The sequence below is a fragment of the Barbus barbus genome, assembly GCF_936440315.1.
Source record: "Barbus barbus genome assembly, chromosome: 12".
Taxonomy (NCBI): Eukaryota; Metazoa; Chordata; class Actinopteri; order Cypriniformes; family Cyprinidae; genus Barbus; species Barbus barbus.
The window spans coordinates 9292155-9364079 of NC_136740.1; the positions used below are offsets into that span (position 1 = coordinate 9292155).

The following is a 71925-nucleotide window of genomic DNA, read 5'->3' on the forward strand; positions in this document are numbered from 1 at the left end:
TATGTTGGAGAGATGTTAATTGTGATATTGCGTTTTACGCATGGTAAAAGTGGAGAGTAAGCAGTTAGATTTCTGAAAATCGATAGACATCTGCACATTAGGTGATAAAAGACAAATAAAAGGACCAGCATGGGTGACGGAAGCCCTTTTGATGAGCTTATGCAATAATGAATTTGCTGCTTCCACCAACACATCTTCCCTGTATACAGTTTTATCATATTTGATCTGATGAATATTTAGCTGCAAAATTTTCTCCCTGAATCCCTGCTCTCTTTGAGAGAAAACTTTAAATGTATATTTTTGCATGCTGGTAAGGTCCTTGTAGACGGGTGGATGTAAAATATGGATGTTGGAAAACAAGGGGAGGGAGGAAGTAAAAGAAAGTATAATGTACCAAAAAAAAAAAAAAGGAGCGTATATCGTTTGTTAGCTTGTGGTGAGTGGTTGACTATATGATTGTATTATTTCTAGATAGCTTTACAGAGCAAGGTACCTCGTTGAGCTCCATTCAGATGCCTTACCACAGCTCCCTAGCTTTTGGAATCGAATCAGAACTGGAAAACTGCCAAAGACCTCATTCAAATGAAACCTCAGTGTGTGGATGTATTTATAAATCGATTTTTCACGTTTGCCCAAAGATTTATACATTTGGCATCGATCATTGTTGTATTTCGACAAGCTATCGATGTCTTTGACATAAAGGCGAAACGCTCCTAGAACACGTCCCTGGACGTTGGCTTTTGTGTTTAACACGAGTTTTTGAGCAGGTGCCCTACAGGACCAAAGATGGACAAATGTTTGAATCCAGCTCCCACAGTTCCCAATGAAAACTGATCTCTAACTGTGTGGTGGAAGAGTTTTATTTGACAAAGGAGTCAGGCAGCCATTTAGTGGGTTGTGACGACCCAAGTGAGATCAGTACAGAAAAAGCCACTATGTATAACCCCTTTAGCAGTGATGTGGACACTATTAAAAGTGTAAGTTCTACTTTGAGAGACAATTAACTTTTTAGGACTGATACGGTGTCGTCTAGTTACTATCTGGCTCATTGGACTTGAAAGTCAATGTTATCAAACTCAGTCGGTGTCTTTGAATTTCAGATCATTGCAAATTTTTCTGTCTGTCTTCCTTGTTTCCTTTTTTCTTTGGACCTCCGGTCTCTAATTGTACGGGTTTTGTCACCATTTCTGGTGTATTCCAGCTTATGACTTCTTCCTTACTGGGGAAAAACAGAAAATGTAAGTTCAGAATTGTGTGGTCATAGACCCTTTTATGATTGTATTATCTTATGGAGAAAAAAAAAAAGATGTGTACACACACATTAATACAACTCAGGTAGCTTTGTAGAGATTTGATTAAAATTCAATATTTGTTTCATACGGTTTGATAGTGAATCCTTTGTTAGTACCTCATGAGCTTTTGTGTGTTTTGTTGGTAAAAATGCTGTTATTGAATTCCATGAGATCCTTTTCAACCATGTCACAGTTAATAGTCAGTGAGGGGGTGAACAATTCATAACCTTTACACCAGCATGTCTCAGTTTTGCATTCTTCACAAAGTCCTAACTTGATTTGATTAATTTAAACCTCACGTAACTAAAGGAATCGTTTTACATATGTTATGATAAAAGTGTTTGCTACAAAATTCATTGCCTTTTGATGATCAAAAATGTCTTAAAGCTTGAAAAATAGGTTTTCAAGAACAAGGCAACAGTCTGTCTCAAAATTAGAATTATAGTGATAATAGACTCCATGTCCCAGCACTGAAATTTGATATTTAAATCAATACAATTTGGAAATCCCCCGAAGTCGCAGTGCTTCTATAAGGCTTGGCTGTGAGACAGGCTAAGCAAAGACGTGTGACGAGAGCCAAAGTTCTGAGCTGGAATCAGTTTTGCCTTTTAAAATAAAATTATTAGGGTAGAATAAAATGCTGATTCCAGGTAAGTTATGCTTTCAGGTGGATGATTTTGGTTTAGGAGCCCTCCAAGAGGCCCACTAGTCTCTCCAACTCTCTTGCTCGGTTTCATAATCCCACCATCTATCACCCCCTCAACCAAAGCAACAGAAGAGTCATTTATTACTTTCTGAATAAGGCTGATGAGACTATATGAAATATGTAGTGGTCTACAGGCTTGTTCAGTTGTCTTTGTGGACTTTAAACATTTCCTATGCATTTTTTTTTTTTTATAAATGTTTGGTTGTTTACGATTTAAATAAAGTTGTACCTCTTTGGATCCTGTATTTGTGGTGAGTGTTTTTACTTTATTAAAGTATATGGAACAACTAAAAACAATCCTAACGCCCCCCTTCAGGTTGCGGCTCACGGCGTTTTGCTGTAAATCTACTGATTTTTGTAAAGTAATTTTAAGAATAATTTATTAGTTTGTTTCAAGTGGAACACTTGCTGAACTGAAGCAGCTTGTTTACATGATTATCCATATATCCATATTGTATTATTAACATTTTTATGCAAGTAGTCTGCTACACTTGTACAGCTCTCACTGATTTACATTACAAACTATCAGTATTTTCGTTCTTTTTGGTCATACAAATATTAGCTACTGCACCAAATTGCATTTATTTTATATACTTTAGCTATACAAAAACTCGTCTGCTTCTTGCAAACTGGAATTTGTAATCCTCTATAATCAAACACTACTTTGAAGTGCAAACAAATTTACTGGAGCCTGCACCATGAAGCCGGATTAGCTGGCTAGCCAGGTATGTTTCAATTTAGTTTGCACCAATCCTGGGTTTTAGGTACCATGAAAGTGGCTTGGTTTTTATCAGTGTTAATTGCCGGAGTAATTTACACTCCACAGCTAACCTGCTCCAGGGCTGGTTATGTTCTGGGTAAGAAATAACTGAAATTGGACTAATCAGATGTCTGACACAAAAAAAAAGTCACTCCCCCAGTTTAGCTTCCTCCAAATTAAAGGTCTCTATGTAGTAAAAAAAAAAAATTGACTGGCTTTAATGATAATCACTATTTATTATTTTATATGGTTAAATTATATGATTTATATTATTATTTATCCATTATGTCTTCTGTGTAAATGCATTTAAATTCCTCATATTCTTCAATCTCTTAACCTTTAGCAGAAGTTTTGGATCTCGCTTGCTGTCTTGAGAGAAGTGAATCACACTTGCTCTGTGTTGTGATTGCTCATGTGCTCCACAAACTCAGGATCAAAGCCTGTGTTGACAAAGGAAGTTGATGATTAGCATCACGGTACCAACAAAGCCGGATTGGAGTGATTTCGTTGTCAACTCCAAACTAATTCTGTAACTCTGAATTTGTTCATCTACCCGCACATGGCAGCGTCGCAAGCGCTGTGAGAGAGGACGGAAGCACGGTAAGCGCGGAGGTATACGAGCTAGGCTAAGGGCTAACCCCACAAGACCAGCTCTTCCAACACTCATGCTCTCAAACGTTCGCTCTCTGGAAAACAAAACTGGACTTAATTCAACTCAGTCGGTCTACACAGCATGAGGCAAGGGATTGTTGTGTGTTTGTTTTCACCAAAACATGGCTAAATGACAACATCCCAGACTCCGCCATTCAGCAGCACGGGCTAACCAGCTACCGAGCGGATAGAGATTCATCACTGTCTGGTAAGACCCGCGGAGGTGGCTTGTATGTGTATATCAACAAAGACTGGTGTAACAATGTATTATCAAAACACTGTTCATCGCTGGTGGAGTTTATGTTTGTGAAGTGTCGACCGTTCTATCTGCCGCGGGAGTTCATGGTCATTGTTATTGTTGCAGTTTACATCCCCCCCGTATGCAAACGCTAAGGACGCGCTTCGTGAACTGTACAGCGCCATCAGCAAACAACAAACAAATAACCCTGACGGCTTGTTCATCATAGCCGGTGACTTCAACCACACAAACTTAAAGACAGGTTTGCCAAAGTTCTACCAACATGTGAACTTTGCAACAAGGGGACACAACACACTGGACTTTGTTTACACAACAGTAAAGAACTCTTACAAGGCTGTACCCCGCCCCCACCTCGGGTACTCAGACCACATCACTGTTATGCTAATCCCAGCATATAGACACTTCTCAAACTCGCCAAACCGGTTCAAAAGCAGATAACAGTATGGCCAGACAATGCCACCTCAGCACTGCAGGACTGCTTCCAGGACACAGACTGGAACATGTTTAAAGAGGCAGCCACCTACAACAACCACACAGACCTGCATGAGTACACTGAAACTGTGACTGCTTACATCAAAAAGTGCACTGATGATGGGACAGTCACCAAGACCATCACCACACGTGCAAACCAGAAGCCACGGATGACAGCAGAGGTTCGTGGGCTGCTAAAGACCAGAGATGAAGCATTCAGATCAGGAGATAAAGCAGCCCTCAAAACAGCAAGAGCCAGTCTGTCCTGTGGCATCAAAAATACAAAACGGTCATACGCTCAAATAATCAACAATCACTTCACAGACAGCAGAGACACACGGAGCCTGTGGCAAGCCATTCAGACCATCACTGACTACAAGCCCCCGCCACAGGCCTGTGATGAGGACACATCCCTCCCCGATGCACTCAACCACTTTTATTCACGGTTTGAAATGCAGAATGACACACCTGCACAAAAACTGCCCACACCTCCCAACGACTGGGCACTGTCTGTCTCCAGCCGACGTAAGGAAGACCCTATCTAGGATTAACCCAAGCAAGGCTGCGGGACCTGACAACATACCTGGCCGTGTTCTGAGAGACTGTGCTGCACAGCTGACAGATGTCCTAACAGATATCTTCAACACCTCGCTGAGCCAGGCAGTCGTCCCCACGTGTTTCAAATCCACAACAATACCGTCCCATAGCACTGACTCCAATCTAGGGATATAACGGTATGAAAATTTCTCATCACGATTATAGTGACCAAAATTATCACGTTATCAGTATTATCACGGTATTGTTAAAATGTGCTGATGTTCAAAAGTACCGATACATAAATCACTTCACCAAGTTTTATACTTAAAAATCAAACAGCAAATAAAATGACTTTTTGTTTGCATAATCACTAAAACAATAACATTACCAATGAGGTCTGGATTTTAAATGACAACTTGACTGACAACAGTTTAATAGCATGCTCAAATAAATAATGTAAATGTTCAAATAAAGCTTTGAAAAAGTTTCATATAAAGGTAAACCTAATATTTCAGCCTTTAAAGAAAAGAGTTAAGTCAAAATGATAATTGATTAATAAGGGGAAGGGGAGAGGGGAAGTGGTGTGTGGCCAAGTATGGTGACCCATACTCTGAATTTGTGCTCTGCATTTAACCCATCCAAGTGTACACACAGTAGTGAACATACACCCGGAGCAGTGGGCAGCCAATGCTGCAGCGCCCGGGGAGCAGTTGGGGGTTCGGTGTCTTGCTCAAGGGTCTCACCTCAGTTGTGGTATTGAGGGTGGAGAGAGTTTTGGTTATTCACTCCCCCCACCTACAATCCCTGCCGGACCTGAGACTCGAACCCACAACCTTCAGGTTACAAGTCCAACTCTCTATCCACTTATCTGCTCCATAAATAATTCTATATAGCTTATCTGAATTGTTTAAATGTGTAGAATCCACATAAGCTTGTTTTTCATCAACCGGTTAAAATTTACAGCCGGGCATGCAAATTTGGTCCGTTTTTTGGCCAGACAGAAACTGCACACAGACAATGTAAATAAGTGTCTGTAAATCCACTCTCTGACAGCAGGTGGCGCTTTATACGGAAAAGATGAATTACAGCTGATTCCCGTGAACTCCGCGAACAAAGCAGTATTGTTTAAGAACACTTCCTTTAGGTATTACATGAAGCTTCTTTTCTGAAGACCTTCAGAGGTACATTCATATAATTAATTCACTGATATATTCATTTGTATAATTCCCTCAGCACTCTATTAAAACCTCACAGCTTTTCCGCCCTGTTTTCACTCAGAATGAAACTACTCTGCTGCCGTGTGCACGTGAGACTGTTACACTCTGCTTTATGCTGGACCGTATTTATTTATCGTGAGATGTTCAGATCGCGGTAATCAAATACGGTTTTAATGATAATTAAAATATGAAACGGTAATACTAACCGTGGAGAATTTTATCATGATTTATCAAACCAGTAATCGTTACATCCCTACTCCAATCATGATGAAGTGCTTTGAGAGGCTAGTCATGCACAACATCAAAACCAGCCTCCCCAACACACTCGACCCCCTCCAGTTTGCATACCGTCCAAACCGCTCTACGGACGAAGCAATTTCCTCCACCCTCCACCTGGCTCTTACCCACCTAGAAAATAAAGACTCCTATGTTAGAATGCTGTTCATTGACTTCAGCTCGGCATTCAACACAATAATCCCACAACAGCTCATAAATAAACTAAACCTGCTGGGCCTTAACAATTCCCTGTGTAATTGGATCCTGGACTTTCTAACCGGAAAACCTCAGTCAGTCCGTGTCGGCAACAACACCTCGAGCTCTACCACACTGAGCACAGGGGCCCCACAAGGCTGTGTGCTTAGCCCGCTGCTCTTCACACTGCTGACCCACGACTGCACTGCCAAGTTCAGCTCCAACCGCATCATAAAGTTTGCTGATGACACAACAGTGGTAGGTCTCATCAGCAACAACGATGAAACGCACTACAGAGAGGAAGTGGCACAGCTGGCTGAATGGTGTGGCACTAACAATCTGTCCCTCAATGTGGAGAAGACAAAGGAGGTTGTGATGACTTCAGAAGAAACTCCGTTGACCACCCCCCACTGACCATCGACAGCTCGACTGTGGAGAGAGTCAGCAGCACTAAATTCCTGGGGGTGCACATCACAGAGGATCTCACCTGGACCACCAACACCATGTCACTCTCCAAAAAGGCACAACAGCGCCTACACTTTCTCCGCCGGCTGAAAAGAGCAAGTCTCCCTCCACCCATCCTCACCACATTCTACAGAGGCACCATTGAGAGTGTGCTGACCAGCTGCATCACTGTCTGGTACGGGAACTGCAGTGCTGCTGACCGCAAGACCCTCCAGCGGACAGTGAACACAGCTGCAAAGATCATCGGTGCCCCTCTCCCCTCCATCCTGGACATCTTCCTTACACGATGCTCCAGCAAAACCAACAGCATCGTGAAGGACTCCACCCATCCCTTCCACAGTCTCTTCCAGCTCCTACCATCAGGAAGATGGTACCGAAGCATCAGAGCCCGCTCCGCCAGACTGCTCAACAGCTTTTTCCCCCAGGCTGTGAGAGCCCTGAACTCAAACCACCCCGCCCCCCTCTGAAACCCCATGCAAACCCCTAACTGCTGAAACATGGACCACCCCCAACCTTACCACACCAAAGAAAAAACTGTATGGAACTTTTTTTTTGTGCAATTCGAAGTGTGCTACACACAGGTGAGTGGGCCTGTACAAACCACCTGTAGTAACACACTCTCCTCTATGTGCACTAGACACTTTACACACACTGCTGCGTGTACACAATCCCACAAAAGACTAATATATGCAATATATGTATGTTTACATGCTCCGGCACTACAAATCATCCTGCACTGTTCCCCAACCAGCTAGCTACTTGACTCAAAATGTCTCTCTTTGCACATGTACAGTATTTGTGAAGCATTCGTATAGTTTGTATTTTTTATCTTCTATTTTTTAGTTTGTATAGGTTAACTAATATATATATATATATATATATATATATATATATATATATAATATATTTATTTAGTCATTTAGCAGACACTTTTATCCAAAGCGACTTACAAATGAGGACATAAGAAGCAATCAAAACCAACAAAAGAGCGACAACGTGCAAGTGCTATTACAAGTCTTGGTTAGCCTAACGCAGTACAGATAATTATTATTATTATTGTTATTTTTTAATAAAAAGACATAGATAAAATACAATTAGAATAGATAGTGCTAGAGTTAGAGGGTCAAGTAAAGATGGAACAGATGAGTTTTTAGCCGTTTCTTGAAGATTCTTGCCGACGGCCCCGACGCATGTTGAATCGGGCAAACTGCAGCCGATGTGAGCCCGACGAGTGGAACACACCAAACAAACTAGCCCGACCATCGCTTGGAGTGTCCTGGCCTTTATGAATCACACGTAGGCATATTTGAGAGATGATCGTAAGATCAAATTTAGGATGGTTTCTGCGCAACATTTTATAAATGATGCCCAGAAAGCGGTGTGGATATATTTACACCATCTCTGCAATTCGGCACTCCAGCATTTTACTTCTATCTGATCTTGACAGACTGAGTGAAGAAACCTGAAAAGATTCTCAAAGAATATGGCGGCCCAGAGCACGGCTGACTGTTATGTAATCATCATGGACATTTTGAAGGTGTCTAACAGCCAGTACAAGTTTTCTGAAAAGTTCATGTTGGCAAGTTGTTTTAAACCACCAAAATGAACTCCAAAAAGACTGTACAAAATAATGTTTTTTTCTAGTTTCACTTCACAGAGCCTTGCCAGTGCACATTTTATATTTCTCCTTAAACACAGTTTGTATGCACTACATTCAATGAACTACCACCTTGTGACTGACCATTAATAAGGTAAATAAAATACATTATATCAAGTACATACAGTGTTATGCGAAACTTTGGGAACCCCTTGCAGAATCTGTGAAAATGTTAATAAGTTTAACAAAATAAGAAAGATCATACAAAATGCATGTTATTTTTTATTTAGTACTGTCCTGAATAAGATATATTACATAAAAGATGTTTACATATAGTGCACAAGACAAAACAATTGCTGAAATTATTCAAATAACCCCCTTCAAAGTTTGGGAACCCTGTGTGTGGTTACCTGGATGATCTACAACTGTTTTTGTTTTTTGATGGTTGTTCATGAGTCTCCCCTCCAGCACATAATTGATGTAAGCAACCTCAGGATGCTGTATATGCTCACAGGAACCAGATGAGTCCTTTGCACAATCTGATTCTGCTTTAGCCTAGATTTAAACTGCTGATTTTGTCTGGCGAATGACACTATTACCCCGTCTAAATACTGTAAAGCTGATATAAAGCCACCCAGCTTTATTTCAAGCCGATGTAAAGCTGCTTTGACACAATTTGCATTGTTAAAAGTGCTATTCAAGTAATATTGACTTGACATTTGACAGCTGAAGGGAGGCATTTGAGCCCATCTCTGAGATCTGTAGCTTTTATTTGTTTACCTTAATGAAAGAGGCTGCAAAAAATGATCTTTCCTCTGATAAGTGCTTAAAGACAAGTCTATGGTAACTGCTCTTTAAATCACTCTGTGAAATATGTCATCCTGTTTAAAGAGTACTATCACAAGGAGTCTTTGTTTTGTGTAAATTACTTAACAAAAGCCTCTTAAGGCCACCAATGCTGTTTGAGGAATGGGCGTCTCCGCATACCAACAGCTCAAAGGTCAGAGCTGGGCGGGGTGTAGCCCAAAGGTCAGCTTGAGCCTGCAGGAAAATGTTTGTTGTCTGGCAGATGGGACCGAGCTGGGTGTAAACAGTGATAAAAAGGGGTTATACTGGACTGGAATGTTTAGTTCAAAGACAAAATAATTTGCAGTTTGTTTGTTAGTCCATTCCAGTTTGTATGTGTAATCAAGTCTGATATTTGTCTGATTCGCAACATTCTGGCAGCATTTAAGTGAGTAAAACTGTTTATAACCGTCACAAATTCACAAATTTCTATTCTTCCTTTTGTTGTCCACAGACCAGGGTTAATCAACAAACATCTGCCTATGGCAGGGGTTCCCAAACTGTTTTGTCAGCCAACCCCCCTGAGATTTTAAGCTAATATCTCAATTTATCAACACATTTACATGTTCACTGTTGTCTTATGTCGGTTAATAGCCACATGACAAGTAAACAAAATATACTGTATTAACTTGAACTGCAATATAACATTTCATTCATTTCATATGAAAATACAGTAACAATGCAGTATAGGGCCCAATTCTCACTATTAACTAGATGCTTATTAGCATGCCTATTATTAATATATTGGCGGTTTATTAGTACTTATAAAGCACATATTCTGCATCCCTAATCCTACCTAATACCTAAACTACCGTACTAAATATTAATAAGTGGCAAATTAGGAGTTTACTGAGGCAAAAGTCATAGTCATTGGTTTGTTAATAGCGAGAATTGGACCTTAAAATAAAGTGTGACCAATGCCTCATGTCTCATATTTAACAAATTGGTTGCTAATTTGTATGCTTTCATACTATCTGCTTTTTTAGGGGTGTGGTTTAGTGAATTTTAAAGGGATAGTTCACCCAAAAATTTAAATTCTGTCTACTTACTCACAATGTCTTTCCAAACCTGTAAGACTTTTGTTAATCTTTGAAACACAAATTAAGATATTTTTGATGAAATCCGAGAGCTTTCTGACATAGACAGCAATGCAACTACTACGTTCAAGGCCCAGAAAAGTAGTAAGGACATCGTTAAAATAGTCCATGTGACATCAGTGGTTCAACTGCAATTTTTATGAAGCTACGAGAATACTTTGTGTGCAAAGAAAACAAAAATAATTACTTAATTCAACAATTTCTTCTCTTGCGCGTCAGTCTTCGATGTGTGTTTATGAGAGTACCATGACGTATGCGTGTGGTGCTGCTGACGCAGGGGACGGTGTTGCGGTCTATGGAGGGTCAGAAAGCTCTTGGATTTCATCAAAAATATCTTAAATTGTGTTCCAAAGATAAACTTGCGGGTTTGGAATGACATAAGGGTAATAAATGACATTTTTTATTTTTGAGTGAACTGTCGATCTAAAGCTTACTTTTTTTTCATATAACACCACCTAGTAAAATAGTTACAATTACCCATGAGATCAGGTTTAAAATATTGCTGTTCCCCATTTTCATGTTCCATTTCATTTTTAATTTATTTGCTTTACAACAACTTCACGAAACCCAAGCCTGGGACGTCAGTGTTTTTTAGGACAGCAAGGGTTGCCACAGCTCAGATTCACTCTTCACATCTATATCATTCATCCTCAGCTGCTCCTACAAAATCCCAATTTAACCTTAATTCATGAAAAAGCATCGATATGAATGAAGAACACTTGCTCAGCTGTATATATTATAATAAACCAACAGCTGACCCTGCATTGGCATAGTATCGTTTACTTGTACATATGATTCTAGGAAAAAAAAAAAAGTACAAACATGACGGGCCTCTTGGGGAACAAGAGCTGCATTTGGAACTAGCGTCAGATGGCTGAAAAAAAAACCCATAATGGCTTAAAAAAGAGCTCTTTTTTCTTCAAGGCAACATTGACAGCACATCAGATCAGTGCAACAATGGGGAGAGATGTGGGTGGGAAAAGAGTGGGTGTGGGGGTAGAGAGATTTAGCATAAGAAAGACCCAGCATGAGAAAGGTGATGGGCCACCCTCAGGAAAAAGGGCAAAAAGAGGAGAGACCACACATGAAAGAAAGCCGACATCTGTCCACCCACGCCAGAGACGAGCCTTCACAAATCAGGACATTTATTTGAGACTTATGCACCAGTAGAGAAGAAATCAAGTTATACAACTGAGATATTTAAAAGCTACATTTTTAAGAGTTTTTTCTGCCACAACTGATGTCAGAGACAAGTGTCCATGATTTTATGCAAGTTAGCTCTAAACAGTGACCTCTGGTCCATTGATTTTTGACAACCACATGATCTCTCTCATCGCGATATAAGGGCCCCATGCAGATTTTCAATCTTACTTTGCAGAAATAATTTACTCATAATCTGTATAATTTCATATATGGCAGTGTGTCACTGACCGCATAAATGTCACACCACTAATACGTGTAAATAAAATTTATTTATAATTTCATAGACCCCAAAACACACATTTCTAACAGACTGCGACAGACAACCGTGTCTTGTTTTTTTTTTCCCCATCCATCATGAGTTGCTGCAGCCTCATAAATAACATTTAAAAAAAAAATGTGTTTGTGCATGTTTTTGGGGGTTCGAGTTAGTGGAATCACTTGCGCTGTACTTGTGTAAAGGAGGAGGGGGTCTGTATGGGCTGTACAGGCTGGGATGACTGGAAGGGAAGTGGTTTCTTATGGAGATCAGGGGAGGAGGGGGAGTTGACAGATGGGAGGAGCTGGTTCCGTTTGATGATCTGTAAGGCCAGCTGTGTGTTTCCTGCGGAAGCAACAATCACAGTTTTAAACGATTACTCAAAAAATAAATTGGTCTGAAGTGACAAATGATAGCAGGTGAGGAAAGGTGTCTGGCCACCATTTCCCAGCAGTCCCTGTCTAATTACAGTCTCTGTGCGTGACTCACCGTTCTGAAGTTCTAAGTAGACTCCCAGTAAAATGGCTTCTGGAGGAATCTCCTTAGTGTTCACCATTGAAGCAGCCTTGGAAACGGAAATCAGAAACAAATGTTTTGAAGACGATGTTTAAAGCACTGCATCTATCTAGTGTCCAGAGAAGATAATTGCATTGTTGTCATTTTATGTGTTAAAATTTGACAGCTTCACATGAGAGGAGTGTTTACCTGATGGAGGCACTTGCGGGCTTTCTCGTACTCACTCCTCAAGCAATACGCACTGCCCAGGTTGAAGAGCATTGTGGCCCGGGCAGAACTTACTGAGCTGGGGTAACACAAAGGTGTCTGTTTCCCTGCTGCAACAAACCAAAATTAAAATAAATAAATATGTATTAAATAAGACTACATATTGTCTGACAAAAGAATTTGATCTTTTTAATTATAAAATATCTTAGTAGAATGTTAGTAATGCTTAAAGCCTTTATGTATAATGCATTATAAAAGTAGATTTAATGCATTAATTATGGCTTGTACTGCACCTTATAATGCATTGTACAATCTTGTGAATAATTGTAAGAACAGTTAATACATTATAACACTTATCAATTCATTGTTACACTACGCAGTTTAAATTTGGTTATAATTATTTACGACAAGATATAATACCAGTAATTATAATGCATTATACCCTTTAATAACCCTTTATAATGCATTGCACATTAAGGCCTTTAAGTAAATTGTTACCATATATATATATATATATATTTTTTTTTTTATTTTAATTCGGAAATGTTCAGACATGTTCATCATCTAAGAGGACTTAACTTATTTAAATAAATGAATCCATCCATTCATCTAAGAAATCAATTTAAAATAGTAATAATAATAATAATAATAAAACCTCACAGGACTCCACAGGCTCCAGATCTCCTTTATCAGAACCTGTCAATAACAGCACAGACATATGTTAATAAGCGGACATCATGTCCTTTGACATCTGTATGTTTTGATCATGAGTTCATTTTCATACCTTGGTCTTGTTCGCTGGATGAGACGCCTAACGAGACGTCAGTAACGTTCTCCGGGTTGAGATGTGCAATGGCATCAGAGATTCTGTCCAGAGAGATCAGGGCTTCAGCTGCATATAGGTGACCCAGGAACCTGAGAACACAAGCACCACGCAACTCATCAAAAATTGAGCTGAATACATTATTTAAAGCCACTTCCCATGACAAAGACTAAAGCTAAACTGACTGCTTTACATTGTGTATTGCCCACTTAGTCTCAGCTTCATTTCTGTCTGGGAAATCTAGCTAAAACCAACCAAACATTTACAGTAAGAATCACAATCTGGAATTCCAGGACATTTACAAAATAGCATTTGCTACAAAAAATAAGGTAACTTTTTTTTTTCCCAAGGACAAACAAGAGTGGTGAGGCATAGGTAAGATTTTTTGTTTAACAGGTTGAACCAAACATTAAGCATCCCATCACTCAGGGTTGGCCATTTTAGGAGGGCAAATATTTGCTGAATGTTATGAGTGCAGGACCTATAAAAGGTATAAATCAGCCAGAAAAAGAGAGACAGACTCACTTGAGCGATCCTGACAGCTTTGTCTGATGCAAGAGCTTTTCTGCATGGTTAAGAGCCATTAAGTTGTCCCCAAGAGCAAGAGCCACATATGCACTGCAGGCTAGAATTGAGCACCTGCGAGGAAAGAGAGACCAAAGAGAAGCATGCTGATGAAACAGTTTTCAACACAAGTACAAAATTACTTCATGGTTTTTAGGGGACTCTTCACCTTATTGAATAAAAAAAAAAAAGAGAGAAACACTCTTTGTATGAATCAGTGTACAGCAGCCATAACAAACCCAAACACAGGAAATGTGTCAACTGCCTCACAAATTCAGAGATCCGTAAAACACCTTCAGAGGTAGTAAGGGTATTGGTATTTGTTTTTAAAATAAAATTTAAGACTTGAACACCTTTTTTTAACCTGCATAAATAAAATTAATAGCATCCATACAGAACAAACCTATACAAACACAAAATAATTCATGTATCTCACATTCTTTTACTTAAAGTATTTTCCATAATGTCATTTTTTAATATCTGAAATGTGCTGTGACTTATATTTCAAAGCGACATAATGCTATTTAAGTCAAGCTTGTGAAACATGCACGTATTTGGTGCCAATATACCAATATGATATAATCCAATCAATTGTAGTGTTTACATAATAGCCATCAATATGATCTCTAACATGTTATTTTACCAATATTAGCTGAAAACAAAATTTTGCAATGCATTCCAAAGACCAGGGACAAAAATGTGTCCGATGTAGGACTTTCTTTGGTGACCATTTAAATGTTTCCTGTCTGTGGATCTTTACTGTGTGATACAAAGAACTATGGAAAGCAATCATTTACATAAGGTAACATTTACATTTATATATCTTGTGTGATCCGGCGGCCCACTAAAATGAGGACACTCCCATCTGGTCACTTGAACTATGCCCAGATTTTTAAAATTTTAAAATTTTGACAACAGCTGTGTTATGTCAGGTAATATTTTTGAATTAAAATCAGTGAAATCTTTAATGTCTGCTGAGGTTTAAGCCATGATTCTTGCAGAATGAGAATGAGTTCAGATGAGTATTATTTTTCATAACAGTCCTTTTGTTTGCAATTTGTTTAGCTTTTAAATTCAGTCTTGATGTGAACAGACCATAACAATCGCATTAAAACTTACTTCAAAGAAAACTAATTTTGAACACAATCTTTGCTCAAATTCCTAAATGCCAAGCTTTGTTACAAAAACCACATACGAGGGTAAGAGTGGGAAAAAGAAAAGACGGGGAAACTCTGAGTGGCTGCCTGCGACACAATAGCCTGTAGGATTCCAGGAAGAGCCCTTTGAGTAAATGGAGCTTGTGCTCGTAAAAGTGTCAGTGTATCAGGGTGTCAGTACAGGGTCAACACAATCTACACACCACACCCCTTCCCTTCACAGGGAACCACGTCCGGCCAGCCCTCCGGAGCAGACTGTCCCGCTGGATCAAAGATGAGGTGGAGGTGGGGTAGAAGGTCTAATCAATTCCTGAGGCAAAAGTAATGTGAGTGAATGGTGAAGTGGGTGCATAAAATAAGAGAGTGGTAGTGGGCTAGCCGGGGGAGGGTTATTCACAATTATTTGTCTAACAGGTTAACTGACTTTACTTTAATTTCCATTCTAATTAGCAATTGTTGCATTTTCTGTTGTTAATACAGTGTATTGAGTGGATTTAGCCAAGACCTTTTGCCATATCGATATTTTGCATATAGAAGAGAACCAAATTTAGAGAATCCATTTCTAAACTATTATGCGCATATTAGTGAAGGGAACGTAAAATGGGACTGGCTTACATATGCTGGCTATGTTTGGAATAGCATAATACCATTTGTGAGTAAATTTGAACAGAACACATAGTCTGAACTACTACACAAGGCTCTTCTTAACCAGTGTTATGATTAAACCGCAAGACTTATCAACTTTCATTTATTCTTGGCTCATAATTTATACTGCAAAACAGATTAATTAATACTGTAAAAACATATTTTACTAGAAATAACTGGATGTGAAAATGTAGCCATTTATAACAAAATTAACATGCTGAGATCATGTTAAAAATGTAACATGCCACTGCTTGAAATTTATTTTTCTGCTTTACCGTTTATATATATATATATACATAGCTAGCCGCCGGGAAGTGGATCATCGTCACCCTGGAAACGCAGCTCTCCCAATCAACGACAACTGAGCTTAATGAGCGGCACACCTGCCGCTCATCACAGCCACCCTTTAAAACACGGAGAGAAAACACACTAGGGGAGTTGGATGGAGGCTTCATGAGGGACCGAACTAACGCGTGTTTTCTCTCCCCTTACAGAGACAGACTGAGACCCCGGCGAGCTTCACTTCTCACAGACACCTTGCTGCTCAAGCCACGCTGCACCATCACCACACAACGTCACTGCACTTTAATGTTTGTGTGAATAAATCACCCTCCGGGGTTAATTCAGCTACAACTGTGTCTGTGCTCTCATTCACCCCGATACATATGGTGGATAATGCAGGCAAGACGGAGAATGCAGGCAAGACGGTGAATTGAGACACAGATCACTAATGCCAGGTTGTTTGTTTCTCTGTCTCTCGCTTTCAGGAAGTCGCTCTCTCTCACGCGACGATGGAAGAGATAATCCGCCGCCTCACCGAAGTAACTAGCAGCATCCGCTCGAAGGCACCCGGCACACAGTAAGCAGGCCAGTGGTCCCCGAGGTTGTGCATGAGCCCATGCCCAGCAAGCCCCAGGGCCCCCCTGTTCGTGCGTGGCTGGCCGGCTGCATTCAGCATCGTGCGATCCCTACCGCAGCCCCCGGCCGGTTAGTGAAAGTAGACGGCAAGACAATACCAGCAGTGCTTGACTCAGGCAGCTCGGTCACGCTAGCCCAGCCCTCTGTGGTCAAACCGTGGCCGGACCAGAAGACAGCCCTACTCATCACGTGTGTACACGGAGATACACGGTACATCCCAGCCCACACCGTGCATATCTCGACTGAACATGGATCCTGGCCGGTAGAGGTCGGCATCGTGGCGGATCTGCCCGTCCTGCTACTGCTGGGGAGGGACTGGCCTGGGTTCGACCGCCTTCTGTCCGCCATGGTACAGCCGACCGAGAAGACCCGGTTACCTCGGAGGAGGGCAGCTCGGGGACCGCCCGCCAGACAGACGGCGATGCTGGCCACCAAAAGCGAGAGGGACGGTGAGTCACTTAATCAAAATTCGGCCAATGTCTATGCTGATGTCTTCCAGCAGGTGACGACAGGAGGCTCGTTTGCCCATGAGCAGAAGGAAGATGAACGCCTCCGACACTGCTGGGAGCAGGTCCGTCGAGTTGACTGCGAGGACCGACTTCCATCGCCGCATCCCCTCCCTCACTTCGTCATTAACAATGGCCTGCTATACTGTGTATCCCACAGGCGGGGGGAGGAAAAACTGCTGCTGGTAGTTCCCCGGACCAAGACGGAGACGGTCATCGAGCTAGCCCACTCTCACCCCATGGCTGGGCATCCGGGAGTGATGAACACAGTACAGAGGATCCAGGATCGTTTTCACTGGCCGGGGCTAGATGGAGAGGTAAAAAGGTTCTGTCAAGCTTGCCCTACCTGCCAAAGAACGTCTCCTCATCGTCCTCCCCCCAGCCCACTAATTCCGCTGCCTGTCATAGAGGTGCCTTTCGAGCGGATCGGAATGGATCTGTTAGACCCATTGACGAAGTCTGCCCGGGGTCATGAGCACATTCTCGTCATCCTGGACTACGCCACGCGCTATCCAGAGGTCATCCCACTCCGCAAGGCCACCGCAAAGAATATCGCCAAGGAGTTGTTTCTTCTCGCCAGCCGGGTGGGAATTCCGAAGGAAACACTGACTAACCAGGGCATTCCGTTCATGTCCCGGGTAATGGCGGACCTCTGCCGGCTGCTACAGGTAAAACAGCTGCGGACATGTTTACCCCCCGCAAACCGATGGCTTGGTGGAAAGATTCAATAAGACCCTGAAGCAAATGCTCCGCCATGTAGTAGGCACGACTGGGATCTCATGATCCCATACGTGCTGTTCGGAGTAAGGGAGATACCACAAGACTCCACGGGATTCACACCCTTTGAGCTGTTATTCGGAAGACAGCCCCGAGGTCTATTGGATGTGGCCAAAGAAGCTTGGGCGAACCAGCCTAACCAGAACTGCAGCCTAGTGGAGCACGTGCGGGACATGAGAGAAAGGATCGACCGGGTGATGCCCCTGGTCCGGGAGCACCTGGCCAACTGAACGTCAGGTGAACTGGACGTCAGAGGCCGAGCAGGCCTTCCAGACCCTGAAGAAGGCCCTCACATCCTCCCCGGTCCTCCACACCCCGGACTTCAGCTGTCCCTTCGTCCTATACACCGACGCCTCCGGTACCGGTTTGGGAGCAGTCCTTTCCCAGACCAAGGACGGAAAGGAGCATCCCGTGGTCTATATCAGCCACAAGCTCTCCCCCTCCGTGGAAACAATTCACTGTTTCCGCGTATGTATATATATATGTATATGTAATACTGAACATGTTGCTGTATATATATATATATGTATATGTAATACTGAACATGTTGCTCACGCGTCACACAAAGAAAAAAAAAAAAAGAATGGCCCTTTCTGAGCTGGCATCACATAGGAAATGTGATTTACTTACACAGTATTTTTGTCTTGTTTTCCAGTACAAAATATCTAAACATTATTTAAAAAAAGAAAAAAAAAACATTTACTTGAGAAGGAAAATGACACTGATAAATTTAAGAAAACTTGCTTAATGCTTAAAACAAGAAAAAAGAAAATCAAAAAGGAAAGCATGTTTATTTTCCCTACCCCTTTGGCAAATAGTTATTCTTGTTTAAAGCATTAAAAAGCTCTAACATGTTATTAATGCAATTCCTAATATAACATTTTTGTTCTGAATTAAATGTTTCTTGATTTAGGAATGTTTAGATATTTCTACTGGAAAACTGACTTAGAAAATCCCTTTTTGCAGTGTAGTGGCTAACAGCATTTGTCACACTGAGTCAAATCACATGTGTTTAAAGTCATTCAAATAATCTTCAGGTCATTTTTATTATGTGTGAGAAATTAATTCAAGAAAAGCCTCCTGTAACCTCACCTGAGATTCTCCACCTCTTGCTTTCTCAAGGGTGATGAGGGGGCAGCAGGAATGAACTTGTCTCCCTCTTGAGTCTTCCCACTGTCATAGAAAATTTCAAACATCACCAGATTATCTTAAAACAGCGTCATAGTGTTCTTTAATGTGTTCAGCAAATTCAATCTTCTCCTGTATTCAATCTAGATTGGGATCTGTTATTGCCAGCACTGGTGGTGCATGCATGTTTTTACATGTACCTGCAGGCATCGCTGGTCTCGCTGCCGCTTTCTGTGCTGCCTGACTGACTGCAACTCTTAGAGCCACTGTCAGGTTTGCTGTCATGCTGTTGGTGCTCTGGGAGCAGGAGCAAAGCGTTACGCAGACAGATCGCTGCAAACTCCATACTGGCCACTGGGATTGCTGCTGACTGGCCCTCACTGCACACAAACATTTACATTACATTTACATTTATGCATTTAGCAGACGCTTTTATCCAAAGCGACTTACATTGCATTCAAGTTACAGTTTTTACATTTTATCAGCTCTTGCTTTCCCTGGGAATCGAACCCATGACCTTGGCGTTGCTAGTGCCATGCTCTACTATTTGAGCTACAGGAAAGCCAAACATGTGTGTAAATGCATTTTAGCAAGCCAAGTGCATCAGAAAGACTTTTTAATTCGGCTAAAACCTAAAAGGCATGATGCATCTCTCAGAAACCACTTAAAGATTTAAAATGATACTTCTGGTAAGAAAAGCACAGGATGACACCTTCTGGAGACACTGCGACATTACAGTATTTTCAGCCATTGGAAATGTTGCAATGCTCCAACCAGCCAGACAATCTCACGCTGCTACTTTTCTAACATCATTATACTACACTAGCAAATGTCAAGGCCGAGTAGATTGAATCACCCTTCCTCACCTGTAAACGGTGTTTCGTGTGGACTGTGATGCTAAAACAATCTTGCGATGATAGCCCTGCCCAACAACAGCCTGCACAATCCCCTTTTTACTGGGTAAACCTTTTGTTTCCTGCTCCGAGCTCTGTAGGAAACAAAAAAGGTCATAAATAAATACATCACCATCTGAAATAATTATAGTGTAAATTGTTTTGGTGTGGAAAAATTGCTGGCCAATTTTATACTTGGGTGTCATTTAGGCATTTTATGGGATCAGGCCTTAAAACATAAAACAAATATACACTCATTCAAACATTTGGGGTCAGTAAGATTTTTAAATGGTTTTGAAAGAAGTCTCTTACCAAGAAATATAAGTCTCTTAAGTTCACCAAGACTGTACTCATTTGATCAAAAATCACAAAAAAAGTGATATTGTGGAATATTATATTTTTAAACTAACAGTTTTATATTTAAATATATATCTATATATATATATATATATATATATATATATATATCTATATATATATATCTATATATATATATCTATATATATCTATATATATATATATATATATATATATATATATATATATATATATATATATATATATATATATATAAAAAAAGTAATTTACTGCTGTGATGGCAAAGCTGAAACAGCCATTACTCCAGTCTTCAGAGTCAAATTATCCTTCAGAAATCACTCGAATAAGCTGATTAGATGCTCATGTAATATTTATCATATTATCATTGTTGAAAACAGTTGTACTGCTTAATATTTTTTGGAAACCATGATACATTTTTTCCCCTCAGGATTCTGTGATGTGTTTCTTTTCTTTACACTTTCTAACTAAAGTATTAATTTTCTTGTTTAAAAAAAAATCTTACTGAACCCAAAACATTTGAACGATAGTGCAAGTGTTCAACCTGTTTGAGAACACCAAGGGTCTTTCATTCTAAATCTGAATTACACGTGGGCTATTGTCTGTACCCCCTTATTAGCTGTGATACAGCATTCTGCGAGCCTCAGCCACAGTCGAGGGTTGGAGTGATACACCTGCACCGCCTCCATCAGACACTCAAACGCTGCCAGCGGTCGACCGATATGAAGTAACTGAATCCCACAGTTATACAGCAGCTCATAGCGCTTATTAGCTAACAGAGCACACATGGGGATGCCCGTGAACTTCTTAGCTGCTGTAGGAAAAAAATTAATAAAATGTTAAAAAACAAGAATACAAAATATTCATAAATCACCATTTCTTAAGAGTTTTCAAAAATCTGCATATAATCTATTATCATACTGAGAAGTATGGTGGTCTATCACAGATTCTGCTGTATGATCTGGCGTTCTAATTTCTCTTACCCTGCCCATTACTGCCGTCACCAAGCTGGGCGCATATGTGGTCATTTTCTTGAAGTGCTTTTTTAAAGTAAAAAAGACCCAGGTTGTGCTTTCCCATGGCAAAATGGATACAACCGAGATTATTCCAGAACATACATCTCACGCATTCACCTTTAAGCGGGAAAAAAAAAACAAACCTGAGTAAATATATAGGGTGTATTTTGCATGCCTAGTACCACTTCTTGGAATCAAAAATGAAAATTGTGTACAAATTGTGCTCAGATTGGAATGAGGATCCTTTTTTGTTTGTTTTTTGAAGCACATATGGGTGGTTTTTAACTGTGTACCTGTTTTCAAGGGTCCTGGATGCTCGGCGATATTTGAACCGTTGAGGAGTTTCACAGCTTTACGATAATTTCCCCTCAAATACTCAAAATTACTCTTCAGGAAGAGTGAAGGCGCAGACTGAGGGAGAAATGTGTAAATACAGTCAGCCAACAAAAGCTACATTACAAGTGTATTACATGAGCATGCGTCAATCTACTCACATTTCCAGATGTGTTCATCACAGATTTGATTTCCCGTTTACAGGCCTTAAGTGACTTCATCTGGATGTAGGCTCGTACTTTATACTGCAAACACACATATCCCAAACAGCTCAGTTGCTAGACTAAATTGCTAGTTGCTAGCTGATCAGTATACATTAAAATATTTTAGATTCAAAGTTAGCTTTCTTCAGCTTAATTTAGAACTAATTAACAGTGCAAATATATTACAAACCTTTATTATTTCAAGTTATATTAAATCTGTGTGCTGTAAATTGGCACTAGGCACTGATCTTCAACATTCATTATGCTCACTGCTCTTACCTGGTGCATCTTTGATTTAGCTGCCTCGATCATAGCTGTGAACTCTGCTTTCATAGAAGTAGATTCCTTATTTGTGCTGTTGGTGCTCTGTAAATGACACATGATCCAAAAGGTTAAGAGTCAAGAGAACAGCATCTAGAGCAACAATTTATCATCTCACAAAACTGGCATATTAACCCATTCTTTACTTTCTAGAGCTTGGCCTGGTGAGCCAGAGGCCTAATTTTACAAACACTACAATCCAAAATGCTTTTTATCACTTTGGCAGACCAACATATAATAAGGTACACTTCTGTTTAAAAGTTTGAAAGCAGTAAGATTTATATTTGATAGAAATTGTCATTTATTAAGCAAGGATACAATAAATTGATCGGTAACACTTCACATTAGGGAACACTATTAACTAGTTACTTCCTAGCATGCATATTACTAGCATTTTGGCTGTTTATCAGTATTTATAAAGCACATATTAATGCACATATTAATTCATATTCTGGATCCCTTAATCTGACCCAACACCTAAAAATACAGCATACTTACTATCAATATGCAGCAAATTAGAAGTTTATTGAGGGAAAACGCTTATTGAGGGGAATATGTGTTCCCCAATCTAAAGTGTTACCAACTGTTCAAATGTGATAGAAAAATGTACGTTACAAAAACTATTTTTTATTTAAGAGAAATTATGTTCTTTTGAACTTTGTTCCTTAATAACTCCTTAAAACCGTCAGACATGTTTCTTCAGTACTAGGTCAGTATATTAGAATGATTTCTGAAGGATGTGAAGCATATGAAGAATCTTGAAGACTGGAGATGGAATACATTTGGAAATATATTAAAATAGAAAATGATTATTTTAAATTGCAATAATAATTATTTATTAATATTTAGGGTTTTACTGTTTGTTTGATCAAATAAATAGCCTTACTGAGCATAAGATGCTTTTTTTTCAAAAAAGAAGCACAAAAATAAACAACAATAAAACCAAAAACAAATGAATAAATAATTAATAATCTTACTGACCCCAAGCTTTTGAAAGGAAGTAAATTTGGTACGTTACATAGCATTCTCATGGTAAATAATGCTAATAGAGATAACTACAATATATCTTTTTATTACAGATGTAATAACACCTGTAACAACACTTTAAAAATTCTAGTGAGAACAAATGAGACAGGGTGAAACAATCAAAAATAAAAATCTCTCACCTCTCCTTTGCCATTTTTGCTGTTCCCATCCTTCACAGTGAGCTTCTCCAGCACCGCCAACAAGTGCAGTGCCTTCTCTGGCAGGAAGGTGAGCAGGTATAGATCCACCAACAAGAAACAAACGGCCTGAGCAAACTTTTCTTCTAGGACAGAGAAACCCATCAAGCCATGCCACACTATTGCACCAGACCAGTTAAAACACTTCATACTTTTAGTGCTAGTCCAAGTGAAATAAAAAAAACCTCACTGCTCAACACTGTGCAAGAAATTTTCATTTGCATCCTGAAACATACCAAAAGGTTCAAGAAACTGGTAGAGCTTCTCCCCGGTGGATATAGCTTCTGAATACTGTCGCATGTGGTAATGAATCACTGCTTGATTGTAGTAGAGGATACTGTTCTCAACATCATCCAAACCATCAATATCATCCACAGCTGTGTGCATCTGCAAACAACATTCAATTAGCATGATCAGTACTCCAATGACAAGGCTTATGATAATGAGAAAGATTTCAAACCTGATTCTTCAAGGTCATTAACGTCTGCTTCAGGGTGCTGGTTGTTGTCTGCCCACTTTTATAAAACTCAATGATCGCTTTATTCATGGTAATCTTGTAGTCCTCTTTGTTAAGCTCCTGAAGGCTGTCGAGATGTTTCAGGGACTCATCATAGCTTCCAGCCTAAAGAAACATCTCGTTATAACGTCAACAATGACAGCCGGAAACATCCATGGACACAATCACCTGCTCAGATTATAGTCATTTACCTTAAAAGCCTCAAAAGCATTGGATGCCATCTCCTTCTCCTGATCTGAGATCCCAGGGGAGGAAATGCTGTCATGTTTCATGTCACCACCTTGATCTTGAGATGTAACAGATGCAGATAAGTGACAAATGACAGCATTAACCACCATATATGACAAATTGACTAAATATGACTAAACTTTCAGAACAAATATACTTTGACCTTTGCAATCGTAGCTAAAAGAAAATGAATTCAACAACCTAACTGTCAAAAAAAGCGAAAATCTTAATGTTTAAAAGCATTGCAACACAAACCTAATTGACAATGTATTGCATGTAACGTTACAATCATCGCAGTTAGCTATCTATTTGGGTCTCTTTGCTCATTATTACCCAAATTACACATTTTTAACCTAATAAGATACATGTATACGAATATAACTACTAAATAAGTATTTGTTGCTGGAAAATCATCTGTTTACATTCAACAGCTGCAGTGTTTATCAGACTGACTGAATATTACACACTCCGCTCACCTGAGCCCGTTTCAGCCATTCCCTCAAATGTATGGACGTTAACTCACTTTTACCAGAGGTAAAGAAGTAAGTTAATTCCACTATTTGAATATCCAGAGAGAAAAGTAGAAAGTGTGTCTCTCCACTGCAGATTCAGATTCCGCCATGAATATTACCCACAACCGCCGCGCGAGTGTTATTTTTTAAACCAGCATGTATGTACGCGATCGCCACCGAGCGGTGTGGAGGATGAGCTGCTGCTAGCTGCTGCTAGCTCAACGAATGCGACAAAATATAAAAATAATACTAACTACGAATGAAAGAAAGCTGGTTGAACCTAATCAAGAGTCTAGATTGTTTCAGCAATCCATTACAGTTTTTAATGCTATAAACACAAAAAGCCTTGCAGTGAGTTTTGTTTATGGATGAAAAATTTGCCAAACATAATAATAATATGTTTTTTAGGATTAGTTTTTCTTAGTGACCTTATTGCCTGCATGCCGCCTATAAACTGTTAGTGTCCTAAAGGGATAGTTCACCCACAAATGTACTCACCTTTGTTGTTTCAAACCTGTATGAGATTCTTTTTTTTCTGTTGAACATTAAATAATATATTTTTAAGAATGGGTAACCAAACAGTTGATGGACCCCAGTTACCAGGGGTGGATTTAGTTAATTGGGAGCCCCAGGCAAATATAGGAATGGGACCCTATACATTTGCACACATTTACCTAAATCAACCTTGAGGTTCCTTTTTTATCGTGATGCTTGCTGCTGCACAATGGTGCCCCGTAGTTGTGTCCAATGTTTCTCCATTTTTCATGTACGTTATAATGGGATTCTTTCATTTACATTTATTCATTTAGCAGACGCTTTTATTGTTTTATGTCGTAGACCACAAAATAGCAATTTACCATTGGGTTATAACGGAAAAACTAAATAAATTATAAAATAATAAACCTGACTCATCCCTTTTCTTAAAAAAATGAAAATAAATGGTTTATAAGTTCAGTTGTGAGAAGTATAAATTATTATATTATTTAAAACGGGTTTATGTGGGTGGATTTTCGCATTGGTCTGAACAAAAACTGCAGACTGGATTATTGAAAATGCACATTCATTCTCTGCCAGTAGCAGGTGCTTTTGGAACATCAGAATGAAATATAGCGTTTTCCCCAGTAATGGCTGTAAACAAAGTAGCGCTCAGCTCATAAAAGAAAATGTCATTGAAATTTTTCTGAAGACAATCAGTTCCCTTCAGAGGTTCATTCTTATAAAAACTTGTGTAAAAAGTGTGAATATAGCCTATATTAACAAGGAAAGTCCACTGATGAGTTACCAGCGCAAGCCTACATTTAATTTGAGGCATTTTAACATGCATGATTGTCATGAGTTAACTCGCAACTTAATCTTAACTTTTCCATAAAATGCATCAGTAATACCCCTTGTGATTTTTTTTATTACTTTGTTTACTTGTTTTGAAAACAACAGCTGCTAACAATTGCTTAGAACGGACTAAAGAGGTTGTCAGGGACATTAAATGTCACCAAACAGGTCAACTCACATCAGCTTTCACAGCCTCATTGTGATTATAATCATTCTCTTGCAAACGTTACTACAGTAACTCAAACATTCAGGAATTACTTTTTTTTTTTTAAATAAAGATTTAAAGAGTTGTCAAAGCACAATAGTGATGACCCTGAAGTTATGCAACCTTTTTCTGCAATAAGTCAGTGGGGAACAAAAAATGTAGAGGGAACCGATGTGATGCTAACTGCCAGGTTGGCCTTTAAAATAAGTCATCACTGCTGCACTCAATGTGCATTGAACAAATTGTTCTTTGTCTAATCATACATCCCACCATGCAAAAACTAATTTTAAATAGGTAGCATGCACCCCAACTATTACAACTTTAATGAAGTCTTTGAGTTTGGCTTCATCACATACCTGCATTTGACTTCCCTCTTGGATCACCCACTGTGAGATATGAACTTCCAAAATTTCCAGTGCAACGACTTTGGAATGTTTTTAATGAGACACAATGTTAAATATTATAAGTATTGATAAGATAATCTGATTCTGACCCATCTTTGGTGGCAAAACTGGACCCAATATATAGAAGGATTATTACTGAAAACAGATCTGCAGCATACTGTACATCTTTTGGTTACATCGAGATTCACTTTCCTTTACAAAGGCCTTAGAGTATTTGAAATTCATGTAGAAACCACTAGATGTCAACAGTATCAAAGAAATGTAACCAATCCGTCTCTGTCCACTGTTATTTAAAACAATAAACCATGAGAAATCTTGTACAATGATTTTACCACAGGTGTGTTTTTAGTAAAAGCATGATTTATGTGAATCACAGTTTCTCTGCTATGTATTTCATTAGTGTATAGCAGGGGTCCAAGGGTTCTTTAATCCAACCCTGATTAAACCCAACTGAACCAGCTAATCAGGATCTGAAGGAGCACTTGATATTTGCAGACATGTGTTTGATCAGGGTTGGAACTGAACTCTGCAGGAAGGTAGATCTCCAGGAACAGGGTTGGGCACCCTTGGTGAATAGAGTTAGTATTGCCAGTAAGCGTAGAATTGTGACTGGATTCTTAAAATGCTATATGCTAATATTTTACAAATGAAAAGGTATGTTTATTTTTTATTTTCTTCATTTAAAAAAAAAAAAGATCTTGCAGATTATTATGTTATTACATTCTCCAAAGGTAGTACCTGCCACCCAAAAGACTACAGCAGAAGTTTAGGCTACATTCACATGAAATTTCCTTTTCGCCTCACACACTGTGGCCATTCCTCAAACAGAAGGCTGCAACAGAATATCTTTTAGAATATTAAGTTATAAATTTGACCATTATTCTTAATTAAGCGTAAACTATTGTAATACGCTTATGACTCGCGAATGTAACGAGCAGTTAATTGAAATAAACCAGGCTTGATGACGCATGTAACCTGAAAAGGCAACCTCCGGAGGATGCAGCCTTCTTCAATTTGAGATACAGCCTGTCTGTATGAACGGGAACGGAAGTCAACCCTGTTGAAAAAAAAACAGCATATGCTGGTTAGGTATGTTTTGAATCAAGGTGTCACACTCCTCTGGGAGCAAGGGAATGAAGGAGCGAGGGGTAAACTTCTGTGAAGGTTTTGATCAAGACAAACAAAGGTACAAACTCTGTGATGACATTTAACACCGAACACAGGACACTGGAAACACTGGGCTAATAAACACAGGATAACGAGGGACTAAACGAGGGAACTAAGGAGACACACCTGGAAACTAATAAAGAACTAATCAAACACAGCTGGGACTAATAGAACTGAATGGGGACAGGAGCAGGAAACACCAAATAAGGGCAGAAGAGAAAGGGAAACACAAGACATGGGCAACCAGGACTGAGTGACACATGACAGCTGGTTTGAACTGGTTTAAGCTGGTCCTTAGCTGGTCATGAGCTGGTTTAAGCTGGTCATGTTAACAAGCGGCTTAGAACCAGCTTAAACCAGCTCAAACCAGCTGCCATGCATCAAAACAAACCTAACCAGCATATGCTGTTTTTTTTCAACAGGGAAGCCTGTATTGCTTAGAATACTGTATTCCTGTATTCCTTTCCTTATCCATAGAATAAGGTTGTCACTTTCATAAATAACCGTACTGTGAGTGAGCGTAACCATATTAAAGACTCAAATACAGAACTGACAAGATTCTTCCAGCAATACTGTTACAGTATAAATATATACTGAATATAATTGTCACCGAACAAATATACTGTCCCAAATTAGGTGTTGTGTCTCATTTCAAATGTTCTAGATGTTTCATTTGTATTCTTCATGTACCCCAGACGTGTCAAACTCCGCTCCTGGAGGGCCACTGTCCTGCTGAGTATAGCTCCAACCAGCTCCAAAACATCCCTGTAAAAAGAAGAGCTGCATCACAGCTCTTACATAGGTACGCTTGGTGCCATCTCACTAAGGCCACACACCTATGCAGAAACATTTAGCATGGCCAGCTACTCAGTGTCTCATTCCCACTCTGGGAACAAGGGTTACATCAGTAACCTAGATGTTCCCTTTCATAGGAATTGTGTCATAATGCAATGGGAATTATATACCATCACAGCATGCAAACAACAGACATACCCTTAACCAGAACATGTCATAGTCAAACTGTAGATGGAGCTCTGATGCCCAGGGACAGTGGTGACAACAGGAAGAATCAAAGGGGACAATACAACATTTCACTCAACATAACAGGTCCACCTTCGCTCTGCCGAAGAACTTCCAAAACTGCTTCACCATCTGAGGGTTTTCCACTCTCCTAGCAAAAGATCCTGCCTGGACAGGTGATCCTCCCCTGTGTTGACATGAATGGCTCACATTAAACGAAGCCCAAAGAAGCATGCAACAAGCCAATGGTAACATCAGGTGGCCCTCACAGACAACACCCCAACCCAGAGAGGAGGCATCTGTCATGATAACATTACAAGAGCAAACCTTCCCCAATGGAACAACTGACTGCAGAAAATGAGTCAGTTTTGATGGCAACAGGGCCCCCTAACATGCACACATCACTCTGAATACGAATGCCCTGTAGTCGCAAAATTGGCATCTTTGTCTCCAAAAGCTAACCTCAGAAAGTGCCTTTGATTTGGCACTCAAAACTCAGCACATTCATTTAAACTGAAATGACGTAAGAATTTTTTTAAGCAGCGGCTATTTGCACTAAGTGTAAGTGATAGAGGCTATTTAAACTAAGTGCAAATAGCTATAGATTCTATTTACACTATGTTAAAATAGCAGGATTTTCTGCTACTTATACTACTTATTGCAAGTAGTGGCAATTATCTGCACCTTAGTATTGTAATACATTATAAAACAATATGCAATAATAACTTATTGAGTGTAAATTTGAATTTTAATTCAAATTATTAAATGGATGACACCTTATTGGGACAAAAGCCCTCCCTACACCTACCCTAACCCTAACCTTTATTTTCAACTTTTTGATTATTTCCTTCATTTTTATTAAAAATAAATGCTTTTCTGATGTCATTTGAAATTTGAAAAGTGAGAAAAAAGTTTGCCAAAAGGCGGATTCGAACCAGGATCGATCGCGTCAAAAGAAGTATGATACACTCTTTACCATCTGCATTACTGGAGCTGACAACTGTCTTTTATAATATTGAATATCCCCATCACACGTTTATGGGCGGAGTTAGTGTAAAACAAGGGGGGCTATTTGCACTTAGTGTAAATAGACACTCCGAATTATTTCGGCGTGCCACAGTCCTCCCTGGAAGCCCAGGAGTTGAGGAGGGCCAACGCAAGTATGCCGCCTACCAGATTCCCACGAAGCAAACAGAGCATGCATGTTCAGAGCATGCAAAGAAAGATTTTGTTGGAAATTGCATGCATTCGTATACATATGCAATTTGGTGAATATGTAAAGCATAACAGATCTGCGACACCTTGATGCACACGCTTCAACCACTATCTTGGGTGAGGTTTCCACTTTTTCTTGCTGGAGATTCCTAGTTGGCCCCGAGTAATCAACTGCTCACCAAGGAGCAATTTGAAATCAAGGAACTTCAGTGGTTTCTTTCCCAGAAGCTGGAGCTAAACTCTGCCAGACAGTGGCCCTGCAGGAACAAGTTTGGACAACTCTGGTGAAGGAGTAGCATGAAGCTGAAAGTTATGCTGGAGAATGGATTTATTTCTTTAAAAATTGTTAGCCTTTCAAAAACCTTGTAATCCAAGTTGTCTGTTTACTGATTGTAGTGAAAAATAAAAGATAAAAAACAAGAATATGAAGGAGAGGTGTTTGCTTACAGAAGCCATGCATGCTAATGTTTTGTTGCAGGTCTGTGACTCCCCCTGAACTATCAGGGCTAAAATTATGCAGTGTGAACCCAGCATTATTTGTCAAAATGAGTCATACTGACCACTGACCATGTAAGCCTCTGGGGAATCATCTGCAACAAGGAAAAGTGGCAGAGTCTGTAATAAAACCTGAATCAACATTAGCTTGGCGCTCCAGAGGTGGTGAAAACTCAGCCAAACACATGAAGTTTTAATTTTTGTTTTTATTTACACCGCAATAAGAAGTGTACAACCTATGTAAACTCATTGAAAGTCCAAGTCAAGTCTGAAGTCTTTGGTCACGAGTCCGAGTCGAGTCTCAAGTCATTTAATGGCTCGCTAAAAAAATCCTATTCATAATCCTCATGTACTGAAATCTTCATATTTACAAAGCTGTTTTATAGGCTATAGACAAAATATATAATCTATGATCTGCTTTTTTTTTTGAGAGAGAGTCCTATGTATCATATGACACATAAGAAAATATGTGACACAGATATTACAAAACCATACAAAAAGTATTTATTTTTTATATAAGTCAGGGGTATTCAATTAAAGTTCCAAGAGGCACGGCCTTTATATTTTCTTCCAAGCAGAAGATTATATATATATATATATATATATATATATATATATATTTTTTTTTTTTACATGTATTTTTACATTTAGATACATGTGAGGCCATGTGACCAAAAATAAAATAAAATAAATATATAAATACTGTTTCTGTTCAGGCTTTTCCTCTTGAAATCTATACTATTTTAATATTTTACTTAAAAGCATTATCTACTAAAAGTGTCTACAATAATCAAAACGTTCTCATCTTGAGCAGAAAAAAAGATAACCAGCAGTTTCAAAGTCTAAGTTCTATCCTAGCCATCTAACAACAATTTTCCCAATTATAAGTACTCGATATGCAGTGCAGAACAAACTGCAATGGGCTGGTAATTCAGAGATTCAGGAACAGCAATGACAACAGGTCTTTCAAACAAGGAGAGATGAAAACACAGGAACAGAACTGAGAACACTAGACAACAAAGGAATGGCAGGACATGGACAACCTGACAAAGAATGATTGCAACACAACAGTAAATATAGGGGAGACCGTAATGAGCACCAGGATGGTTGGCCTGATTAACTCGTCAGCACAAAGAGTTGCCCAGCAATGCTGTCATCCAACCAGGCCAAAGACAGAAACACACAACAACACATCAAAATTAACACACAGACCTGTGAACTATGAAAAAGGGTGCAGCTGAAATTGCATACTTCCCTATGCCACAGTTATATATATTTTTTTTATGTTTTGCTTCCCTGTGTTTCACTGGAAAGAAAACAAACTTTATTAAGTATAGTTCAACAAGGAACAGTTTTTACTTCATGTACTAGTCACAAACAGTGTTGTGCAAGTTACTGCCAATCTGTAATACATTACAGATTACTTGTTACTGTTATTTAAAAGTAATCCCTTACCTTACAATATTACTGTCTCAGAATTGTAATGCGTTACATGACTCCTGTATTACTTTTGAGTTACTTTCACCAAAATATCTACAGAAGTAGAACTTAACATTCTAAAATGACAAAATGTACTAGAGCCCTGCCCTAATGACAAAGTGTTTATATTTCGTTCCGGCTTTTTATTAAGTTCATTTAGAAAAAAACATTTGGAGCATTTTTTGTTCATCAAATAAGTTTTTTTCTTTCTTAAAGTAACGACCAAGTGGTCAGCAGCAGACCGGCAGGCTGATCATAGCTTATGTTTTATAAATTTAGCCTTCTCAAATCATCATGACTTGCCTAAAATAAAATCTATAGATATATTAAAACAGTTCAAGCATATAACAATGTTTAAACCTTTAAACTAAATGTGCGCTGCATCCAGTAGTTTGTGCAGAGAGTGGAAGCTAAAGCGCAGGACATGAGGCACCAGCGCAATCAATTACAATTTTTTTTTCAATGGAAACAACTTGTGCCATAATTTTGCTCATAAGAGTAATACATAATTTGTAACTGTAAAGGGTCTACTTTTATTTGTGTGCACTCACAATATTAAAAAAACGTTGTGCTTTTATCTTGAACAGGAGCGCTTCACAAAAATGAACCGAAAGTCAGCGAATACATGCCTCACAGACATGATAAATATCTATATCGAAAGCTTTAAATTACTACTTAACGAAATAAATAAAAACAAAAACTATTTAATATAATCGTTATCCGTGAAGATGCACTTCTCTCTAAAGGCGCGTCTAATGAGGAGATGGCGAATCCTTACTATTTCCCCAGACACATTCATGGTAATTACTTTTGCTTTATTGTGTGTATTTGAAGGCATTTCTGTCTTCATCTGTGCTGACGGCTCGCTGCGGGACACTAAACACTGCCAAGTCGGTCTTGACAGTCGCTGCAGCACGGACTCATGTTGCTTCCATGATGGATGTCTAAAATATAAAGAGAAGGAGAAGCCTAAAACAGCCGCGTCTGAACTATGACGTGAATATTGGCCCGAAGCCCGGCTCTATGGATGTAAAAAAGTCAGAGCCTGACTTTAAATTAAATAAAATAAAATCGGGGGCTAAAAGTGTGTTGTAACGCAAGCGTTACTGAACATGTACCGAGTAAAATATTACTGAAAATTGATTAATAATGCCTTACACTACTGCGTTACAGCAAAAAGTAATACGTTACTGTAATGCATTACTTTTGTAACTCGTTACTCCCAACACTGGTCACAAAATTAGTTACAATGTAGAAGGAAAGGTTATGTGAACCGCTTATTAATTAAAGGATAGAATCAGGAAGTTACAGACTTGGGTGGAATATATTTTGCCTGAAGGAAATGGACAACATTATTTCAGATAAGTTTCTGTAGCTGGTGCCAAAGCACATATATATATATAATTATGTGTGGACATAAATGAACACAAAGCACAATAGACTTCAAGTAAATATTAAGATAGTGACGAAAGAGTCAACTGTGATGACCACAAGATTGTTGTCTTTATGCTATGCAAATAACGAACATAACATTCCATCAGTTGTCATCCATTGACATTTGTTAAATGAGGAAGTTATGATTATGAGAACAAAAGTTTAATTCATTAATTGCAATGCAGCGGTTACTAAAACATGGATCGGATTGTGGCACTGAAACTGAATTAATGTTAAAAGCCATTACTATGACAGTATACGAGAGAGAATGTAAGAACTTCCTAGACTGTAAAAAATACTGGGGCACAGTGTTCTAATAACCTGAGCCTTGCTGAAGGAACATCACCTTCAACTCAGCCTTGCTAAAACAGAATACTTCCCACAGTCAGTCACAGAATACAACCCATCAGTCAACCACAACATCATGGGATTCAGCAACACTATTGCCAACCAGAAAAGCAAGGCCCCTTACAGTTTAACTCGCAAGGAAATCAATCCAAAACACATATATGATCGCCAACGCCTTTTGGATATCAGCAACGCGTACAAACAACAACTCTCGCCGGCGGCTACTGAGAAGCTACAAGGCCTTTGTTTACTGCTAGAGACCGTGGCCTCGCCTACTGACGCTACCTGCACAAGGCAGCGTTGCAAGCGATGTGAGAGAGGATGGAAGTGTGGTAAGCGCGAAGGTATACGAGCTAGGCTAAGGGCTAACCCCACAAGACCGGCTTTTCCAACACTCATGCTCTCAAACATTCGCTCTCTGAAAAACAAAACTGGGCTTAATTCAACTCAGTCGGTCTACACAGCATGAGGCAAGGGATTATTGTGTGTCTGTTTTCACCGAAACATGGCTAAACGACAACATCCCGGACTCTGCCATTCAGCAGCACGGGCTAACCAGCTACCGAGCGGATAGAGATTCATCACTGTCTGGTAAGACCCGCGGAGGTGGCTTGTGTGTGTATATCAACAAAGACTGGTGTAACAATGTATTATCAAAACACTGTTCATCGCTGGTGGAGTTTATGTTTGTGAGGTGTCGACCGTTCTATCTGCCGCGGGAGTTCACGGTCATTGTTATCGTCGCGGTTTACATTCCCCCGTATGCAAACGCTAAGGACGCGCTTCGTGAACTGTATAGCGCCATCAGCGAACAACAAACAAATAACCCTGATGGCTTTTTCATCATAGCCGGTGACTTCAACCATGCAAACTTAAAGACAGTTTTGCCAAAGTTCTACCAACATGTGAAACAACACACTGGACTTTGTTTACACAACACTAAAGAACGCTTACAAGGCTGTACCCCGCCCCCACCTCAGTGAACACAGCTGCAAAGATCATCGGTGCCCCTCTCCCCTCCATCCTGGACATTTTCCTTACACGATGCTCCAGCAAAACCAACAGCATCGTGAAGGACTCCACCCATCCCTCCCACAGTCTCTTCCAGCTCCTACCATCAGGAAGATGGTATCGGAGCATCAGAGCCCGCTCCGCCAGACTGCTCAACAGCTTTTTCCCCCAGGCTGTGAGAGCCCTGAACTCAAACCACCCCGCCCCCCTCTGAAAGCCCATGCAAACCCCTACCTCCTGAAACATGGACCACCCCCAACCTTACCACACCAAATAAAAAACTGTATGGAACTTTTTTGTGCAATTCAAAGTGTGCTACACACAGGTGAGTGGGCCTGTACAAACCACTTGTAGTAACACACTCTCCTCTATGTGCACTAGACACTTTACACACACTGCTGCGTGTACACAATCCCACAAAAGACTCAGCAATATATGTATGTTTACATGCTCAGGTACTACAAATCATCCTGCACTGTTCCCCAACCAGCTGCTTGACTCAAAATGTCTCTCTTTGCACATGTACAGTATTTGTGAAGCATTCGTATAGTTTGTATTTTTTACCTTTTATTTTTTTTAGTTTGCATAGGGTAAATATTTATATATAGTATACTTATAGTTAAAATCTGTCAGTAGGTTAGTTGTGTATAGGTTTATAGTGTTTTTTTACTTCATTGTTGTATGTCTGTATTTATGTAGCACCGTGCTCCTGTGAGGCACGACATTTCGTTCCACTGAATGTCCCCACATGTAGCGGAATGACAATAAAGCTCAACTTGACTTGTATTTCCTCATGCATTTAACGGGGTGTGATCATTCTCAGTCTGGTTATGCGGGGGTTGAGTTCTGTTTAAAAGCTGCGCAGGGAGGAAGTTTTCACAAATTGTTCAAGGGTGTGAAGGTAAACATATCTACTGGTAAAGACACATCTACAGGTAAATAAAATAAGCATATCTTTATGTTAAGCATAAGTTTTTTTTTGTTATCAGTTATTTAATGTGGAATACAAAATCTAAGACTACTATTGACCGTATTGTTTGGTAAATTGTATTTTTATATTTTATATATTTATATACTAATACATATAAAGTTAATTATAATTAATATACAAGGGATAATATATAAAAACGTATTTAACAGCATAACCATGTGAGTGAAATATTGAAGAGAGATTACCTAGAAAGAGTGCATCTATCTATCTTTTTTATTTTTATTTATTTTAGTTTGGTTATTTAGTTATTTGAAGTATAAATTAGATTTCAAACCAGACTCTTAGGCTTAAACAAATAACTGCTTTTATAACTGTAGAGTGAAAAATACTTGTTTGTAGTATGGCATTTGTTTTCTATAGACAGCATTTAGCTTAATGTTTATCTCAGTACTAACCCATTTTATTGTATTATTTTTAGAATTAATTCCATGCGTAAATGTGTATTATATCAGATTTTTTATCCTAATTCAGATTAATTTGATTAAATGCATTATTTAATCAAATGCAAATGCTTTCCTTCAGACATGGAGAACAAGCTGATGCTTTTGGTTGTTTGTGTGATTGGTTGTGCAGTGTCGTGCATTAAGGCTGATGGGCACCTATCAACGCCAACAAATTTGACTGTAAGAATACCATTTACACCTTTCCACCATTACTTGGTCCAAAGAACTATTATTTCCCTTTTGAACAACATTGGACAAAAAAAATCAATTGTTTAGAATCCACATCAAACTTAGTTCCTGGCGAGCAACTGTTCTGTAGAGTTTAGCTCCAACACCTGCTAGGAAGTTTTTAGCACTGCTTGATTAGCTGGGTCAGGTGTGTTTAATTAGGGTTGTTGCTAAGCTCTGCAGGTCTGTGGCCCTCTAGGAGCTAATGCTGCGTTCCAGGCAACCCGTAATCCGTGTTTTTCCAATCTTCTACCCGTGAAAGTGCACTGGAATGGCCGTTAAACCCGTGACTTCCCACCCATGAACTCGTACTAGATCGACTTACTCCCAGTTCCGCGCTCTGACGTCACATAGCCTGCGAAACAACAATGGCAGCCCCTATGGATGCGGTGTTTATGCAAGTGACACACAGTGAGAAATAGACTTTAGGACAATATAACGTAATAAAAGGTATAGCATTCTCTTCCCTTATGCGCCGTTTTTCCTCCTCCTCTTCCTCCTCCTACTGGAACTCTACAAAGTCGTGAGTCGTGGCTTGAAGTCGTGACTTACAGGCTCAAAAACCTGCCTGGAACGCAGCATAAGTTGGATATGCTATAATACCCTTGATATACTATTGTTAATAAAGCAGAGGGTGTAATGATGACAAATGCATATCTGATATTTCTTTCTTATTTTTCTTACTGATAGTCCAAAATCACCCGCAGTGAGTGTGGAAGAACCAAACTGTGTTTGGACAAACCTAAAGGATGTGATCCCTCAGGCAGCTCTCAGTGTTTCTTCTCCTCAGTACAGATTATCTTAAGTAGGTCTACCTTCAATCTGACGGTTGAGCTCAGTGGCAACTCCATCGGTTACATTGCTTTAGCAGCTGGAGTGACATCTAGTGTGCCTCAGGTATACAAAGCACATTTTACATCACACTTGCCTGTGTGAACCATACTTCTTAAAGCAAAGCAGATAACTTGTTTTGACAAAATTATGTGTGTACAGGTCTGATATGTGCAAATTTGATAAATAAGCTCCTGTGGCAGGTTGAACTTCCTCTGCTGGCGAAATATACATGCATGTGAACACCTTAATCACAGTATTGCTGCTCTGACGGAAGTGTGCATGTGCTTGTGATGCTCATTAATGACGTGACACGCACCTGCAGTAAAACACAGATTAGAAACGATGGCGGGGAAGAAAGCATCGCATTTCTGGGGAAAACACAACTCTCTGCCATCAGTCTCTGTTCCTTACCCTCATCCAGAAACAGCTAGTGGAACACGATGGCAGCATAGGCAAACGAATTTGATCAGATTTCTATGGCGCTGAAAAAGCATGGAATACAACCATACAAAAGTGTTTTGCATTAGACGTAAATAAATTAAAACAAAGGCCAGTAACACACCTGCTCTTTCTGAGTCCATCATTTGTGCTGTGCAGTGGGGTTATGTGAATAATGGCAGTAAAAAATTAACCACAATTCTTAGCGAATAATAAGAATAATGGAAATTGCATGTAAACGGGAGTGAAGAGCTTTGCTCTTGACATAAACGTAAACATCATAATGCGATTAAGTCCTTACTCTTATTGTTGGAAATAATCACATTATTTGTGCACATGTAAACGTAGTCTCTGAGTGGTTAATGCTAAGACAACAGTGACTGACCTTCCTGCTGTGAGCCCTGGCCTATAGCCAAAGGGGCGCTGGAGGCTCGCACAGGACACTGGACAAGGAAGCATCTGAGGCGCTTTGGTAGGGATTCCCAATTTCGTTGGTATCGACGTGATGTCGAAAGTGACCGACTGAAAGAGAACTTGTGTAACTCTCAGGTTAACATGATTTCACCGAGTCCAAAATGTTCCTGGATCAACATCCTTGTTGATCCTGGAGCAACATCCCAAGCAACCAATCAGAATTGAGGAATACATTTACAGGAAATGTCAGTAACCTTACAACCAGAGATAGGTGCTTCTACACCCTTGTTATTCAACTATCATTTCCCTCTGATTTTAGGGATGAATTATGGGTAAGGTTCGGTTTATGGGTAGAGATAGGGTTCAATGTTTTGGAAAATAATGTTGATCCAGGAACATGTCGTACTTGGCAAAATCATGGCGACCGTAATCCTCATTCCCTAAAGGAAGAGAACAGAGACATCAGGTCCCGTCGTCACAGCTGATGTACCACCGCTGAGAGGTCGGGTCGTTTAGTTTACATTTGAAGAAGATTGGTCTCTCTAGCGAGGTTCCTAATGTCAGGGAACGAGGGTTACATACGTAACCACAACGTTCTCTTGTCTAGTTGGAAACCAACCACCTCATCCTGTTTTCACATTACTGAGGCAGTCTGCTTAGTGCCATGTCCACTTAACAGATTACACGGGTCATAAGAAATCATTATAAAATTCACTCTTTTTACAGGGCCTCAATATCATCTTTGTCTGTGGCAATAATAATGGCAGGTTCTTCTTCCGGACTGCAACATTCTCAAATGATACACTGGTGACAACAAATATAGTAAGGATAATATTTTTTAGAGTATTGTTTGTGCACTTCTACAGATCTTTTCCATTTTTACAAGAGTGTGGAAATTGAATATCAAATGTATTTGATATACGGTACAATGCCCTTTTTTTTTTTGTTCCAGTCCAATGTGAATAATATCCAGGGTTCAATACAACCAAGCATGATTCAGTGTGTTTTCAGCATTCCCTTTGATGCAAACACCATCAACTTCCTAAGCAATGCCAATGCCACAAACGTCAACATCAGCAACATTGCTAATTCCCAGCTGAATGTTTTCCTTGACATCTTGCTGGGTTCAACCAATGGTGAGTTTGATCACTTTTCAACATGTTACAGGTTGTTATTGGACATGTAACTGACACTGAAAGAAATATACTGTAGTTCTTGAAAAAATCTGTAAGACAAATACTGTGGTGCTGAAACTTAAACATTGACAATCAGGCATTAAATATCATTCTGAATAGTGACAAAACTAAAGCAATCATATTGGGTACTTCCAAGTCTAATTCTTGTTACCTCATATACTGTATGGATGGACTGCACACACACACACACACACACACACACACACAAAAAAATCTGGGTGTTATTTGATTCTGATATCTGCCTTGATAAGCAAATTACTTTTGTCATTAAAAATAGCTTTGTACCAGTTAAGAATTATTTCCATTGACTTTTTATGCTGTGGACAAGGCTATCCATGATTTTATTACATCCGGATTGGACTTTAGGTATTTCCAGTCCATATTTGCAGGCTCAGATAGTTGCAGACTGCTGACTGGTATTAAAAAACATGACCAAATTGCTCCAGTTCTGGCTTCTTTTCTTTGTATTCCTGTCTATTTTAGAATTCAGTTTCTACTGATAGTTTATGGCCCTTGGTGGTCCTTTGTATTGCAGTTTGGTCAGTGTAAGCTGTTTAAATGTGCTTTAGAAATAACAATTACTTAACCTAGAAGTAAACAGAAAGATTTTGTAAAATAAATATGAAAATACATTTTTACAAATTTATCAAATATTGTAGATTTTGCACTATTTCTAGGTCATTAATCAAATGAGCAAATTTATCACATCGAACTACACATTCATATTAACAAAACATATTTTTTTTTAGCATTTTTTAAACTTTCACTTAAAATGTGTGTGTTTGTGTGTGTGTGTGTGTGTGTGTGTATATATGTGACCCTGGACCACAAAACCAGTCTTAAATCGCTGGGGTATATTTGTAGCAATAGCCAAAAATACATTGTATGGGTCAAAATGATTGATTTTTCTTTTATGCCAAAAATCATTAGGACAGTAAAGATCATGTTCCATGAAGATATTTTGTAAATTTCCTACTGTAAGTATATCAAAACTTAAATTTTGATATATTTACAGTTTAAAATTATGCATATTACTCAAATGTATTAGTAATATGCATTGCTAAGAACTTAATTTGGACAACTTTAAAGGCGATTTTCTCAATATTTGGACTTTTTTGCACCCTCAGATTCCAGATTTTCAAATAGTTGTATCTCGGCCAAATATTGTCCGATCCTATTTTCCATAAATCAATGGAAAGCTTATTTATTCCGCTTTCAGTTGATGTATAAATCTCAATTTTGAAAAATTGACACTTATGGCTGGTTTTGTGGTCCAGGGTCACATATATATATCACTTGTGTCAGGAAAATATATAATAAATGCTTAACAGTAGCATTTTTACTCGTTTTACTATTGACTTTTGGTCCTAACTGCACATGCATAAACACTGAGCCGATAGAGTGTTATTTTGCACTTTGTTTTAGGAACTGTTTTGGGAAAACCAAAAAGTGAACTTGGATCCTCTGCTCTGGTGAATCTAACTAATGTCAACTCCACTAATGTTGTAACAGCTAATTCAAATGCCAGCATCTCAATCACTAGCCTACTGAGTCATGGTAAATACATTTCTAATATGTCCTCCAATGATATGTTAAATCAAAAAATCTCAATGCATACAGTTCAAATAACTATCTACTGTATTTTCCTGAATTACAGCTGCATTGTTCCTACTAAGTATCTTCTTGCATCTGATCTGATGGGACCTGAGAGAGACCTGAAGACTAATAATTGCTATTGACTAATATAGATATTTACTAGCATCAGCATGTTTTCCTAAAGTATTCATAACCCCATCGCCTTCTTTCTTTATTTGATTCTTAGATTATTCACAAACATATAGGAAACTCATGCATTTTTGACATATACAGGGTGTTAGACACATTTATAAAGCCTAATGTTTTATTGTGTTCTTTTAATGGTCCTCTAATATTACACTGACAGTAGAATTGATCATGAAAACCCTTTGAAGTTATTTTAAAAACATTAAAAATATTGTTTGACAGAGATGTGACAGACATTTTGGTGAAATTATCTATCACACTGAATAATATCTTTACAGCACATTTTACATTAACACAATATTTATTATATATAATTATATAATAATTTGAGAGTGGCGTGTATTTGCTTTTCCATTTGTTGACATGATATGGTTTGATTCAAACAATATAACAAATAGTGATAAATAAATGATAAACAAGTATTCAGGAAATTCTAGTTATCTAAGCTGACCTTTCTGCAGGGATACTAATGTTTTTTCCAATAATTAAATAAATCAATACATTAAAAATAATATATTCAACATTAAGCATTGCGTCACAATGGCTTCTTTGTTTTACAAATAGAAACAGTATATTTGCAGAATACTATATATTTGTTTAACTAAACTCTGTAATTTAATATTTCATGCAAATCCTACAGTTCCATCTCTAACTGACATGAAGACAGGAGAGAGAACGTGTGGTGAATGGAAAAGAAATGCTTTGATTGATGACCTGTGAATTTTATGTTATTCAAAGACCCAGACAGATCCTGCTCTCAGGGAACAGGGGAAATTGTAGCGTTCCTGAGAAAATAATGTATTTATATTTTATATCATGCTTGGTGTGAGCAAGCCTTAAACCACTAGATGGCACAAAAACTCACATCACCACTTTTTTTTAAGCATCCATGTTTCTAAATGCATCTGGAAAGTTGGCTGATCGTTAAAGCTTTCGTATCGCAGTATGTTCAGCAAAAACTTTTTTTTTTTTTTTACATCTCAAGTAGTAAAGCGAGATATTGAACTGCTTTGCCAGTATCACAACAGTTTGTCTAAATGAGCCTATTAGCCAGAAAGCCTAAAACCTCCTCTCCAACTGACATATAGATGGGACAGAGAGAAAGAGTGACGAATGGAAAAGAAGAATCATGACTGATGGACTGTGAATTTCGAGTAATTCAAAGAGCCAGTAATCATGACTGATCCCGCTTGCAAGGGGAACAGGGGAAATTGGAGCATTCCAGGAAAAATAACATATTGTTGAGACATTTTCAGCAGTGGGAGATGAACTATGAGGGACTCTTGGCTGCTAAATGGCCAGTTCCAAAAAATTATTTCATATTGTGGCGTAACAGTAAGACCCTCAGGTGGTCTAATAACCAATTACTCTCTCATTGCAAACGGACGACGCATTGATCTCTGTCAAAGTTTGCCAGAGGACAAAAAAAAAAAAAAAGACAGAATCTCCAGGGACAACTCTGGGGACTCATGAGTTGCTGTGGCAGCTCTGTACATACAGTTTTAAACCAACATCAATGAAAATGTCTGCTTAACCAAGAAAAGAGTTTATTTTAGTTATGTTTAATCATTCATCCATTCAGAACCATCTGAATGCAATACAAAGTTTGCACTCTGCATTGCCCATAATACCCTGCTGCTCCCATTCTTCATTAGTTTTTTGGTTTACCTGGCAACCAGCTCTTCTTTGTCAAAGACAATGATAGATCCATTCATCTCCGAGCTCACTTAGCCATCATTTTGCCGTGAACATTCTAGTAAGATGTCATTTCGCCACTCATAATTTACAATGTAGACAATTAGCTTGAGCGACTGTCATTTGCAATGGAGTAGGAAGTCATTACGGAGTGAAGGAGATGCTTTTATTGGGCTCAGAGGGCATTCGGAGACAGATGAGAGCAAGGATATGAGCTCTGGCCTCTTTGATAAAGTGTGCCATTAAATTTGTGCTTGTGTGGAGACAAACAGTTTCTAGCTGCCCTGCAGTTGGATCTGTGAATGTGCTACTGTGGTTACACTATCAATTGTTGCTTACAGGAAGGTTGTGTGTTTACATAAAGCTCCAAAGGGTTCCTTCAGAACACAAAGAAACTGTTAATAATACTCATTTTAATCTATTTACAACATAATATGTATACCTGAGATATAAATGAATGTGCATACATGTAAGTAAACATCCTGCACAGACTTATCCAGACTTAAAGAAAAAATACATGTGACAAATTCAACATATGGACCCTTTTCACAGACTGTGAGTTTCCACAGTTATTAGCATCGTAAATAGGTATACGTTTTATAAGTTAACACTGAGTGTTTCCAATATAACAGATAAGGGAGTGACGGGATGGCAAATAATTTTCTCTTGCAAGCATCATAATCAATCACCCTATATTTTCCCCCTCTTTTGTATGATCAAGAATTCTATATTTCTTTCATTTTAGTTTTGAATAAATTAAGCATTCAAAACCAATAAAAATACATGTTAATGAATGCAGTAACACTTTAGTTTAGTGACCAATTCTCACTGTTAACTAGTTGCTTTTTAGCATGCATATTGCCAGCATTTTGGCTGTTTATTACACCTTATTCTGCATGACCGCATGACCATATTTTAAATCCCTTGATCATACCCCATACCTAATTCAAATTCAAATTCAAATTCAAATTCTATTTGTCACATACATATACATACATATTACGACATGTAGTGAAATGTATTGTACGACTGTCCAACAAATTGTCCAACAAAATTAAGAAAAACCTCAAGTTTACAAAAATACAAATAGAAAAAGTACAGTAAACATATTGTGACGAGCGTCCCGATGATCTATCAGCGTTGCCCTGGAAACGGACGAGGAACACCTGCGCTCGCTCGTTATGGAGGAGGCGAGCGCACCTGTCCCCAATCTGGCCGCAGCCAGATAAGCTGTGTGAGCCTGACTCTCGAGGAATCTCAGCTCCGAAGCGCACTAACCCTAATGCTCTGTATCATTCGTCTCTCTTTCAGACACGAGCCTCTGAACGACCCAGCCTACGCCGAAGGCCGAGCCGGTCCTTCAAGCCACCGTCACGCACCAGAGAGCACGACACTCACCGCTAACCCTCTCTTCACCTACCCTGCGATCACCACGAATAAAATCCACCCTCCGGGGTATTCTCAGAGGGTTGGGATCCCGACGACTGGGCGAGCGCGTTGGGTCCTCTCCTCACCGGCGAAGCTCAGCGCGCATACATTAGCCTCTCCCTCGAAGAGGGCAGCCGCTACGGGGATGTGAAGCGGGAAATCCTGGCTCGCGTTGGATTATCGCCGGTCTGCGCCGCCCAACAGTTCCAGGACTGGGTGTTTCAGCCCCGGGTTCCAGCTCGCACACGGGCGGCCGATCTAACGCGTCTCGCCCATCATTGGCTCATGAATGGCGACCCCACCGCTGCTCAGGTAACGGAACGAGTCGTCATCGATCGCCTCCTACGGGCCTTACCCCGGGGGTTCCGCCATGCCGTGGGAATGAGGAACCCCACTACCACCTTGGAGCTAGTCGAGGTGATCGAGCTGGCAGAGGCGGCCCAACGCCGAGATGCTGGGGAGCGAGGGCCGTTTTTTCCCCGGAGGGTGGTCCAGGGACAACGCGCGCCGGAGGGCACTGCGCGACCAATGAGCAGAGCGGCGGCCCCGGGGCCTCAGGATGAGTCCATGCCCACTGCGCCCCCGTCATCAAGATCACAGCCTTGGCTGGCAGGCTGTACTGTTCATCAAGAGCCACCGTTCGGCGCCCCAGAAGTGGACGTACGGGTCAACGGACGACCCCACAAGGCGTTGCTCGATACCGGCAGCTCCGTCAGCCTCATCCACCCCAGAGTGCTCCCACCCCGCAGCGAAACGAAGACTCGGCTTCCAATTGCCTGTGTACACGGGGATACCCGCGAGGTGCCCACGAGGCGCGTGACGATCTCGGAGCCTGGCCCATCGAAGTGGGCATCGTACGGAAGCTGCCGGTGGACGTGCTGCTCGGAAGGGACTGGCCGGGGTTTGACGCCGTACTGGCCTCCGTTTCACGGCCTGCCAGCCCAGGGGGGGGCCGTCGCGGCCGGCAGCTGCAACCTGGACCTCGTCGCCGCCCCGTTCTCGTGGCCACCGACAGTGGGAGAGAAGGTGAGTCCCCCTCCCATGATGCTAACCTTTTCTTTGATGTCTATCAACAGGTTCTGGGAGGGGGCTCCTTCGGTCGAGCACAACGGGAGGATGATCGGCTAAAGCATTGCTGGCAACAGGTGCGCGTACTGGAAGGGAAGGATTGCCAGCCGAAGCCACATCCCTCTCCCCACTTCATCGTAGAGAACGGTCTGCTCTATTGCGTCGCCCAGCGGAGGGGGGAGGAAAAGCGCCTGCTAGTGGTGCCCCGCTCCAAGACGGAAGCGATACTGCAGCTGGCTCATGCACACCCTACTGCGGGGCACCTCGGGGTGCAGAACACCACACAACGGATCCGCGACCGCTTCCACTGGCCTGGCTTGGAGGCAGAAGCGCGACGGTTTTGTCAGGCCTGTCCCACCTGCCAGAGAACGACCCCAAGATTACCTCCCCCCTCACCGCTCATTCCGCTGCCCATAATAGATGTGCCCTTCGAGCGCATCGGGATGGATCTGGTAAGGCCACTGCCGAAGTCAGCCCGGGGGCACGAACACATCCTCGTAGTCGTCGACTATGCCACCCGGTACCCAGAGGCCATACCGTTGAGGAAAGCAACCGCCAAGAACATCGCACGCGAGCTGTTTCTCCTGTTTAGCCGGGTGGGCATACCAGCAGAGATACTGACCGACCAGGGAACACCGTTCATGTCCCGCCTAATGGCTGACCTCTGCCACCTGCTCCGGGTGAAGCAGTTGCGGACCACCGTATACCACCCCCAGACAGACGGCTTGGTGGAGCGGTTTAATCAAACCTTGACGCGCATGTTACGGCGTGTGGCGGCCGAAGACAGAAGGGACTGGGACCAGATGCTCCCATATGTCCTTTTTGGTATACGGGAGGTTCCGCAGGCCTCCACCGGCTTCACCCCGTTTGAGCTTCTGTTCGGACGGCAGCCCCGCGGCTTGCTAGATGTGGCCAAAGAGGCTTGGGAACACCAACAGCCCAACCCCCATCGAACCCTCGTCGAGCACGTCGCGGAAATGCGGCAGCGCATCGATCGTGTCATGCCATTAGTGCGGGAACACATGGCCAAGGCACAACAGGCCCAACAATGCCAGTATAACCGGCCCACTCAGCCCCGAGAGTTTCAGACGGGAGACCGGGTAATGCTGTTAGTCCCGACCTCAGCCTGCAAGTTTCTGGCCACCTGGCAAGGGCCCTATACGGTGCTCGAGCACGTGGGCCCCGTCACATATCGGGTGCGACAGCCAGGGAGACGTAACCGTGAACAACTTTACCACGTCAATCTGCTGAAGAAGTGGGTGGGGACCCCAACGCAGACAGTGGCACTAGCGACAGTAGACCCGGTCCCCGTCGACATGAACCCGGAGCTGTCAGCGACCCAGAAGGCTGAGCTCCAGCACCTGGTTGGTCAGTTCTCGGATGTGTTCTCCCCGGTACCCGGACGCACCCATGTGCTCCAGCACGACATTAAGACGCCGCCGGGAGTAGTGGTAAAGCAACGGCCCTACCGGATCCCAGAGGCTCGTCGGCGCGCTATTGAGGAAGAGGTCCAACATATGCTGAAGTTGGGGGTAATTGAGCCATCTCACAGCCCGTGGTCGAGCCCCATCGTCTTGGTACCAAAACCAGACGGCACCCTCCGGTTCTGTAATGACTTCAGGCGTCTGAATGAAGTGTCGGAGTTCAACGGCTACCCAATGCCCCGGGTGGATGAGCTACTGGACCGCCTTGGACGAGCCCGCTACATCTCCACTCTAGACCTCACGAAGGGGTATTGGCAGGTGCCCCTCACCGAAGCGGCCAGAGCCAAAACAGCATTCTCGACCCCTAGTGGGCACTGGCAATATCGGACCCTTCCCTTCGGTCTGCACGGGGCACCGGCCACGTTCCAAAGGCTCATGGACATTATCCTTCGCCCACACCAGCAGTACGCCGCCGCCTACCTGGACGATGTGGTGATCCACTCGGAGCGTTGGGAGGACCATCTCGACTGTCTACGGAGGGTGCTGATGGAGCTGCGACGGGCCGGGCTCACCGCCAACCCTGCCAAATGTCATCTGGCACTATACGAGGCGAAGTACCTGGGATACCAGGTGGGGCGGGGAATCATCCGGCCCCAGGAAAAAAAGGTTGAGGCCGTCCGTACCGCCCCAAGACCCCGCACAAAGACCCAGGTACGAGCATTCTTAGGGTTGGCGGGGTATTATCGTTGTTTTATCCCCAACTTCTCCTCTCTAGCCGCCCCCCTGACAGACCTCACCAGGAAGGGGCAGCCTGAAGGCGTCCGGTGGGGGTCCGGAGAGGAGGAGGCATTCAGACGAATCCAGCGAGCTCTCACAGAAAAACCAATACTGCGTGCCCCCGACTTCGGCTGCCCCTTCCTGCTACAAACGGACGCGTCGGAGACGGGGTTGGGAGCCGTCCTGTCCCAACTTCAGGAAGGTACTACCTCCTTGGCCGTAGGTTCACCCTTTTTACCGACCACGCACCCTTACAATGGATGGCAAGGGCCAAGGAAACCAACGCCAGGGTGACGCGGTGGTTCCTCGCACTCCAGGACTTCTGCTTTGAAGTTCGCCATCGGGCCGGGGCTCAGAACGCAAACGCCGACGGCCTCTCACGAATCTGCTCGGCTTATGCAGGTCTGTCAGGGGTCACTCCCCACCCATCCCCAAGGTCCCCCTTGCTATTACCTTGTCTTGTCTCCAGGCCCAGGTCAACGCTTAGGGGGGGGGGGGGAGTGTGACGAGCATCCCGATGATCTATCAGCGTTGCCCTGGAAACGGACGAGGAACACCTGCGCTCGCTCGTTATGGAGGAGGCGAGCGCACCTGTCCCCAATCTGGCCGCAGCCAGATAAGCTGTGTGAGCCTGACTCTCGAGGAGTCTCAGCTCCGAAGCGCACTAACCCTAATGCTCTGTATCATTCGTCTCTCTTTCAGACACGAGCCTCTGAACGACCCAGCCTACGCCGAAGACCGAGCCGGTCCTTCAAGCCACCGTCACGCACCAGAGAGCACGACACTCACCGCTAACCCTCTCTTCACCTACCCTGCGATCACCACGAATAAAATCCACCCTCCGGGGTATTCACCTGAGCTCTCCTTGTTGCGTGTTCCTTCCACCCCGTTACACTATATATAGAAATAAACTAGCAATAAAATAAAATAACAAATAGATATGAGAATAAAAATAGATATGAAGAATAAAAAAAGAATATGATTCTATATAGATTCTATAAAAAGTAAAGTGTATGTCAGTGATAAAGTGTCCGTGTGCTGTGCAGTAAAGTGTATAAGTGAGTAAAAGGAATACTAAAGACAAATGGTATGTAAGTCCCACTCATTTATCCTTACGTGACCTTCTACAAATTAGTGCAGATTGTAATGAAAATGTGCAAAGTGGAAGTGTGGGGTGATGTGCTTAGAGTGGAGAGAGGTTAAGACTCCGAATGGCCTGCGGGAAGAAGCTCCTCCTCATTCTCTCTGTGTTCGCCTTCATGGAGCGGAAGCGCCTCCCTGAATGCAGCAGAGAAAAGAGTCCATTGTTGGGATGGCTGAGGTCCTTCACTATCTTCCTGGCCCTGGTCAGGCACCGCTTGCTGTAGATGTCCTGCAGGTCAGGGAGCTCGGTGTGAATGGTACGTTCCGCTGAACGCACCACCCTCTGGAGGGCTCGTCTGTCCTGCATAGTGCAGTTCCCGAACCAGGAAGTGATGCTGCCCGTCAGGACGCTCTCGATGGTGCAGGTGTAAAAAGTCTTAAGCACCCGAGAGGGAAGTCTAAAGTCCCTTAAGCGTCTCAGATGGTACAGACGCTGCCTGGCCTTCTTCACCAGGGTGCTGGTATGACAGGACCAAGTCAAGTCCTGCGTGATGTGAACACCCAGGTATCTGAAGCTGTCCACTCTCTCCACTGGAGTCCCGTTGATCGTGATCGGCTGGTATGACCGCTCCTGCTTCGTACTGAAGTCCACTATCAGCTCCTTAGTTTTGCTGATGTTCAGGTGTAGACTATTCACCTGGCACCAACTCTCCAGGTTCTTAATCTCCTGTATGTAGGCCGTCTCGTCGTTGTCTGAGATCAGGCCCAACACAACAGTGTCGTCAGCAAACTTGATGATGGTGGTGGAGTTGGAAGTGGCCACACAGTCATAAGTGTACAGTGAGTACAGCAGGGGGCTCAGAACACAACCTTGAGGGGCTCCAGTACTTAGGGTGATGGAGGATGAGGTGTGTTTACCCATCCGTACGGCTTGCTGTCTGTCCTTCAGGAAGCTGGAGATCCATTGGCACAAGTATGTGCTGAGACCAAGGACCTCCAACTTGGAGGTGAGTGTGGAGGGAATTATGGTGTTAAACGCTGAACTGTAGTCCACAAACAGCATTTTTACATAATTCCCTTTTCTGCAGTCCAGGTGACTTGTTGTGGTGTGGAGGAGGTGTGAGATGGCATCCTCCGTGGAGCGGTTATGCCTGTATGCAAACTGTAGTGGATCCAGTGTGTCTGGTAGTGATGCAATGATGAAGTCTCTGACCAGTCTCTCAAAGCACTTCATCATCACTGATGTGAGGGCTACAGGGCGATAGTCGTTTAGGCAGGTGGGCTGGGGTTTCTTGGGGACAGGAACAATGGTGGACTGCTTAAAGCATGAGGGGACTATGGACTGTTCCAGGGAGAGGTTGAAGATCTCAGTGAACACCGGTGCTAGCTGGTCAGCGCAGGCCTTCAGAACCCGATCTGTGATGCCATCTGGTCCTGCTGCCTTCCTGATGTTCACTCTCCTGAATGCCCTCCTCACGTCATGCTCCGTGATGGTGAACACGTTGTCCTCACCGGCTTCCTCAGCGTGCATGCAGTTAGCACTGCTAGCGCCGCTAGCGTGATTAGCTGCAGCCTCGAAGCGAGCATAAAAAGTGTTCAGCTCGTCAGCCAGAGAAGCGTCCGCATTCCCCGATCTGGAGGGTGGTGTTTTATAGTCCGTGATGGTTCTAAGTCCCTGCCACAGACTCCTAGAGCCGCCATGTTGGAATGGCGACTCTAGTTTCCTCCCGTAGCGCTGCTTCGCCTCCTTCACCGCTCTGCGCGCGCTGTAAGATGCAGCCTTGTAATCATCCATGTTCCCGGTGATGAGCCCTGTGTTGTAGGCAGCGGAGCGGGATCTCAGGGCGTCGCGGATGGTTTTATCCACCCACGGCTTCTGGTTGGGAAACGTCCTGATGATGGTTTTCTGCACCGTATCATCCATTAGTTTCTTCATAAATCCCACAACCGCTTCCGTAAACAAGCTGACGTCATCAGAGCTGCGCCGGAACATGTCCCAGTCTGCGTCATTTAGCGCGTCCTGCAGAGCGGCCACCGATTGATCCGTCCAGCGTTGGACCTCCCTCTGCACCGGGGCTTCCTGTTTCAGCCTCTGTTTGTAAACAGGCATGAGGAAGATGGCGGCATGGTCCGATTTCCCAAACGGTGGTTGTGACTGTGCCTTGTAGCTGTTCTTGTATGGGGTGTAACAGTGATCTAATGTCCTTTCGCCCCTGGTGGGGCAGCCTATGTGCTGATGGAAGTTCGGCAGTGCACGCTTGAGGTTGGCACTGTTGAAATCTCCCAAAACAATGAATGCGGCGTCCCGGTGCTGTGTCTGGTGAAGGTGTAGTGTTTCATGTAAATCCCATATCGCAGTGTCCGTGTCCGCTTGAGGTGGAATATAAACGGCACTGATGATGACCGAGCTAAATTCCCGAGGGAGATAAAAAGGGCGACATTTGATGGTCAGAAGTTCAAGATTCGGTGTGCAGGAGCGTGAGAGGGGAACAATGCTCGCGCTGTCGCACCAGTGTTTGTTCACCATCAGACATACTCCACCTCCCCTAGTCTTCCCAGAGTCCAGCGTTCTGTCCATGCGGTAAACCGAGAAGAACTCGGCCGGCTGGATGGCGTGGTCTGGTACCGCTGGGTTCAGCCATGTCTCGGTGAAGCAGAGAAGGTTGCAGTGTCGAATGTCCCTCTGGAACTTGACTCTTGCCCTGAGGTCATCGAGTTTGTTATCCAGCGACTGGACATTGGCGAGCAGGACACTTGGTAGGGGAGCGCGGTGTGCGCGTGCCCTCAGCCTGTTCCTGACGCCGGCTCGTTTCCCTCGAGGACGCCGGTACGGGTCGCGTCCTTTGTTCCTCCTCAGGATCTCGCTCGGCCAGGATGGGTCCGGGTTCAAAAACGGCGAAAGGTTAGTGTATTGTGCACCAATAGAAATAAGAGTGGCCCTGTCGTATGTAAGAATGGCCATCTTACAAAAAGAAACCGGTGTTTATAGTTTACAATACGAAAAAATAACAAAAGAAGACAAGGTTTGGTCGGAGCAGTCGTGACGGCAGCCGATCTCACCGGCGCCATCTTAGCAATGCTTAGCAAACCTAAGCTTAATAACTACCTTACTAACTATTAATAAGCAGCAAATCAGGAGTTTATTAAGGCAAAAGTCATATTTAATAGTTAGTTAATAGTGAGAATTGGTCGCCAAACTAAAGTGTGACCACAAATATATTTGCAGACTCAGACATTCACACACAAACAGTGAGGACAGAGAGCATAACATCTTAAGAACGGGGTATACATGATTTATAATGGCTGACTCTTTACACAAACACACACTTCCATTTAAAGCACATTCGTGAAAAATAAATGCAAAAAAAGAAAAAGTAAAACATTTGACTTCTTTCTTTCCAGTGCTGCACAAATAGGTAGGTAGATCTCAGGATAGATCAAGAAGACATTACATCAGGCAATGAAAGGACTCTATGAACCGTCTTATGTACTCCATAGGGTACACATTGGTGTTTTGCCCCTTTTCTTATTTGAATAATATTTATATTTAGCCCTAAACCAGTGACACCATAATTTAGGGTAACCTGCACACATTTAGGGCCAGTTATACTAACAGCTTGCGCCAGCGCAAACCGTCTTTTGGCGTTAAAATAATACTGTCAGGTTTTACTAAAGACGTGCAGTGACGAATTAGCGCTGAAAAGGTGTGGACACAGTTATTTTTGCGCCTGACCTTATTGAAAATGCATTTCTAGGAGTTTCCCTTTCAGACGCAAAATTTATGAGAGGAGAGTATTCAAATGAATCACACAATTCATTTTTCTAACGTTTGGGCTCGGCAAATTACTTGCATTTGCGCCATTGTTTAACGCCAAAAAAAAAAGGCATGTCTTAAACTATTTTGCACTTGAAATGGATGCAATTTGTTGCTATAGAGGCACTGCAGATCCACACGTATTTATTTGGAAAGAACACATTATCTGAACCCTTCATTTTTTTCGCCTCCGGTTCTTTTCAACATACTCTCGCTTATTTATTGTTTATTTACGATTACGCTAATTTGCGCTGTGCTTGGTATATTGCGTTGGTCGATATGTAAATGAGATGTTGCGTCTGTGTTCATTAATTTGCACATTGTTTGTAAATCACCCGCAGAAATTTCTACGCCCATCTGGCCTGTTTTGGAATTGCGCTCTCGCACTAATTTGCCCTGTTTAGTAAAACTGGCCCTTAGATGTTAAACAGACCCTAATGCGAGAGGCTTTATTCATGTAAGCACACGATTACAAGAGACAGTAGCAATGCATTAACTGTCAATGAAGATGAAATGAAATTTGAGCAAACAACAGAAGACGAAGGGTAACGAATCCAACTGGTAAGTCTAGGTGATAGTAACACTTCTGCTGAGATTAAACAATGAGATTCAGCCAGCAATGAGCGTATATATTGTCCTTAAGCCATCTGGATGCATGTGTGGATGATCAAAACTGGTGAGTGAGAGTAGATAATGGAATGAGGTGGAGAGATGTGATAGACATTTATTTGCATGCTTTACCCAAAAACCTCATAAAAGCTAATATTTAATTTGCACTCATGAGATTGACATTCATTCAACATAAGGGTTGAGCACCACTTTCACTAGCCATTTGTCGAAAAAGAAAAAAAAGAGGCTTTTTAAGTGATTCAGGCCATATTTTGTGCAGTTTTTATTGAAAGTGCCATGTACTTTCACGGGCAGCCCTGTTAAACAGGCTTCTCTAACTGGTGTATAACATATATGGTGCTTCTCAACATCTCTAGGTCTCTGGAGCCTTGTGGATCCTCAGAGGCCATTAAACACAATTCAGACCTCCTTATATCACTCTGCTCATTTACTCACTTCCTCGAAGGCTAAAGTGAGCATATTCATTTTCTTATTCTATATGTGGACCTATACATTTTCTGCAAAAAATATCATTACAGAAAAGAAATACATCAGATATACCTATGCTCTAAAGATAGCCACACTTTCTATTCTTTTATTTATAAAAAATAGTTCTGTGCGACCATGTGCAGATGTGTATGTATGTGTGTGAGAGAGATTTCTTTAAAACAGACCTTCATCAGTCTCTCTCAAACAGTTCCTACCTTGGAGAAACCAAAATAGCTTTAAGACTTTGAGACTGTTCATCTATTTTAAATAAGCTTTGGGGCTTCATTTGGTCCAGAGTCAATTAAGACTTATCCAACAGAGAATTCAGTTTATGAGTCTCACTTAAAGATTTTGATGGCAAATGAAATCTGATACAGACCTTCATCTATAACACTTTTCTTTTGATAGACAGTAACTGTCATTTAAATAATAGGAGCTAGATTATATGCAGTCAGATCATATAATGGCGGATGTATGCTCTTACATAAAAATTCAGGTGCATGGTAAAAAAAAAAGTGAATGTTGGGACAATATAACGCATGACAATATATGTTTTATCAGTCAGACTCACTTTTATTTCTTAACTTGTTATATGTATTAAAAATAAGCATGTGTATACATGCAAGTGAAGCATTGTGCATATAATTATTGTTATTACACTGTAACAGATCTGTAATTACAATGTAATTACACAATTATTTGTAAATTTTGCCACCTAACTAATAAGGTTGTATGTGGTTAATTGTAAGAACAGTGGTTAGTTATAATATCTTTACAATATAATATCTTATTCAGCACAAAATTTTTTTTTTTGCCAAGCAACAGTTGGCAGTATGAGCAGTTTACTTCTTCTTCTTCTTCTTTTTTTTTACAGTGTGGGATAGGTGAAATAAGAATTCAATATGTTCTACTCAAAATGAGAATATTTTGTTCCCTCAAGGAGAGGAATAAAATTATTTTGGAATAGGCAAGAGATTATGTTGCATCCTACTCAACCATCGTGGCCTGAATTACCATAAATGTATGATGATGAGAATGTTCACATGTTCTGTAGCAGCAGTAGGTGGTACTATTTATCAGTGTGTTTTCAGAACTGTTCTCTTTGCCATCTGACCAAAAAAACTTACCTTGAGATGGAAAATACACATCAATGTTCTTATGACTGTTCATTTTCTCAACTGTGTGCATCTTAACTTTCTCAGGAACTGCCTGACATGCCCTGCAACCAACAGGATATTTAAGGAGCATATGATGCATCCAGTCATCACTCTGAGGCTTCATAATGGTAAATGTTGATTTGATTTTTTTTCTTAATAATTTACTTGCTTATTTAAGGCAAGTAAATGTGAAAAAAATGGAAATAAGGTAAAATGGAAAAAAAATAATAACAATTCTGAGCCAAATCATTGTGAATCCCATGTTATGTACAAAGCAAGCAGAAAGTGAGGCTTTCTTAAAAAAATAAAAAAATAAAAAATAATTTAATTAATAAGTGAATAAATAAATTTAATCAGTTGCATATGCACTTGTTACTGTACAAGTGTGATAATGTAGCATTCTGTCTCCAAAATTAAAGCTTCTAAAGAATAACTGATACGTTTGTGCCTTACTTTCAATTACAAAAAGATACACTCTAAAAAAAAATGGTGCTATATAGCACTAAAAGTAGTTCTTGGCTCGTAATCATAGGGGAACCACTTTTGGTGCTATATATCTTTAAAGGTGCTATACAGTCAAATATGTCAAATGGTGCTATGTAGAACCATAAGAGGTGCCATATTGCACAAATGGTCCAAAACAGCACCAACAGTGGTTCTTTGGCTCCTTTGAACCTTTAAAGGGGCTTAACAGGTTCTTTGTACGGCAGTGGTGCTATATAGCACCTTAATCACTCCAAAGAACCACTGAAGAACCATAGAGGAGCTTAATAGGTTCTGTATATGGTAGTGGTGCTGTATAGCCCCTCAGTCATGCCAAGGAGCTGATGAGGAACCGCTGAAGAACCACTGAAGCACCAAGATTTGGTGCTCTACAGCACCAAAAGTGGTTCCCCTATGATTACGAGCCAAAGAACCACTATTAGTGCTATATAGCACCATTTTCTTTAGAGTGTATACTTTCTTGCAACCTCAGAGGACTTAAATGTCCTGAGGAGCACCACAGCATGCATCTGTGTAAATGGGATTCAAAAATGCAGAAAAAAAGTGCGATATGAAAAGGCATACAGAGTGCTCTCACTCAGAGATTTATGGTAATAGAGAATATATAATACAGCATACCAATGAAGTTTACAGGAACTCTTTAAATTGCTTACAAAAGAGAATATACAAAATCTATCTGTCTGTCTATCTATCTATCTATCTATCTATCTATCTATCTATCTATCTATCTATCTATCTATCTATCTATCTATCTATCTATCTATCTATCTATCTATCTGTTTATCTATATATTTCTAAAATCATGACAAATCATTAAACCTTGCGCTACAACAATTGTTCTTTACAAAAGTTTTCTTGTTTTAGATGGCACAGACATGCAAGACAATTATGTTTAGATATTTGCTAATTAGGCCTATTTGTCTGGGGAAAAGATGTTATTGCTTTTTGTAAGCAATCTTTAAAACAAGCAAACAATATTACCGGGAATCACATCTTTGTTTGGTCTCTTAATCTATTAGCAATTTCTTCTAGTTAAAATTAGAGTGTACTGTATCTCTAAAGTGATTTGGGAGTATGTAAAATGAAGCAACAAAAGCTTATGCTATTGTCATGATATCTTCTCTAGCAACAGTACATGCAGAATTTGTTGTCAGATTTGGTTATATTTTTGGTTGTCAGATTATTGTTTGCACATTATATAAATTAGCAATGAGGGTATTTGTGTGTGTGTGTACTGTATATATATATATTCTGTATATGTATATATATATATATATATATATATATATATATATATATACATGTACACACACACACACAGTGGTGGCCAAAATGATTAGAACACTTGGCATATTTAAGAGTTTTCAGTTGTTTTTGTTGAATTGGCCATTACAATACCCATAAAACAAACTATTGTCTGAACTCTCTGCGATGGAAAGAAATGATGGACTGCCCTCAAAATCCGGACCTCAACCCTATGTAGTATGTAGTAGTATAAGGAGCATATTGCAGAGACTGTCAATATGTCTGTATGGATATTATTGCCATTGAGATTATTTTTAGTTTTATTGTAAACATTTATAACCAGAGGTGAAATTTGATTAATTTTAGTGGGTGCAGAAAATGCATGTGGACATTCTTCCAGTGAGTGGATTTGTGTGTGTGTGTGTGTGTGTGTGTGTTTGTTTGTTTGTTAGGTTAATGTGTGGGAGCTTTTGATACACAATAAATTAAATACATAATACATTTCTAGACATAAATACATTTAAATATTGAAATAAACAAAATTCTATATATAGCCTCCCCCACATGAAGTAAGGCCATATATCGTTTTGTGCTCCTTCATACAATTATACCAGATAAGCCTCATTAACAAACAGCTTTGTTTGCTTTGTCATGACCAATAATAAGGCTAACCATAAATCACTAAATTCAAATAAGCCATGAATCACAAAATAAATATGGGATTTTGAATGATAAAGTTGAGAGTCAGGACACAAAACGACTCAACGAGATGGTAATAAATAATAATGCTGGTTGTTTAAAATATGTTTAGTATCTCTGAGACAATTTCAAACAAACATGTTTGCTGTTTATGGTCCTGCCTTCACCAGTGGTTGACCAGCAAATTCTAGATGTTCAGAAAAAGCAGCTTGTTAAATTGGATTGATGAAATAGCAGAGGTCAAGTGCATTTCTCCAAAGTGCATGAGAGTGCATAATCCTGCACTACTTTCAAATCTCTCTTACACATTATGCAGAAATAAAAGCAAACTTGGATTAATGATATAGATATAGGGGAAAAAAATTGTTTTAGTTTTCTATTTATCATTGTTATCATTTTATTCTCTTTAATGACGTTCAAATGCCGCGCTGAGTTTGCTCCTAGTACTAATCCAGGAGCTTCTCTCTTAATCCAGCTCATCAAAGCATGACACACAGTTCCCTCTTCTTGTAGAGAGCCAGTCTGGCTGTTTTAATTAGCTCGCTCTAGTGCTGCCACATTTTTGTTCACTCCAATAACTGAGAAAAGTGGAAGTTATTATGAATTCATTAACACTTTTAGATTTTATTTACACTGATGTTTGCCTCTGCTTAAAGAGTGTTTTATGTTTGCTCCTAAGAAAACATTTCCAATGTTTAGCAGAGACTAATTATCTATTAATAATAAAAGTCATATTGGCCAAAAAGAAGGAAATTTTGTTTTTTGTGCAAATATGGTCTTCCAAAATTTTGCTTTAGAGTAAGTTTTCTTTAAATCTCATTAAATTCCAATTCAAATGTATAGTCACAAGTCATTTAAGAGTTCCAACACTACCAACATGAAATTAGGCATATTACAACAGCGCTAATCATTGTTTTAATTATTGAAGTTAATATTTTGACGTAACATTTCAATATTCTTTTTCAAGTCAAATTTTATTTCATGTGAATCAACCATGCAGACTACTGTCAGGTCACAGACTAGGGGCATGGAGGAATGTGGTTAACAGGGGTTATTGACAGACAGGTAAGGAAGTGAGGAAATGACGTGAGTGATATCCGGAGGTGAGTATCTCTGTGGAAGGGTCGGGCTCAGGAGGTTTGCGGAGAGCCAGGGAGCGGTGGAGATCGTCGACGATGGTGCAGCGGGAACTCTGGAGGTAAGCAGATCACAGGTTATGCGTAAGAGAGTCATGCTAGGTTCGGGTAGTGAACGGTGGACCGGGCGAGGAAGGAGTGCTGGCAGAGTATATAGTGGTGCTGATTGGCCGTGGCAGGTGCGGTGAATTAGAAGGCAGGTGACTGTGATCTCGTTAGCGTGGGTGCTGATGACTGGGGTGACTGTGATTCGCTGACAACTACAATAGGTTACACAATTGAAAATAATTTTTAAGGATCAGTAGAAATGAATCCTTAAATTAACAACCACATTACCACTTTTTACATCGTGCTAATTTAACCCTCTGATCCATCGTGGCCACTAAAGTGGACAGATATTTGGAAGCCATTTTGAACCATTTAAGATCCAAACCACCAACTGGCGAACCCTGAAGTGTTGCCTACGATTCTGTTTAATTGTTGTCTTTTTATCTACTTTTTTGTTTTGAGATATTGCATAATATATTCAAAATGGTGGCGGGAAAAGGGGATGCACCTTGGGAATTAGTGTTAAATATTTTTATTTTCAGAAAACCAGACAGGTACAAAAAAAATTGAAATTCAATTAAATAGGATGTACAGTTTTTTCTGTGACAGAAAATAAATCTGTCCACTACAGTGGACGTCATGCACCAAAGGGTATAATTCTGCCTATGGGCCTATATATAGGTTCTGCATTATTTTGTATGTTTTATTAAAATTATGCTATAATTTACACTTGAATGGTTTTATGAACAGAAATATTAAATAGTCTTCAGATTTGATCATTTATTTATTCATGTTTACAGTCTATATTTATTTATCAGGTCATATAAAAGTGTAGGCATGTATACATTTATACTGTATGAGTGCAGATATATGTGTGCATGATTGCGTTCGAACGTGTGGTGGGAGGGTGTGTGTGCTTGTGTGTGTTTGTATTTGTGCTCACATGTGTATGAATAGCCCCCCACCCACACACTGCCCCACACACCCCTGTCCCATAGACACACACTCTTACGTTTTGGCATGTTTTTTCACTTGTTTAAAAGTAAAAACAAACATGTAAAAAAATATTACTTTGTGATTTAAGAATTCATGCAGAGGTTAAAGGCCAAACTCCCTTTTCTGAGTTGAGACATGTCTTTGCTTTTTTTCAATTGCTTTTGGTCATTCGACTTCTCTCTTGGAAATGGGTCCACAATTTGGAGACAAATCGGTCTGGCGATTCAGTCATTCATGAAATTCTGCTGGCTGTAATGAGTCATGCTTGTCTTACTCACCCACGGTCTCATTTCAGAACACTACAGTGGCATGCTAGACCTCACTTATGACACTGGTGCTGTGAAGATAAAAGAGAAGTTCTGTAATAAGTGGATGGAACCACTGTAGACTGAATTCTATCTGATTTTGTGCAGCACTTAGAAGTCAAGTCAGCTTTATTTATATAGCGCTTTTAACAATACAGATTGTGTCAAAGCACTTAACAGTATCAAATCGGAGGATAGAGTGTCAGTAAGGTATAAAAATAAGATTAAGCTCTCAATTGTCAGTTAAGGCATTTCATCATTGAGTTCAGAGATGTCATGGTCTAGATCAGTTTAGTTTAAATAGTATCTGCTAAATCAAATTGACGATAATCACTAGAAATTAAGTGTCCCCAACTGAGCAAGTCAGAGGCGACAGCGGCAAGGAACCAAAACTCCCTCTGTGACAGAATGGAGAAAAAAAAACTTGGGAGAAACCAGGCTCAGTTGGGGGGCCAGTTCTCCTCTGGCCAGGAGATAATTGTTTATTTATTGTTTACTTATTGTTTAAATTAAAATAATTAAAAATGAAAAATTAACAATTAAAATTTTAAATGTATAAATGTATTTATTTCTATTTTATATTGTTGCAATTTCTAACAATAATAGTATTATGTAGTTAGGTATTTTATTAAATTTTTAGTTATTTTCTTTTCTTTTAGTTTTAGTTTTATTGCATTTAAGTTGAGGTCTTCACTGGGGATATGTCCCCGGGGCTCATCCAGGTGTCCCGGCCTCCCGCCGATGATCAGGGAGACATCATCTCCCGGCGCCGATCCACCATCTGACCCGGACATGGACTGAGAAACAGAATAGAAACAGACAAATATTAGCGTAGATGCCATTCTTCTTACGATGTAACGAGTACATCGTGTGTTATGGGGAGTGTTCCCGGTTCCGGTTGATCGAATTAATGCAGCCTAACCATCCTTTAATGGATTTGAATAATAGAAGCGTATTAGTGTGTCATGTGTAAGCCAGGTTAAAGAAATGTATCTTTAATCTAGATTTAAACTGACAGAGTGTGTCTGCCTCCCTAACATAGTCTCATCCCAACTCGTCACATATTGACGCTTGGTTTTGGCGTCGCTTTTTGACGCTCAAGGTACCCCTTTAGCATCACTTTTCGACGTAAGAACAGTGGTGTCAAAAGTATTCACATTCATTACTCAAGTAGAAGTATAGATTTTAGGGTTTAAAAAGACTTCTGTAGAAGTTGAAGTATCAACTCAAGTTTTTTACTCAAGTAAAAGTGTAAAAGTACCGGTTTCAAAACTACTTAAAGTATAAAAGTAAAAGTAATGGAAGGAAAAAAAAATGCCATTAAGGACAAAAGCTTAGGCCGCGGCACAGGGGCCTATTGTGCACTACCCCACCTCCTCAAAAAAACATTTTTCTAAAGGCCATAATGACTATAATGTTATATTAAAATGTTAATGTTGAAAAATGTGGGATGCACTAGGCTACCTGTTTCAGCCGGATATGTGCCCACTGAAAATGAACGTATTTTAGTACAATGCAAATACATTAAAAAACATATATGTGTACTACTGAGCATTAACGTGTTTTATGGAGCGGAAGATATGATGACTAGTTGCCTGTAAGTATTGTAATGGTGCAAAAAGTCAAACTTCAGAGGCATGTCATCAATAACCTTTATTGGAATGTAAATGTACATCCAAGCTTAGCTGCAGGAATCTGTGAGGGCAACGGACGAAGAGAAAGCACCCGTTTGATAAATGAGCCAGTAGTGGAGAAATAATAACTTTTAAGAAATAATCTTTTTTGAGTGTGACATGATTTGTGTCATGTGCAGGTGCGATGGATCGTGTACAAACCAATAGGGTGTCGGAATGGTATAGGTTTATATTCTCATCCAACCACAATTCACTCTATCCGGATGGCGCGATTTATCTGGATAGGTTTTTATTTTTTTATTTTTTTTTTTTGAGCGATGACCAAGGGCGATGCTAGGATTCTTATTTTAGGGGGGCTCAGCCCCCAATGATGGTATAATAATAAAAAATAAATAAATATTTACAAAAAAATGTATTAATAGGGTAGGATGACTAAACTTATTTCAGTATTCCACTGTATTGCATAGATGGGTACAACATCCGAGTACAAGCCAAATACAAGTCTACCTGATCTCTCACACACACACACACACCTGTTTACTGTACAAACCAAAAATGTTACTGTTTGCATTACTAGTACAAATCTTTTTCTATGCTCAAGTACAAACAGAAAATTGTAAACATAAAACATCATATCACTTTAAACTTACACTGACTATCCATATTAGCAATATAAACAACACAGCTATAAGGCTGGACAATGGATTAAACTATGTGGGTGCTGTGATAAACTTTTAAAAGTAAAAAAATAAAAAAACCCCGCAAAACTGAAGCAGTCTGTGAGAAGGACACACAATCTCTGTCAATCACTCTGATATGCAATTAAAATGAGTGCACTGACTGAGTGCTGTCTGTCCAGGGCCGGCGCTCCGCACACGCACATCACGCACTGCGCGTAGGGCACCAAGTGCTTGGGGGGGGCACCAAAAAATCTGGGTCGTGAAAATATCATCACAATATAGGCTACTAGTATAAATAACAAATAAAATATTTCTAGCATGTTAATATACAAAAGCAATATAGGCCTAGACCAAATTAGTCGAGAAAAAGGTGAATCTCTGTGCCAGTCTCCCTCTGGTGCCCCCCCTTCCCCACCTCCCAGTGGTCTGTTCAATTATGCTTCAATCAATTTCAAATTTGGCCGACACCGACCTCAGACATGGCCTCGAAAAGGCACTAAGAGTCGGGGGCGGAAAAAAGAAAAAAGAAGAGACAGCGGGATGATGCTCGCGCGTTGCTTGCAGGTAAGACAATGTTTTAAATAAAAATGTTAGTTTTGTGCGTGTAGTATGCATGTCCAGGGGCGTCGGCGCGTCCGCGTCGCTAGTAGTGCAAAAGATCCGGGGCTTTAGCCCTGCATGTTGAGTCTTTTATTTTAACGGGGTCCGGGGGTTTCTCCCCCGGGAAATTTTGAAACTTGGGCTGTTAAAGATGCAGTTTGTTTGAGAAGGAAAGGAAGGCCAATCGTTGGGGTCCTCATCGTCATATTTGAATGACAAATAAAGCTAATTTTCCCCCTAGGAAGGCTATACGTTACAGATGTGTGTGCATATAGCTATTAGTGCAGAACGTTCCCTATTGTAATTTCTTCGCTTCAATATAATGCCTATCTGCCTCTTGGTAAGGTGAACTTTAGAAAAACCCTGCAACTGAACGTGATGTAATTTTGCCGAATTAGACCGCTTAGATAAAGTTTTTTCGTTGTTGTTCTATGCGGTCATTTTCAAGAGGTTCGGCCAAGGGCGACATCTGTTGGTGAAACTGAAATTAGAAAAAAAAAACCCACAATCTCAGTGTTTGTATATTTTCATATTCACAGAGTTGTCAAATTATTAGGGCTGGGAAAAGATTAATCTCGATTAATCGCATCCAAAATAAAAGTTTGTTTCTACATGATATATGTGCGTGTACTGTGTATAATTATTTTGTATATAGAAATTATATATACAAAATAATTATACAAAATTATATATACAAAATAATTATACAAATTATATAAATTATATATACAAAATAATTATACACAGTACACGCACATATATCATGTAGACACAAACTTTTATTTTGGATGTGATTAATCGCGATTAATCTTTTCCCAGCCCTACAAATTATGTACAGAATTATTATATTGTGCCTCATCAGACCTCTTTTAAAGGTAAAATAGAGTTTTGAATTTTAAATGTTCCAGTGACACATAGGCCTATATAAAAGACTAATGTGTGCAATATTTTTGTATGATGGTTGATGGTTCAATCAAAAATGCATTTCAGTAGAATCCCTGAATATTTTGTCTTGTATTTCTGAATGCAGGGTCAATGCTAAAATACATGCAAGGAGCAACTCAAGGCCAGGAGTATGTAGAAGTAAATTCTACTGTGCAGTTATGTATGGTTATTTGCAGTTTAAAATGTGCACTTTAAAATTCATACTTCATAAAATTCATACACTTATACTGTTATTTGCATTTTAAACTTTTTTTGCACTTTTAACTTTCTGTGTTTACATTGTTCTGTTCCAATTATTTATTTGCAGCAGTTATTTTGGAAGTAAAGAGAACCTAACTAAGAAATTCTGAATGGTAGTTATTTCTTTGGTGGTGGTGGGGGGGGCACCGCCAAGCGTTTGTGCTTAGGGCACCCAAATGGCTAGCGCCGGCCCTGTGTCTGTCACTGTCTTTAATCACTTCTATGCATAACTGTATGGTAGTTAATGCCACATGCACTGTAATATTAAGTTCTATATTGAAAGCTAAATTTTCAAATGAAAATAGCAATAACGTGATTGTTTTATAAAGTATGCGTATAATGTGTTAAGGGCTTTCGCTGAAGGAAACAGCTGTGGTGTGATGAGTGGTGAATGCAGCGAAAACTTTACAGAAGATTGGAAACCGATTGCTCTCCCATGACTTTTGTAAACTGTATTTAAGACAAAGAACTGCACAGATGTAGATATTATAACAATCTATCGATAAACACACACCTTGTCCTCTCCTCTGCGCCACCGCAGTCTGTGGATTGAAGAACGCGCAGAAAGATGGGGAGGAGCCGAAGTCTGCTGCCGTTTGAAATTTAAAGGGGAAGAATCGCAAGATTTTTAGGGGGGCTGAGCAGAAATTTTGTGCTAAAGCCCCCCTAAAAATGACCTAGCAACGCCCATGACGATGACAAGCCAGAATGAAAACGAGCCGAAATGAAATAGGAGTAACGAGGCTATTTTTAAAATGTAAGGAGTAGAAAGTACAGATAATTGCCTGAAAATGTAAGGAGTAGAAGTAAAAAGTCGGCTGAAAAATAATTACTCCAGTAAAGTATAGATACCCAAAATTTTTACTTAAGTAAGGTAACAAAGTATTTGTACTTCATTACTTGACACCTCTGAGTAAGAAGTTACTCGTCATCCAGTTTTTTATATCGACTATGCATTCCGTTAGTTTCTCAATTTGGTGTGTTTCACCGGGCCGCGAAGAAATATAGAGCTGAGTATCATCAGCATAACAGTGAAAGCTAACACCATGTCTCCTGATAATATCTCCCAAGGGTAACATGGAAAGCGTGAACAGTAACGGCCCTAGTACTGAGCCTTGAGGTACTCCGTACTGCACTTGTGATCGATATGATACCTCTTCATTCACTGCTATGAATTGATGGCAGTCAGATAAGTACGATTTGAACCATGCTAATGCACTTCCACTAATGACAACAAAGTGTTCTAGTCTATTCAAAAGAATGTTGTGGTCGATAGTGTCTAACACAGCGCTAAGATCCAGTAGCACTAATAAAGAGATACAACCACGATCAGATGATAGAAGCAGGTCATTTGTATCTCTAATGAGAGCAGTCTCAGTACTATGATACGGTCTAAATCCTGACTAGAATTCCTCACAGATACCATTTTTCTCTAAGAAGGAATATAATTGTGAGGATATTACCTTTTCTAGTATCTTTGATTTGAGATCGGTCTGTAATTAACTAGATCTTTGGGGTCAAGTTGTGGTTTTTTAATGAGAGGCTTAATTACAGCCAATTTGAAGGTTTTAGGGACATGTCCTAATGACAATGATGAATTAATAATAGCCAAAAGAGGATCTATGACTTCTGGAAGCAGCACTTTTAGTAGTTTAGATGGAATAGAGTCTAACATACATGTTGTTGGTTTAGATGATTTAACAAGTTTATACAATTCTTCCTCTCCTATAGTAGAGAATGAGTGGAATTGTTCCTCAGGGAATCTGATGCAATACTGTAGCTGACGGCTGCATGGTTACAATTTTATCTCTGATAGAATCGATCTTGGAAGTAAAGTAGTTCATAAAGTCATTACTGCTGTTCTCTTAGGGAATGCCAACACCTGTTGATGCTTTATTTTTCGTTAATTTAGCCTCTGTATTGAATAAATAATGAGGGTTATGCTTGTTTTCTTCTATGAGAGACGAAAAGTAATCAGATCTAGCAGTTTTTAATGCTTTTCTGTAGGATAGGGTACTTCCCCGCCAAGCTATACGAAATACCTCTAGTTTTGTTTTCCTCCATCTGCGCTCCATTTTCCGGGCTGCTCTCTTTAAGGTGCGAGTGTGCTCATTATACCACGGAGTCAGACTGTTTTCTTTGATCTTCCTTAAGCGTAAAGGAGCAACTGTATCTAAAGTGCTAGAAAACAGAGAGTCCATAGTTTCTGTTACATCATCAAGTTTTTCTGAGCTATTGGATATGCTGAGGAATTGAGATAAATCAGGAAGATTACTTACAAAGCAGTCTTTTGTGGTAGAGGCGATGGTTCTACCATACTTGTAAGAAGGAGTAGAATTTACAGTTTTAGCTATATGGAGTTTACACAAGACTAGATAATGATCTGAGATATCATCGCTTTGCTGCAGAATTTTAACACCATTAACATCAATTCCATGTGACAGTATTAAATCTAGACTATGATTTAGACAAAAAATTAAGACTTTATCTGCAGCCAGTACTAACTCAGATAGAAAATCAGCAAATTCTTTTAAAAAGTCTGTGTGGTGCCCTGGTGGCCTGTATACAGTAGCCAGTGCAAACATCACAGGGGATTTATCACTAACACGTGTTTCTCGAGATAATGTTATACGCAGCACCAAACGAGCTATACTTAAAGCCTGCCCTCTGAGAAATACTGAGAATATTGCTATAAATTGTAGCAACACCCCCCCCCCCCCCCCCCCCCCCCCCCTTACCTTTTGGACATGGCTCATTTCTATAGCAGTAATCTTGGGGGGTGGACTCATTTAAAGTAATGTATTCATCTGGTTTTAGCCATGTTTCTGTCAAAAAGAGCAAATCTAGGTTATGATCATTGATCAGATCATTTACAAAAAGTGCTTTTGTAGAAAGGGACCTGATATTCAGTAACCCAAGTTTTATAAATTGTCTGTATTGTAAGCATTTTTAATTTGTTGAACATCAATTAAATTGGTTTGGACATTTTCTGTATTTTCTAGTTCGGGGAACAGACACAGTCTCTATAGTGCGATATCAAGGTGAAAGAGTCTCTATGTGCTGAGAAATAACTGACTTCTGTGACGTGAAGCGGCTAGCAGACGGTCGGTTTAGCCAGTCTGTCTGCTTTCTGACCTGGGCCCCAGTTAGTCAAGTACGAACTCTAAAACTATGTGCCATATTTCTAGAAGAAAGCAATCTGATGCTGCTGAAAATTGTCCTCTGAAAAGAAAAAAAACAACAACAACTGAAAGATAGAATGCAATACAACTAAATCAGAAAGAATGAACTCCAACAGTCACACTGTTGACACATTTTTAAAGACCAAATATTAACAGACTTTTTACTCATTCTTAGATTTTTTTTTCATGTGTTTGTGTGATATTGTATGACATGTTTATTTCACATGTAAAATGTGATTATAGCACAATTCATATAAGTTCATATAAACACAAAAATATACATAATATCAATAGTCTTAATCAGGCAAATAAATGAAACAGTTGCAAAAAGCTACTTCTGTACAGCTTAAGAAATCTTGGAGTTTCGTAAACGCAAAAAAAAACTGATGGCAAAATCATATCAATGTCAGCATGACATTTCAAGTCATGTCAGCTTGACATTTCAAACACAGTCAAGACAATTAGGGGAGACCAGGGATAACACTTTTTTGTGTCAGTAGCTCAGTGTTAGTACTTTGATATAAATTTTCAAAGATGTATCTGCTACAAAATAGAGTTATTTGAAAATCACCTTATCATCCATAAACTGCGTAATGTAACATCAATTACAAAGACAGTTGTTACTCCGCTACCAAGTGGTGTATTGTAACACTAAAGCATGCTAAAATGTAATGCGTTTTTGTTAATCAAATGCATTTGTTCAAAATTATTTTATACAAAACCTAATAAACCCCTTAGGCTACTTCAACTCTTCACATTTCATTTTAATCAATTTAATTAAAAAGAGAAAACCAATTTCATTGTTTATTTTATTTCAGCAAATAAGTAAAAGAGAAGATTTAATAAAAAAATAGAATTAAAATAACAACAGTGTGAGCTAGTCGTTTTCACTGTTGTCAAATGTTGACGTATATAGTCCTAATTTGTGCACTTAAAGGTAAAAGGTAAGGTAAAAATAAGGAGTAAACACGACACATCAAATTAAACAAGAGAATGTTTAGATGAGATCCATTTCTGTAACTTTTTAAACTTTTTAAGTTTTCCTAAATTGTTGCATTTTGGATAAAACCCATCTGCTAAAAGAATAAGTGAAAATGCTAATTCCTCCTTTCCTTACATTTCTACTGTCACCTCAAGAGGAAGGTATTATAATGATGTTATAACTATACCTGTATAGTGTTAAACTGATGGTATTAAAACTGTGTGTTACAAGCATCCCTGATCAGGACATTTTTTTTACAGTGTGGTCAGAGATAGACTGAAGATTCTGTAGTCTCATTAAACTGAAAAACTGCTCTCACTACTCAGTTTATACCCAATGTATGCAAATCCTTGAGACCCAAGACTGAATTTTGATTTAAATGATATTCCAACATATCTGTCAACAGACATGGCATCTTTAATGGTTTGTAGCTTTATCATCCAAATTTGGTGTCTTTCTGAAACAATTGTGAATGTTGTGTTTTATCATTTTTAACCATGAACATATTCACTATCTTTAACTCGAAACCTGACTTAGTGCTGATCCACGTCATCATTAGCATGGGCTGCTTCATTTCAGGATCTGCCAATATCTCTTTAACGAGTCAGATACCCTTCTTCATTCAAAACTCATAGATGAAAGACAATGACAAGTCTAATATATGGAATAGAAAATGATATTCAATCATGTTGAGAAATGTCAATGCTACTTTTAATTTGTCTCCTGTGGTTCTTCCCTTTCTGTGTCTGGGGAGTGAATGAAAGATCATCTGAAAACCAGTATTCAGGACACAAAAAGACACAAAGGGAGATTTATCTCTTAACTAACTTCACTTTATATTTTCTAACTCATGAGTTGGTTATCAAAGACTCAAGATGGTGATGCACTTGGGAAATCTAACACCTTTACAAAGCTTGTAATATGTTGTACCAAGATCAAAATATCAATAGAGCAATTTATATTAAGAACCCATTAACTGAAAAAGTTCATTTAGGATTCCAGTAGGCAAAGACAATTTGATAAAACAATAAATTTCTATAAATAAGATTTTTTACAGGTTTATCAGTTTGTGAGAACAGCCAGGCTGTTCAGTGACCCTAACAGAACTCCATCTCCACCTCGACCAGAGCAGGTGATGCTGGAAAGAGAACTGTTTTGAAAATTGAAAATGTAAACTTATTTTGTCCCTCTAAAAATCTATTTATCTCCCTTTTATGAATTTTATGATTATATATTTAGACATATGAATGCTGGATCATTTATTGGCAGATGCATGGTTTTGCACACATATTTGCCTATAATCTAATGTTCCCCGAACATAATATAAAATCCACCCAATTTTTGTATGGGCAAAACAAGCAGCACTTGACATTCCATCCCCCTTGGGCTAACACGTAGTGTCTGACATCATTTCCTCTGTAGCCAGCTACCGTACTTATCAATGGTGCCTCTGATAAATGCATTAATCACCTCTAACAATGATGCCTGTTCAATTGATCGGCGATAGATAGTGTCAGTTTAGCTCTTGGGTTATTTAACTAATTGCTTCCTGGAGCCGATCTCACCTCAGTTTCACATTAATAAATCAGAATGCTGACGTGGAGCATGTTCTTTCTGTGATTAAGGAGAAAGTAAATACTGTATGGATTATGAAGGGTTTGAACTTTGCTCTGGTAAAGATGTTGTTCCAAACTGTGAAGCAAATTTACATTGCAAAATATATGAAAAAAAGACAAATAAAAAGGTAGATATTTCATATAAATAAAACAATAAAAATCAACACATATTAACATATTAAATAAATTATAGCATTTTAAAAATATATTTAATAAGTCATTTTAAAGGTCAGATCAGGTACAGAAATACAGCTTTAAGCACAACAGCAACACAGACATGTTCGCTTCCTGACCAATAACAGGCAGGAATTGTTTCTGATTAAACCCATGTGACATGTGTCAGCTCTGTATTACCAGAAATGGTTGTTGTTTTATTTGCTGCTTTCATATCTCCCCAGACACTTTGACATTTGCATGCCAGCACACACGCGTTTCGGTCAGCATATTTTGCGTTGATTGAAATGTACCTGACTTTTGATGACGTTCTTTTCCTTTTCCATCCAGGCAGATATAGGAGCAGTTAAGGCCTCCAGGGACATTCTCACAAACTGCCATTTTGCCTTCGGTCTGTTGGGTCCTTGTCTCGTTGATCTGTTCTTATCTACTCGAGTGTTTTTCTCAGACTGCCAGCATCCGGCCTGCAAGATTCAAAAATACATTATACTTTCTTCCTCTCTGCAGTGTCGAAGAGATCACAGAAATGTGTTGTAAATGAACTTTCCGCATGAGAAAGATCAAATAAACCAAGTTTATCATACTGAGGTATGGTCCAAGTGTGTACCCTAAAGTGATGTAAAATGACAAGAACAGAAGAATATTTGAATAAAAATAACCTGTAAATTGAATTTTATTTTCTGCAAAGTTAAACCAAACATTTTTCCATTAAATACATGCAATATTAAAAAATGTGGGGAAAATATCCTTCTGAAACAACATAATTCACAAATGCAATACAACTTTGCAACTACATGTCAACTAACTCTCATTAGAGTATTTGTATAGACTGTTAGGTTATGTTAGGTTAGGTTAGGGTTAGAAGAATAAGTGTACATATACTGGCAAAGTTACTGAAATAGAATATTTGTTGGGGGACAGTATTCACAAAATTTTAAGGCAACCAGCTTCAGTAGATTTTTGAGTTTTCTCAACTTGTTTTAAGTTTATACAACAAAAAGTTGAGAATCTCCTACAAAAATAAGTTGAGAGAACTGAAGCTGGTTGCCTTAAAATTTTAAGTTGGCTCAACTTTGTTTTTTTTTTTTACAGTGTAGGCCTATTTTAAAAATGTAATTTAAAATGCATCTGTGATCAAAGCTGAATTTCCAGCAACATTATTCCAGTCTTCAGTGTCACATAATCCTTCAGAAATAAATCTAATATCATTTACTGCTCAGGAAACGATTATTATTGCTGCTTCATATTTGTGTAGAAATCGTGATGCATTTTTCAGAATTAATTTTATATATAGTAATAATGATATGTAACATAATGTAATAATGTGGCAATGGTTTCTTATGCTTCTGATGCTTTTGGGAAACGCAGCTCTATTTGAACAAACGTTTTGACTGAGCCATGTGTCAGCAATGAATGCTGTCTGTGATTGATAGGTTCTGTCTTTCAGCATTTGCATGTGTGAGTTAACACTGATGTGAATGTATGTCGCGTTTTACAGTACATAGAGACAGCGGCGCCAGATCTGCCGCTGATAGAATGTGAGCTGTAGCACGATACTTACGATATTTCTTCAAAAAAGCAGATCTTGGAGACATTTTTATCGTCCACAATCAAAAATCGTCATATCGAACACCCTTACCCTCAGCAGAAATCGCAGACCGGGGGCACCGGACCGCAAGGGCACTTTCCATTCGGACCTCAAAGGTGCAGGGGCTCGAGCCCCCCACCCCCCCTTGTGCACGCCGCTGTGTGCAGGATACAATTTGAGCAAGTTAATTAGCTTGCTAGAAAACAGCTTCATTTAGTCTGTGTTCATTCAGTGTTGAACTTTAGCTAACACAGCTCAAGCAGGTCAATCCGTGGCATTGCTAACAAAAGATAACATTCTGAAAAATTTTAAATGTTGTTTTTTTACCCCACTGACTAACAAAATTTCTTCTTTTGTGTTCTGTAGAAGAATGAAAGTCATACAGGTTTTGTGGAACAACGTGAGGATGAGTAATTGAAAGGATTTAAATTTTTCGGTTAACCAACCATTCAATAAACATTTGCGCCAGTGATTTCATTGACGAGAGTAACACTGCCCAAAGAATAACACTAATAACATTTTGGCACAAATAGTGAATCTAGTTGACCTCAAGGTCATCACAACCACCTCCTACTCTCACTGTTTTATATTCATTCTTCCACCTCCAACAAAAAAACGCGTGACTTTTCCTTCACACATTTAAATTCACCCGTGGCATGTCTTTTCTGCAAACAGACACGTAGCTCCAATCAAGAGCAGCTGGAGAAAAATAGCTGCAAGCGG

At 40.1% G+C, this 71925-nt stretch overlaps 2 protein-coding genes across 7 annotated transcripts; one reads left to right on the plus strand and one right to left on the minus strand.

Annotated features, from left to right (window-relative positions):
• Positions 1-10913: 10913 nt before the first annotated feature.
• Positions 10914-24786, minus strand: LOC306878304 (CCR4-NOT transcription complex subunit 10-like). 6 transcript variants are annotated; one of them, XR_013784942.1, is made up of 19 exons: positions 24616-24765; positions 24103-24197; positions 23855-24016; positions 23631-23781; positions 23338-23477; positions 22130-22216; positions 21809-21892; positions 21608-21725; positions 21282-21431; positions 20907-21112; positions 19936-20057; positions 19270-19449; positions 19034-19114; positions 13900-14013; positions 13336-13466; positions 13207-13247; positions 12534-12661; positions 12318-12393; positions 10914-12173 (listed from the first exon to the last, which is right to left on the minus strand). XR_013784942.1 is itself a non-coding variant. In XM_079430565.1 (19 exons), the coding sequence occupies exons 1-19, from the start codon at positions 24632-24634 to the stop codon at positions 12007-12009; spliced, it is 2247 nt and encodes a 748-aa protein (XP_079286691.1). In that variant the 5' UTR covers positions 24635-24786; the 3' UTR covers positions 10914-12006. The 6 variants fall into 6 exon arrangements, 5 of the variants coding, with proteins under 5 accessions (XP_079286691.1, XP_079286690.1, XP_079286692.1 ...); XM_079430565.1 differs by having other exon boundaries at positions 13212-13247; positions 24616-24786; XM_079430564.1 differs by having other exon boundaries at positions 13212-13247; positions 23338-23480; positions 24616-24772.
• A 10859-nt stretch (positions 24787-35645) lies between these two features.
• On the plus strand, positions 35646-41313 carry LOC306877699 (putative ferric-chelate reductase 1). The gene is made up of 7 exons (XM_079429609.1): positions 35646-35693; positions 36272-36372; positions 37111-37317; positions 38833-38928; positions 39059-39242; positions 40728-40859; positions 40960-41313. The coding sequence occupies exons 2-7, from the start codon at positions 36274-36276 to the stop codon at positions 40998-41000; spliced, it is 759 nt and encodes a 252-aa protein (XP_079285735.1). The 5' UTR covers positions 35646-35693; positions 36272-36273; the 3' UTR covers positions 41001-41313.
• Positions 41314-71925: the final 30612 nt, after the last annotated feature.

What these genes read in the sequence shown, in the direction of transcription:
- LOC306878304 (XM_079430564.1), bottom strand. An exon ending in GCAAAAATGGCAAAGGAGAG is followed by an intron (nt 22,217 to 23,337) that starts GTGAGAGATTTT and finishes TGTCATTTACAG; the next exon opens with AGCACCAACAGCACAAATAA. An exon ending in GAGACCAGCGATGCCTGCAG is followed by an intron (nt 19,115 to 19,269) that starts GTACATGTAAAA and finishes TTTCTATGACAG; the next exon opens with TGGGAAGACTCAAGAGGGAG.
- LOC306877699 (XM_079429609.1), top strand. Translation starts at nt 36,274, where the DNA reads ATGGAGAACAAGCTGATGCTTTTGGTTGTTTGTGTGATTGGTTGTGCA. An exon ending in CAACGCCAACAAATTTGACT is followed by an intron (nt 36,373 to 37,110) that starts GTAAGAATACCA and finishes TCTTACTGATAG; the next exon opens with TCCAAAATCACCCGCAGTGA. An exon ending in TGACATCTAGTGTGCCTCAG is followed by an intron (nt 37,318 to 38,832) that starts GTATACAAAGCA and finishes CTCTTTTTACAG; the next exon opens with GGCCTCAATATCATCTTTGT.